The sequence below is a fragment of the Anolis sagrei genome, chromosome 3 (assembly GCF_037176765.1).
Source record: "Anolis sagrei isolate rAnoSag1 chromosome 3, rAnoSag1.mat, whole genome shotgun sequence".
Classification (NCBI taxonomy): Eukaryota; Metazoa; Chordata; class Lepidosauria; order Squamata; family Dactyloidae; genus Anolis; species Anolis sagrei.
This window is the reverse complement of record NC_090023.1, coordinates 247,831,017-247,903,105: the sequence shown is the minus strand read 5'-3', so window position 1 is coordinate 247,903,105 and position 72,089 is coordinate 247,831,017. Positions and strand designations below refer to the sequence as shown.

Genomic DNA, 72,089 nt, shown 5'->3' with positions numbered 1-72,089 from the left:
TGATCGCACCCGAACGCCCCATCTCGTTGCGTCGTGACAGGCCATCTCCCTGGTTCACTGGGGAGCTGGCCGTGATGAAGCATGCGAGAAGGGGGCTAGAGCGCAAATGGAGGAAATCTCGGGTCGTGTCTGATCGAGCACGGGCTAAAGCCTCTCTTAAGGCATACTCCGTGGCTATTCGGGTGGCCAGGAAATCATTCACGACCACCCGGATAGCGTCTGCAGCAAATAGATCATCGGAGCTGTTTCGGGTCGTGGGGGAACTCCTCCACCCACCTGTGGTGGAGGAGGTCACTGATGACCCAGCAGCTCGGTGTCGCGATTTCGCACACCACTTTGCAGGCAAAGTCGCCCAGATACGTCTTGAGCTTGACTCCAATTTCATCGCAGTACCAGAAGAGGTGACGGAGACATCTGCTTGTCCAACCTTGTGGGATTCTTTTAGGCTTGTTCTTCCTGAAACCGTGGAGGAGATTCTTGGGGCTGTGAGAGCGACCACCTCACCCCTAGACCCGTGCCCATCTTGGCTCATTAAATCAGCCAGGGAGGGGCTGGTTGATTGGTTTGTATTGATTATCAACGCATCGTTGGAGCAAGGGATTTTTCCATCTAACTTGAAACAGGCTGTGGTTCGTCCACTCCTCAAGAAGGCTTCCCTTGACTCCACGGTGCTGAGTAACTACAGGCCAATTTCCAACCTCCCTTTTCTGGGTAAGGTGCTGGAGCGGGTGGTCGCCTCCCAGCTCCAGAGCTTCCTAGATGATACCAACTACCTAGATCAGTCACAATCTGGTTTCAGGCCTGGTCATGGCACCGAGACGGCATTGGTCGCCTTGGTGGATGACCTCCGCAGAGAGCTGGACAGGGGGAGTGTGACTCTGTTGGTTCTCTTGGACATCTCAGCGGCTTTCGATACCATCGACCATGGTATCCTTCTGGGTCGTCTCTCTGGGATGGGCCTCGGGGGCGCGGTTCTATCGTGGCTCCGGTCCTTCCTAGAGGGTCGAACCCAGTTGGTGAAGCTGGGAGACGCCTGCTCGGACCCCTGGCCTTTGACCTGTGGGGTCCCGCAAGGCTCTATTCTGTCGCCCATGCTTTTTAACATCTACATGAAACCGCTGGGAGAGGTCATCCGGAGTTTTGGAGTTGGGTGCCATCTCTATGCGGATGACACACAACTCTACTACTCCTTTCCACCTAATGCCAAGGATGCCTCCCGGGTGCTGGACGAGTGCCTGGCCGCTGTGTCGATCTGGATGAGGAAGAACAAGCTGAAAATCAATCCTGACAAGACAGAGGTCCTCCTGGTCGATCGTAAACCGGATCGGGGTATAGGGTGGCTACCTGTGCTGGACGGGGTTACACTCCCCCTGAAGCCACAGGTCCGCAGTTTGGGTGTCCTCCTGGACTCGTCGCTTACACTTGAGGCTCAGGTGTCGGCGGTATCCGGGAGGGCCTTTGCACAATTGAGACTTGTGCGCCAGCTGCGACCGTACCTCGAGAAGGCTGATCTGGCCGGGGTGGTCCATGCCTTGGTCACCTCTAGAATGGATTACTGCAATGCGCTCTACGTGGGGCTGCCCTTGAAGACGGCTCGGAAACTCCAACTGGTCCAGCGGGCAGCAGCCAGGATGCTAACTGGGGCTCATTACAGAGAGAGGTCAACCCTTCTGTTTAAGGAGCTCCACTGGCTGCCATTTATTTTCCGAGCCCAATTCAAGGTGCAGGTGCTTACCTACAAAGCCCTGAACGGTTTGGGACCACCCTACCTGCGTGACCGCATCACCATCTACGAACCCACACGCTCGCTCCGGTCATCTGGGGAGGCCCTGCTCGTGATCCCATCCACGTCGCAAGCGCGCCTGGTGGGGACACGAGACAGGGCCTTTTCTGTGGCAGCCCCCCGACTTTGGAATGCCCTTCCAAAAGATCTTCGCCAGGCCCCTACTTTAGCAGCTTTCAGAAAGAACCTAAAAACTTGGCTGTTCCGATGTGCCTTCTCAGATTAGGAATCCCCACCCAAGTCCTAGAAGCACTTTAGCACAATTAATATTACTGCACACCGTACTATTTTATTCCCATGCTCCTCCTACCACTCTAGCACTTTTAACCCTATACCCCACTGCGCTGGCCGGCCCAGTTTTAAAGTGTCATGATGTATTGTTATTGTCGTTATTGCTTGCTTAACTTATTGATTTGCTATGTTTTCTACTGTTGTGTTGTTTTTACTGTATTGTGTTTTGAGGCTTCGGCCTGTGTAAGCCGCATCGAGTCCTCCGGGAGATGCTAGCGGGGTACAAATAAAGTTAATAATAATAATAATAATAATAATAATAATAATAATAAAACATATAATCATCTGTGTCATCCTTTTAAAAACATTATCCAATAATATCATCTGGCCATTCCATGTTCATAATTCATAGTTCCGTGTTATCTATTCAGCTGCATTCTCAAAAGCTTGCTCAAAGAACCAGGTCTTTACTTTTTTTTTCAGAAAGTCAGGTGGGAGGGGCCCGATCTAATATCCCTGGGGAGGGAGTTCCATATTTACGAATTTAGCAACTAAACATTGTAATGTATTGTGGATCTGGGCGTTGGATAATACAAAAGGTTAGATAAGCAAGACTCTTGCTAGACCACTAGTTGATCCTACAAGTACTCTGGATTTTAAATCCCAGAAACCCCAGCCAAATTGGCCAATAGTCAGAAATTCTGGGAGCTGAGATCCAAAATACCTGGGGAAGAAAAGTTTGGGAACCACTGACCTAGATGGACCACATCTGACTGCAAACTAAACACTTCCTTCATTTCTAAAAACATCTTAAAATATCTGTGTAATCTAATCCAATCTCAGAGCTGTGAAAAAAAAATGTGCCCAACTATTTCTACTATAAATAAAGATTTAAGTGTGAAATTTTAAGATCTCTAGTAAACAGGGCATTATAATGTTTACTTTTGAATTGTATACTTAATCCACTGTTGGAGAATTGAATAAATTATCTTTTACTCTCAGCAAAGAGAAGATGTAATAATTTCAGTGTTTTTAATGCATGGTTTTAGAAAGCATAAAGTGGGTATCTCTAACTTTGCCATAAAATGTATGAAATTATTGTGTGAAATAATGATGTCATATATATTTGCAAGCTTTAAAGATAGATTCAAAATACTTAGGCTTCAATCCCTTATACACTTATCTAGAAGCAAGTCCTACTGAACACAGTGGAATTTCCTTCTGACTATAAGTGGATAGAACTGCAGTGGGAATGTACAAAGGAATAAATTTATCTATGTGATGTGCATTTGTGTAGCAAGCAAAGATGCTTACTATTGTTCAGACCTGAGAACTGAGAAGCTTTAGCATATTTTAATGTACTATTAATAGTAATAACAAGGTTTGAATAGAGAAAACAGGTTTTGCATAAATTAAAATGGAGTCTGGGAGGAATTTAAGAACTAAATGCATAAATACCAGTATACAAATAACTCTTTGAAGAACAAGAATTTAGCCTACCCTTCTCCACTCCCTGACCTTATTCCTGGCTAGGGTCATGAAATTCTCTATGTTTCATTGTCATTCCATATTTTCAGGCTGCAATGGTTTATGAGATTATTTTCCTTCTGTATGGGCATTCATATGTTTTTCTTCTGGTATGTAATTTTAATGCCATTTTTCATAGTGATTTATATTTATACATTTTTACCTATTTTACCCTCTATTGTCTATAGAACGTGATTGACAAGAGCAGCTGAATGCTGTTTTGTTTTCCTTGTCATCCAATCAGAAGAAGAAAGATATAATAATAATAATAATAATAATAATGTTTCTTTTTTTAAAAAAACTTCTCAATTTAATCATGAATAAAAGCATGAGGATTCAGATGTTGTCATACAATAGTCCTCCTCTCAGCTTACCTGTCTATATTGTTTGTCTTTCCTTCAAGCAGTGAGGCAACAAGAGGTGCAACACCACACAATTGTAAACAGTATCCCTCAAAATCAGTGAATGACCAATTCATGTATGCTTAGTCATAAATGTAGCCTCCAAGTGTTGCAAGTTTCATCCTGATCACTGAAAACATGCTTTAGTTTTTCAAGTCTCTGAGGCTGAAAGAGTGTGACTTGCCCAAAGTGCTTAAACTGGAAAAAAAATTCCTTGAATTTACTGCAAGACCAGATCTTTCTGAAACCTTGCAGGAATTATGCCCTGCTTATTTTGTCTCACTGAGAATAAATCAAAGGGGATATCTTTTTTAAAATAAATAAATAAAATTATTTGTAGAATTTTTTAAAAAATCTAAAAATCAGAGGATGACCAAAATATTCAGAAAATTGCAAGACTTACAGTCATACAAGAGTGGTAAGTTTCATTCCAATAGCCAGAAAAAACTCAATCCTCTGAGGCTGAGAAAGCATGACTCGCCCAAGGTGCTTAAATTGGAAAAAACTCTCTTAAAATCAGGGGATGGCCAAATCCTTTTGAAACTTTGCAGGAATGATACCCTGCTCATGTTCTGTTGCTTTGGGGAAATTCAAGGGGATACCTTTTAATTTTTTAAAAAAAGAAACATTCTTAAAACTTGGCAGAGTTACAGTTATAAATGTGGCCTACTAATGTGGCAAGTTTTATCCTGATAGCCATAAAAGTTACAGAGAAACTAGCCTTGCAAGTTTTCCCATTGGCACCAATGAACCAAATCTTACCAAAACAATAACAAACCTCTGGATTTCGAATTGCAAATTGAAAAGGCCCTCCTTTGAATCTCCCCAAATCTTCCTGAAATGAAACAGTGCCATCTGAATTTTGAAAACGAAACTAAAACAGATTTCTGCCATTTCGCACACCTCTAACTGATACATTTTTACAGATTCTAAATGAACCAGTAAAATGTGTTCAACTTTTAAAAAGTTCACATTTGAAAGAGAAAAGTGTAGTTGGGCACCTTGGATCACCAAAGCTGTGATAGTTACAAATGTTCTGTGATGACAACAAATGTTTAAACAAGGATATGACCTAAACCTTGAAGAATGTTATATTTCTACAGGGAAGCTGGTTGCAGAGTTTATCTCATTTCACAGCAAGGAAAGACATTAAAGAATGTTGGGAGGCAAGCTGACTTTTAAATTTATGTTGTGCACAGTGATCAATGAGGTTTTGAGTGATTATCAGACTTAGCAAGTTGGAACATTGGTCCTGAATTTCTAAAGCATACACAACCAAAAATTCGAATATATAATATGTTTGATATTCCATGCTTAAACCTGAAAAGCTACCCATTCCAAGATGCCTACTCTGTATCTTGTAGGGCTGGGTAACCACGGAAAAATTTGTTTCTAAACTCGATTCGTTTTTGGGGGGTTTTTGCGTTTCGTTTTTTAAAAGAATTCCGAAATTTTTCTTTAAAAAAGTTCGAAATATACGAAATTTTGTAAATTACGAAACAATTACGAAACAATTATGAATCAATTCGTTAATGCCGGATGCAATTGCGCAATATGCAAAAAAAAAACCCCTCCAAATGGGACAGGGGGAACTTCTGAAGCTTCCCTCTCCCTCTGTTGTTGACTGTTGGTGTGATAATTTATTTTTTATCACTGATAAAACAAACAACCCTAAAACTTGCACCAGACATACGGAAATAATAACAAAACAATTTTGAAACGATTTCGAAACGATTTCGAAACTATTTCGAACCAATTACGAAACAATTACGAAATAAATTGAAAAATTTGTTTCGATTTTTAGTTGCTCCTGCATGGCTCAATATCGGATCGTAAGCTAATTTAAATATGAATCAATAACGAATTACGAAATTAACGAACGAAACCGCCCAGCCCTAGTATCTTGTAGGCATGGGCAATCCATGGTTCTAAATGGTTCTAAAGTACTTACAAAACTGGGGGATGGTGTTGCTTTATTTCTAAAGTGTTTCTGAAGTGTTTCTAAAGTTTTGGTGGTGAAAATTTCAGAACTCTAACACATGAAAGAGAAAGCAAGAAGGTAAGATGTTCCCATCTTTAGTTCACACTCAGAGGTCTAAATATCCAATTGTCACCAGATGTTATCTGATTTTTGAAGGCAAATGTCACAAGTCTTGGCCCTCATAATACCAGTATAGCATTAATCAACAGTCTGAGATCAAGCCTATAGTCCAACAAAGATGAAAGTTTTAGCAGGATAGCACAATAGAGAAAATGAATGTCTGCTCCAAGGTTGTAAACCAAATACCAAAGAGTCCAGAGTACAGGGTGGAATCAGAATCCATAAACCAAGGTCGAAGGTAAGTCCGAGGTTCAGGAAAACAAGATAACTAGAGTCTCAGGTCGTAGCTTCTAGAACTGATGTTGCAGCAACAAGGTGCCATCCTTGAACTCCTTGAAGTCTAAGTCCATGGGTGTTACCTGTTGTTGGTTCGCTTCTCAGCTAGTCTCAAGGACCTGCACAACTGAGACATCTCTCTTTGCAGGTCCATGAAAGCTGGAACAGTTGACTCTTCTGCAGTCTGCTCAGAGAAACTCACATTTGTTCTGTAGGCTGAGAAGTAGTAGCTCCTTCAATGGGTGCTACTTCAAAGCTTGGCTGAGGGGGCTGCTGCGCACTGCTGGGATCCAGCCCGACCTCTGAGCTTTTCACCAGCATCCCCTCAGCCACGTTTTTCAAGCTGTGCACAACACCAAATAGAGGCAGTTCTGGTTAGTACTTGGATGGAAGACTACCAATGAATACCTGGTGCTATATAATATATTTCAGAAAACACCATGAAATTCATGGGGTCACTATAACTCACCAGATGATTTGATGCCATATACATTCATACTATAAAAAACTAGGCCTGGGTCCTTTTCTGACTCCAATGCCGACCTCCTTATAGTCTGTTTCTTTTTAATGATTCAATCTATACTCATTTCTTCCTCTGATTTTTTTTTAAATCACTAAATCTTAGACAGAGATGCAAGGACTTCTGATCTGTTCATATTTTAAAACAGAAGCAACTTTGGCCTCCCAAGTGTCCCTAAATTTTAATGACCATTAGACCACTGGGATTATGAGAGCAACATGTGAAGGGCTGCAGTTGGCTCCCTGTTGGAGGAAATACCTATTTCCCTCCCCAATTGCTTTACTTGAGGATTCCTATCTCAAGATTGAAAGTGATTAATATATGTTACGGATGGAGCTGTAGCAAATATTTCAGCAGATATATGATGCAAGAAAAGAAATGTGCCATGGACTGGATTTTACAGGACCCATACCACCATTTGAAACCTAATATATTAAAAAGATATTTCTGCCATCTTCTCACATAACAATGAACTTATTTTTAATGTATAATCCTTTATTTTAAAACCATCTAAAACCCTTTAGTGTCTGATAGGCAGCTGAACCAAAATCTATTGTCTTTATATTTAAATTCAAGGATAAGGCATATGGTAAGAAAGATAAAATGTATTAAACATTTTACAATGAAAGAATTAAAAATATGAGAGAAAAGATTAATAATGAGGTATGAGCACTCTTATTCATTCTGGAAACAAAGAAATAATTAAGATAACAGATTGCTTGGTCAAGATAAAATAACTTGAAAAAGTATTTTCATCTGTGTGTTGTTACATTTTTAAGGTATAGGGTGCTGTTTTGTGGGAATGGTGACCCCAGTAATAATCATGCTAATGACTAGGACAGAAATAAGAATCTCTGCACTTATAATACATGTGGGGATTTGAAGCGAATAATTTGTTTTGCATTTATCCGTAACTGCATCAAAATTCAGAGCTGGCAGAGAAAAAAATATCCAGAAACCATATCAAAGTAGTAGCTGAGTATATTACAGAACTAGGGAAAGTTACTTGGGCCATGTTGGTTGCAAGCTTTCCAGAAGTAAAAAAAAGAAGTAAATTTCCATGGTCTGGAATATCATGTGCTTAGTTGTGTATTTATTTTTAAATGTTTAACTCTATGATTTTATTCTGATTTTTTTTCTTCATACAGCTAGATTACCTGTTATTGAGGGATATTATAAGTGTGGCCATTGCTCTTGTTGGAGAAAAAGAATAATGCTTTTGCCAGCTACTTTAGACTGTTTGATGACAGACCATGATATGCTGAGACCGAACACAAAGATTGGGTCCTTTTTTAAAACCCATGCCCGATTTATTTATTTTAAGCTGAAAAGAATGTATGCGTGTGTGTGTGTGGGGGGGGGGGGGAACCAATGAGTCCAAATGTCATCACGTGCTATTAAGGGAGATCTACCCAAATTCATATAGACCAAAACATTATGTAATGAAATGTGGACTATATGATTATACAAAACTATTAGCAAATATAAATTATACTGAATTTAATAGATTAGGATCAATTTATTAAAAATAGAATGTTGTCAGATCCAATTAGAAACATATTAAATGTAATTAACCATACAACTAGAGAAAAAGAAAAAAATATTGATAATAAAGTTACATGGTTTCAAAGCATTTAAGACAGTAAGCCATCAACGTTTCATCTATGTGAGGAATATAAATTGGAGGGAAATTGTGATGTAATTAGAGAATTATACAGAGATAACCAGGCAGAAACAATAGTTAATGGTTCCAAATCAAGAAATATTAAGATTAAAATTGGTGTCCTCTTGCACTAGTCCTCTTTGTGATAGTAATAGAACCTTTAACCAACTCAATTAGGAATTAAAATAAAATTAAAGGGTATGAGATGGGAAAGGAAAAATAAACATAAATGTGTATGCAGATGAAGCACTGGAGCTCTATTGTCTGCCATACATTTTCCAGTCCCAATTCAAGGTGCAAGTTCTTACCTACAAAGCCCTGAATGGTTTGGGACCCGCCTACCTGAATGACCGCATTTCTGTTTACAAACCGACGCGATCTCTTTGATCATCTAGAGAGGCTCTGCTCTCTCCCCCTTCATAGGCACGACTGGTGGGGACGAGAGAGAGGGCCCAAGGATATCAGACAAGCCCCCACATTGGCAGTCTTTAGGAGGAGCTTGAAAACATGGCTGTTCCAGTGTGTCTTCCCTGAATAAAGGAAATAATGCCCTGATTTGCCCAATTTTCTGCAATATGTCCTCTGAAGAACTTTATCTACCCATTGGATTGATTTCCCTACATTACCCTCTAAACCCCCTGTTTAGATATCCTACTGTTGTCATGCCCAGTATTTTAAAAATTTTAATATAGTACATCTGGCCTTGCCCACAGTGTTTTAAATCTCTTATGTGTTACTGTTTATATGTTATTTATGATATTTGTATTGTGTTTTACTTGCTTGCTTACTTTGTTGTTTTTACTGATGTATTTTGTTGGGCTTGGCCTCATGTAAGCCGCCCCGAGTCCCTTGGGAAGATGGTAGTGGGGTAGAAATAAAGTTTTATTATTATTATTATCCATAACAGCTACCCACTGCATGCACAACATCCTATCACTTACAGTCTATCAAGTACATCCATTGAAAAGAAATGAATGGTTTTAGATTCATACATTTTTCATAAAAGTAGAAACATATGTGTTTACATTAAGAATAAAATCCAGCACTCATATTGTGGCAATACTTTTATTAGACTAACAAAAAATACACTAAATTGTGTATAAGCTTTTGAGATATTCAGATCAGGGAAGAGGTTGTAAAATCAGGGAGGAAGATGAATGGAGAGAAAAGACTTAGCCATGTGTGTATGAATGTTTCTGAAAAAAGACTAATGGTCTGGAATCTCGAGTCTCCTGAAACTTTTGCCTCACTGATTCCTTTAAAATGGGTCAGATTTTGCCTCCATTAACCATGTATACATGTGGTCCCTGCTGTATAAACCTGTGAATGCATAATTAAAGTTTCACTGTGATATAACCCTTTAGGTTTGTTCAAATCGATCTTCAAAGTCCTAAGGCAATGTACTGCCACAAGACAGCAGGAGTCTATTATTTTCTTTTTTATATCTACTAGGTTCATTGGGGACACAGCCAGAAGCTTTACTGAGGCAATAACAATGCTGTCGCTTTAAAATTCTAATGGCCTCAGAGCCCTCACAGGATTCAGTCCCCCAAACACACACACACATATCCATCCACCCAGAGTTCTCTTCTGAGGTGAATTAATATATCATCTGCTTTAAAAGCTTCTCAGAAGAAATACATAGATTTTGCATGTATTTTAATGGTGAGGGAATATAGTTGATGGCAGCCGATAATCAAGAATGAATGATGGCATGGTATTCTGCCAAACCTTCCATTGCCACTTAGCCAGTAAAAGTGAATCAAAAATTAATAGGACAAATTATCTCAGCACTCACCTTATTTTCCACCTCATACATTAACATATTCTCAGGAAGTAGGTTATCTACTGAAACACAATCTCAGGGAGATGAAACATCTGTTGAGAGGAAGAGAGTCAGAGACTTGGTTGGGATAGAAGCTAGCAGTCACTAGCTCTCTATATGACTGCAACACCAGTCCCTTGAACTCAGGGCCCTTCCGCACAGGCTCAAAACCCATGATGTGTTTGAGATTAACCTGAGGCATCCAAATGACCTGCAGGTTAAGCCAGATTAATCCAAAATAAACCGGAATTTCCCAATTTACTCTGGATTTGAAAAACACCTATAAAGATCTGGACCTTACGGCAAAGTTCTTTCCAAGTGTTGGGCCTCTGGGAATTGACTCTCAGAACCATCTTCTGTGATCCCAGGGGTCAATCCCCATTGCCTTTCTGGTTCTTTGGGGTCAAAGAACCCAAAAGAGCAGGATAGCACCCCACTCTCTCCTCCCGATCCCCATTTCCCCTCTAAACTTACCTAAAGGACTTGGCTACTTCCTCAGATCCCTCAGAGAAAGCTTCTGATGCGGAGGGATCCCCTCTCCTCTCCTGAGCAAAAACACAAGCTGATTTCAAGGCAGAGGATTCAACCATTGATAAAAGACTAGTGCTCCTACACCTAGTTGAAAAATATGTTCGAATAAAAGCTGGAGCTCTCTATGCTGCTTTTATAAATTTTAAATTTGTTCTTGACCTCATCCTACATGATAGGTTTTGGGAAGAGTTAAGTGGAATAAATATAGACAGACACCTTTTGATTCTTATTCTCAGTCTGTATGAAAATACATGACTACAGATTAGATGTGATTGCCAGGAACATCAAACAAAGCAAATAATGTAGTAAAGCAAGGGTGTATATTTCCACCTGTTTTATTTATTTTATTTATTAATTCTCTAGTTGGAGGCATGGAAAAGGAAGGTGTGTATCCTCCAAATCTTGCAAATATGCTGCTCTCCATTCTTTTATATGTCGATGATGCAGTTCTACTTTCTCTTTCTTAAGATGCCTACTAAGAACCCTTGAATCATATTATAAAACTAACATCTGACAATTACTCCACATCTAAAGTCATGGTGTTTACTAGAAAAAAATGAGACCTAAATGGTGGATTGGAAATCAGCCCATTGAACAAGTTATGTTTTCTAAATATCTGGGCATTACCTTTCAGGTGAGGGGCATATGGGATACTCAAATTAAAAACACCACAGTAAATGCCCAGATGAATATTAAAGCGATCAAAAGGTTCTTCTATGGGAAAGGAGGACAATTCATTCCTGCATTTACCCAGGTATTTGTTGCAAGAGTTATTTCTCAACTCCTATGTTGGGCACAGGTATGAATGTATAAAAATATTAAACTTTTTAAAATCCTTCAAGCTAATTTCCTGCCCAATTGGTTAAAATTGATTTTTTTTCTCCATTGGCCCTGAGCCAATGTGTTTCAAATGCTCCAGTCCTTGTGTTTCAAATGCTCCAGTCCAACTGGAGGTGAATCAAATTTCAACTGAGGCCGAAAGATGGATCCTGAAGATCCACTATTGGTTAAAATTGATTTTTTTTCTCCATTGGCCCTGAGCCTCTCACATGGAATCCAAATAGGAAAATAAGTCAACCAGGAATACCTGGTCACTCTAAACAAATTCAAGTACCTTTGGCCAGATCAACTACATCCAGGAATATAGAAAGAACTAGCGGAAGTCATTTCGGAACCACAGGAAATCATCTTTGAAAAGCTCTTGGAGAACGGGACTAATCCCAGCAGATTGGAGGAGGGCCAGTGTGGTCCCTATCTTCAAAGGGGGGGGGAGGATGACCCAAACAATCACCACCCGGTCAGGCTCACATCTGGCCAAGTTTCTGGAAAATATCATTAAGGAAGTGGTCTGCAAACACTTAGAAATAAATGTGGTCACCGCTAATAGTCAACATGGATTTATCAAAAACACGTCATGACAGACTAATCTGATCTCTTTTTCAATAGAGTTACAAGTTGGGTAGATACAGGGAACACTGTGGATGTAGCGTATCTGGATTTCAGTAAGGCCTACGACAAGGTCCCCCATGACCTTCTGGCAAACAAATTAGTCAAATGTGGGCTAGGCAAAACTATGGTTAGAGGGATCTGGAAAGAAGTGATGAGTGGAGTGCCACAGGGTTCCATCCTGGGCTTGGTTCTGTTCAACATCTTTATTAATAAGTTAGATGAAAGGTTAGAAGGCATGATCTACAAGTTTGCAGATGACAGCAAATTGGGAGGGATAGCCAATACTCCAGAAGACAGGAGCAGAATTCACAATAATCTTAACAGATCTTAGAGGACCTCTCCCCATGAAATGTTAAATTTCCCTTAGTATTTGTAAGCAAACATGCCTTTTGGAGACTTTGTTTTGACAAAAAAGGCTAAGTTTGCTTTATTATCCTTGTGGTGTGGTTCATGACTAGTTGTTGTTCACAATCTGTTTATGACTACTAACCACATTCTTTGTGAGATATAGTACTTTCTGTCACTTCTCCCAACAAATTTGATCCAAATCACATTCATAGAAGATCCCAGTTTCCCAAATAGACTCTAAATGCAGTGGCATCAATGAGAATATAGTTCAATGCTCATGAACCTTCAATTTAACAGTTAACAATCTGAACTTACTTTTGAGTAAGCATCAAGCGATGATTATAAATCTTGGGTGCTTACTTGGGTGTGATCCACTTGTAATGCCAAGATTATCTGTTATCCATAGTGGATTATGGATGACAAACTCACTATATCCACACATGTTGGATTTCATGATTTAATGCTGCCACATAAAAGAGAAATAGACTCACTCAGGTTTCCAGACCTTCATGAACAATAGAACTGAAAACGCTTCCCAATTTCTCTCAGGTTCAGGTAGCTTCAGGCAGGCATACAATACCATTAGTGTCATATTATTTCAACAAAGGGAGGGGGAGAAAATAAATATCTGATATTGGCAGGTAGCCCAGAGGCATGTCTAGATAGGCTTCTTCAACAGAGGTGTCATGAGTATGCCAGGCACAGCCAAATTTAGCCTGCAAGCTTGGTTTGCTTGAAAGGGAGTTTTCATCTATCCATCTGGGTAACTTTCATTAAAGAAAGGGAAAGGATGAGTAATGTCAATTTTAGAGTCATTTCCCCCTTTTCCTTCATTATAGTTTCTTGCAGCCTGGAATATAAGGTCATTATATGCAGCTGTAGGATAAAATAATCTTTCCCTTTCAAAATAACCATCAAAGCAATGAAAGGATTGATAAGTAAGCCCCAGTTCATGTCCAAAGCAGTAGGAAATCTGTGAACCATTCTCACAATTAACTAACAGATACAGTCAGCACTCAGTATCCACAGATTCTGTATCCATAAATCCAATCATCCATGGTTTACAAATATTTAAAAATACAAAATGAAATCCTGATATAAGGGGCACTATTTTACTATGCCTTTATATATAATGGGACTTGAGCATCCATGGATTTTGATATTCATGGGAGACCTAGGAACCAAATTCCTATGGATACCAAGATCACATTGCATTTCTTACTTGTATGTGGGTTTGCATGAGCAGCTTAATAAATATCCATCCACAGACATTAAATCACTGAGCTGCTGAACTTGCTGGCCAAAAGGTCAGCAGTTTGAATCTGAGGAGTGGGGTGAGCTCCCACTGTTAGCCCCAGCTTCCGCCAACCTAGCAGTTCGAAAACATGAAAATGTAGGTAGATCAATAGGTACTGCTTCTGCGGGAAAGTAATAGCATTCCATGCAGTCATGCTGGCCGCATGACTTAGGAGGTGTCTACGGATAGCCCCTACTCTTTGGCTTAGTTATGGAGATGAGCACCACCCCCAGAGTTGTATGCAACTAGACTTAATGTCAGGGGAAACCTTTACCTTTACCTTACAAATATGATAGTCTATGCAATGAGTTATATAGGAATGCCATTTCACTCATAGAACTCCCACATGAGTATTATTTCCCAGTAAACTTGATGAGGGTCAGTTACAATCTTTACCAACTACAGTGGCCCATCCACTGATTTAGAGCTTTGTGCCAGTTAATTGGGCTTCTGTATGTAGTATGGTCTGGATCTAAGGTACTCATCACAACGAGTCTGGGATTCACTATGCATCATGGCGAATCCAGCAGAGCCTGGCAGGTGTCATGGGGAAACCTCTCGCCCTGTGCTCTGCATCACCTGCCTTGCCCCTCACCTCATTCCACAAGGAGAATTGTCACCGCCTGGCTTCCCCCCTTTGTTTCCTATGCCTCTCGTGCTGCCGCTACTGCCTCCAGCAACACTTTGACTTCATTTGAGGCATGCAGTCCTGCTGGAAGTAAATTGACATCATGTAATTTAAGCCAGTAGGCTCCATGCCTCAAGTGAAGTTGAAGTGTCATAGAACAGGCAATTTTGTGCATCTGATGAGGTCGTAAGGCAAGATCTGGGCTGCAACGCACTACAATTTTCAACATGCTTCTTCAGTGGGCCTTTGGGAATTCCTCATGGCACTGCTGTTGCTCCTGACAGTCACCCAATTTATATGTGCCCAACTAACAGTCACACCTGCTTTAGGCCTGGCCATCCCACTTTTGCCAAGCCTCTGATGAAAACCAATGTCTCATCTTGCCACCAAATGGATGCATTTTTCTTGGTAAACAGCATATCCTCCAACTGCTTTGATTTAGTAGACACAGTCCCATTTAATCCCCTGCTGTCTCACTTTTTCAGCTGCTTTTAAAATGTCCCAGTTTCTCTCCTCTGTTCCCACTTTCTCTTTTAATCCTCTTTTTTACTGTAGTTGCTCTAAATAAGTTCACAAACTACCAGAAGTAATTTGTCCTCAATTAATTCATCAGACTCCTATAGATACCAAGGATACATTATCTTTGCTACTATTTTTGGCTGGGTTTGCTTGAGCAGGGAAAGGGAGGGGTAAAATGTAGGCTCAGACAAAAGCTAATATTATCTGCAACATCTTCCAGTATTTGTGCTCTTCATAGATTAATAACTCTTGCCATATTCTTCACATTCTGATGTTGTTTGGCTACATGTGTACCTATTTTCATCTGTGACCTGGGAGTCACTCTGGACCGTGCTCCGACCTACAAGAAGTACTGCCTGAATATCAAGCAAAAGGTGGGTGCTAGAAACAATATCATATGAAAGCTGACTGGCACAACCTGGGGATCACAACCAGACACAGTGAAGACACCTGCCCTTGCGCTATGCTACTCTGCTGCTGAGTATACATGCCCAGTGTAGAACACATATCACCAAGTTAAAACAGTGGATGTGGCTCTTAATGAGACATGCCGCATTATCATGGGGTGTCTGCACCCTACACCACTGGAGAAACTACACTGTCTAGCCGATATTGCACCACCTGACATCTGCCGGGAAGTAGCAGCCAATAGTGAAAGGACCAAGGCAGTGACATTTCCAGCCCATCCCTTGTTTGGGTATCAGCCAGCACGTCAACGACTTAAATCAAGAAATAGTTTTCTAAGATCTACAGAGACACTCGCTGGAACACCCCAGCAAGCAAGAGTCCAAAAGTGGCAGGCTCAAACCCAGAACCTCAATCAATGGCTGATACCAAATGAGAGACTCCCCTCTGGGCATACAGAAAACTGGGCAACTTGAAAGGCGCTGAACAGACTGCGCTCTGGCACCACGAGATGCAGAGCCAATCTTAAGAAAAGGGGCTACAAAGTGGAATCCATGACATGCAAGTGTGGAAAAGAGCAAATCACTGACCACCTGCTGCAATGCAAGATGAGTCCTGCTACATGCACAATGGAGGACCTCCTTGCGGCAACACCAGAGGCACTCCAAGTGGCCAGATACTGTTCAAAGGACATTTAATCAACTACCAAGCTTGCAAACTTTGTGTTTTGTCTGTTTGTTTGTTTGTTTGCTTTGTTAAAAATGTAACACAAATATCTGGTTGCTCCTGACACGATAAATAAATAAATAAATCTGTGAAATATCATAGGATATAAAACAGAAGCAATGAGTGTGTGTGTGTGTTTTAAAAAATCAAATCTGAACAAAGTCTTTGCTATGTTAATAATCCAAAATGTAATGGTAATCCCTAGCATTGATGTCAGGTCAGGCACTGTGTTTCAAATAATCTAATATAATGTGTGATCAAAACGGACTGGATTCCAATGGTCTCATTCCTTTTGTGATTATTCCCAACTGCTTTTCTATCAAAGCCTATTTTCTTCAGCAATTGCCTGATCACATTGAATCCAGCCCTTTTTTCTGGCTTCAAAGCTCTCTCTTTGCTGCTCCAGTCCATGCTATGACCTTATTCAGACAGTATCATGCCTTATTTATTATTATTATTATTATTATTAACTTTATTTGTACCCCGCGAGCATCTCCCGAAGGACTCGATGCGGCTTACACAGGCCGAAGCCACAAAACACAATACAATAGAGAACATAACAAGCAGTAACAAAGCAATTCAAAGTCAAAAAGCAAATCAAAAACAAAAATTAGCAAGACAGCAATAACAGTACATCAAGACATATTAAAAACTGGTTCGGCCGGCGAGAGGGGTACACGGTTAAAAGTGCTGAAAAGATAGGAGGGGCGTAGGGATTAAAGTACGGTGTGCAGTAATGTTAATTGTGCTAAGGTGCTACTAGGACTTGGGATGAGGATTCCTAATCCGGGAAGGCACAACGGAACAACCAGGTTTTCAAATTCCTTCTGAAAACTGCTAGTGTGGGGGCCTGTCGGAGATCTTTTATTTACAAACAATATTAATATTTCAAGTGTCTTAAATAACATTCTGCCTTTTGTTGTTGTTCTTGTACATGTCATTAATCAACATAATCCCTCCTTGTAGTGCACTGACAGTATTTTCTCTTTCCTTGAAGAAATCATTCAGGAATAGAATTAAGGAGCATTGCTTTTGGGAAGAGAATTCCTCTGCCCTTGTGGGATGAAACGATTTACCTCCATCCAATTAAAACCACTGACAAATTGGGCACAACAATTCAGAAGTCAGTGATTTATATAATGTATATTGTCACCAAGGGAAAATTTCATTTCAGTTTGGGAATAATTTGAAAAGTGTGTCCCACATAAACTGTCATCTATAAACTTCATTAGACCTGGAATTCCAAAGTGAAAGAATATAAATCTTCCAGATCCCTTAAAACTCCATATATAAGGAAATGCAAGCATAGAGCAATCCATCCTATATTCCCCATAGACAATACCGACCAGGTACAGTGTTACTATAGTATAATATCTATCTATTATTATTATTATTAATAATAATAATAATAATAATAATAATAATAATAATACCCTGCTATCTCTATTTACAAAGGAAACTCAAAGCATCTTACATTAAAAGCATTTCAATACAATTTAAAGTATACATATATGCAAACATTAAAAGAGAATTAAATATCAATGATATTTTTTTAAAACAATACAGTTCAAATTCATAAAAATTGATTAAAAACATATTCAGATCTGAAACCACAGAACTCCCTGACTTGATCTTAAAACCATCCTTCTTTAACAGTCTCCCTGAATAAATAGATACAGTCTTGGTATCTTGAGTTCTAATGTGGGTCTGTTGACTCCTGTTTACCAAAGATAAATATTGGTATTTGTAAGGCACTCGTGAGAAACAAATAGTAAGTTCCATGAGGGAAGCCATCAAGCCATGCAAAACAGATAGCCAACCCAGTATGTAGAGAAAGAGTAAGCATTTGCAGGGCAACTAGAGGGTAACATGCAGCACTAAAATGCAATACACAAAACGGATTTGAGTTTGAAGTGTTCAAAGTAGCCCAAGAACCTATTTAAAATGGAACTACACTACCCTTTATCCCAGGATCTGATTCCAGATTATCTGTTTTGAACTGGATTGTATGAGTCTACAATGCCAAATAATCTAGGATAATCAGATAATCTGGGATCAGATCCTGGGATATAAGGCAGTGTAGATCCAGCCTGTGCTCCTGGAAGTTTTTGAGAATTCATTCTCTCTTTTTTTTACATTCTAGGATCCTTCATATAATAGGGGTGTGCACAACACCCAAAAACCATATCATTTTGGTTCCATTTTCAGCTCCCCCGCTCATATCAAGAGGGCAGTGACATTTTTGTTCCAGTAAGATTCAGTCTATTGGCACCAATGGGGAAACTTTAGAGGCTCATTTCTCCATCATTTAGGACCTACAGGGATGAAACTTGCCTCACTTGTAGGCCACATATACGATTGCAACCCTGCCAAGTTTCAGAACGTTTCACCAATCCACTGAGTTTTGGTAAATGTAAAAAAAAAATACTATTACATTAAAAAAAAAACACACACAAGAGAGGGTTCTGGAAATTTAAGTCCCAATCAGCAAGCACCACAAGGTGGGAATAGAATGGACACAGTGAACCAGGCCTCCATTTGGCTGAGAAAGAAATATGAGAAGCAGAGAGAGAGAGAAACCTCAACTACCATCATGCCCTGGGAGGGAGCACAGGGGCTCCTTCAATGCCTGCACTGCACAGTGCTGCTGGGAAAGTGGGTTCCTGACAGGGCCCTCTCTGGAAGAGAAGCCTAGGGAAGCCTTTCCCATCTTTTTCTTTCTCTCTCTCTCTCTCTCTATTTGGACTTATTTGCCTCAAGCAGGTGCTCCACCGGGGAGAGGGGCTTCGGAAAGGGATGGAGGGGACTGTATGACCTCAAGTTCAGCCTCATAAAACTGAATGACTAACCACAGCAGCAGCATCAGTAGATGTGTTAAAGGAGCCATATCTAATGAATCAATAATCTATAATTTAGGAATCTGATGAGATTAGACTCTTCAGAACTCCTTTTGAGATTCCACAGAACTCTGTATTTTATGCCAAAAGGTAGCAATCAGGCAAATGCATTTACTGCACAGATGCTAATACATTTTCAGATCTTGTGACAGCAGTACTTCAGGATTTGGAGACAAAATCACTACTCAGATTTAGAAGGAAAAAAGGTCAAAAAGTGATGTAGGAAGTCTTTCATTTGGATCAGGAGGATGCAGCCTTCTGAGGTGTTATGGAACAAAGCACAGCATTTTCTGAAAGTAAGAATTGTTGCATTTTGGTGTGACAGGTTCAGTGTGCATCCTGTCTGCATTCAGTGTGCATACAGTCAGAAAGAAATGTTGGATGCATACTAATAGTGATGAGGTCTTCCATATACCCACATATTCAGCAACTGCCCTCCAAAGTCTGGAGACACTCTGAAGTGTTTCAAAAAATGTTAGGCTTCCAGGCAGCTGGTCAGGCTGAGGACACATTGAAACCACCACCACTTGTCACTGTGCCACTTGCAGATGTTTTATGGTGACATTGTTTTTCTTAATCACATGGCTAGCACTCTGTTATGACCTCACCAGAAGAGACATCACTAGCAAGGCTCTTCTTGTGGCATTTGACATAGTGACAGATCTTTTGGATGTATTTATTTATTTATTATTTGAACTTATATGCCACCACTCCCCTGGGGCTCGGAGCAGCTTACAAGAACAGGCTAAAATTGAACACAATTTAAACAGTCTAAACCCAATCCAACACTCCAAATCTGCTAAACATTGTGATCCCATTTCCCCTTTGTACTGGATTAATGGCTGGATGTAGCAGTTCTACCACAAATCTGACCATATATTTTGTGTGGACTCACCTTTGAAGTTGAAAGGTAAGTCCACTTTATTTTGCCCATGTAAACCTGATTCAAATGATTTAAATATACATTCAGGATTGTTGAATGAATACTAGGATTTTTTTATCCATTAATTGCAGTATTCTAATAATACATTTAAGACTGCAAATATCACATTTCTGAATAATAATCTTTCAAAAGTCTCATTCAAAATATCACTGGCTTGGCTCCAGTATAAACTTTGTCGATTGCAGCTTAAAGAAATAACATGCAGATCTTAAGCAGCTTTCTGCAGGCCTGGTTTCATAACCCCAAATCTGTTTCTGATAATAAAACCTAATATACTTAGCAGATTTTTTATATTCTTGTAAATGTTTTGAACATTGTATACGTAGCCAAAAAACATAAATACCCATTGTAAATCAATGCCTTTAAGGCATAAAGGGATGTTTTTGTCACATAAGATTATCTCATGGTATCCCCATTTGTTCTACTGTCAAAACACATGCCTTGCTGTACAACTCTTTTGCAATACTTTAGGATTTCCACAAGGCTGACTAATGTGATCAAGTCGAAATTTAAAGAGATTTGTCATTTATAAATCTCCCCTACAAAACAAGAAACTTGCCTTGTTCTAGTCAAGAATGCCATGATTTAAAGAGAGAGGAATGCAACTGAATGACATTGATAGTTGACCTAAAAACCATTAATTTAATGTTAGATTGAAATCTTAACACTTCATTGTAAAAATTGAGATCAATGGAACATTCACTTTACTGCCTTAACCAAGTCTTGTACGGCTTCAGCCAGGTTATCTGAAGGACCATATCTCCCTATAAGCCTAACAAAGCTCTAAAAGTATCTGGGGAAGATCTTCTCTCTGTTTCTTCACATTCTCAGGCACGATTGGTGGGAAGAAGAGAAAGGGCCTTCATGGTTGCTGCTCCCTGACTTGAACTCCATCTTAAAAGAGACCAGAATTTGTGCTTTCCCTCTAGCAGCATGTCAAAACATTTTGAACTACTGGAAAGTATTAGAGAATATAACCTTATAGAAAAGAGCCAAAGCCCCTTGAGAGCAGAATCTCCTCTTGTAGTATACAACCAATTATAATTATGCTAAGCAATGGTTTCAGTTTTTAGACTGAATCACCAGCAATCTCTGAACTGTCAGGAAAACAGAGATTTGCCAGTGCATAAAAACAGCAGAGATTTATATGTGTTTTGATCAGTGCTCCAAAAAGGTACTTCCTCATAAAACAATTTGTTTCATATAATGTACTCAAGAGACAAAATGAAGTGGACTTTGATGGAAATAACATATTTGGTTCATTCACAATTTTAATGTGTTCATCATACACAGGTACAAAAATGTATTGGTCTAGTTTCAAATATCTCTCAGGTGGTTTCCTTTGCCAGGACATCTCTCTTGTAACAAAACATTTATCAACAGGTCTCATAGTCAAAAGGAGAGAGAACATGTGGTCTGCAGCTCCTTTTATAACTTCTAAGAAACCACAGAGTAAAGGAAATTGCACACCAGAACATACATACAGGAAATAGTAAACAATAAGATCATAGACAGATTGCTAGAGAAGGCTTGATGAAGTTTGTCATTTCCAACAAAGAGCTTTTTCATGCTGGTGAAGACTAGGCTTTTAATGCTGTGTAGTGCTAGTGTTTTAAAGCAGCATCCTCAAACTGCAGTCCTCCAGCTGTTTGGGCCTCCAACTCCCAGAGGCCTTAATGAGCTTGTTCAATTGTCAGGAATTCTGGGAGTTGAAGACCCAAACAGGTGGAGGCCACAGTTTGAGGATGCCTGTTTTAAGGGTTTGGATAGAGCTAATTGTAATTCATTTTCATAATTTGTGTATGGTTTTAAATTATAGCATGTTTAATATTTACACTTTTATTTATTTTATTGTTTTTAACTTGTATAGAATCATAGAGTTGAAAGAGTATTGTTTTAATGTGCTGTTAGGAAACTTGAGTGCCATTATCTGGAAAAAGGTGGGATACAAATTAATATACTACCAACAGCTCCCAGTATTAGCTCATTGCTTAGAGAAGTGAACAACAGTAGTTGTTCCTTATAACCTGTACTACATCTTCCTCTTTGCACATACGTACTACATCTTCCTGGGGAGCTAATCCCATTCCACAACCTCCTGAATAATTGGCTTCTTCTTATTAATAAGTGAGGACACCACAATATCCCATACACTTGTCTGATGAAGGAACCACACATCAATATAGTGAGGGGGGCACATAAAGAAGAATACTGTGAATAAGCTGTGACTATTCAGATATGAAACGAGTTCAAAAATAAAGTAGAACATTACATAAAACTAGAGATTTCATAGAACTGATAGACCCAAAACATTCTTCAAATTGTTCCAACTATAATGTGAAGAACCTGAGAAGTATTGTCTATATCAGTGGTTCTCAACCTGTGGGTCCCCAGATGTTTTAGCCTTCAACTCCCAAAAATCATAACAGCTGATAAACTGGCTGGGATTTCTGGGAGTTGTAGGCCAAAACACCTGGGGACCCACAGGTTGAGAACCGCTGGTCTATATTATTCAAACTATGCATTATCTCATAGGGCTCTATTCCTCAGTCTAGATCAGGGGTCCTCAAACTTTTTAAACAGAGGGTCAGGTCATGGTCCCTCAAACTGTTGGAGGGCCAGATTATAATTTGAATAAAACATGAATGAATTCCTATGCACACTGCACATATCTTATTTTAAAAGCAATACAATAATTAAAATGAATAACATTTTTAATAAATATAAATTTAATAGTATTTCAATGGGAAATGCGGGCCTGCTTTTGGTTGATGAGATAGGATTGTTGTTGTTGTTGTGCTTTCAAGTTGTTTCATACTTAGGCTGATCCTGAGCTAGGGCCGGGTAAATGACCTTGGAGGGCCGTATCCGACCCCTGGTCTAGATATATCACACATTACTATATTTATAAATATCTTATTAGCTAGTAATACCTTATTAACAGTGTACATACATGCTGGGTCCAATTTCAGAGTCTACTGAATATGAACAGTGCAGGGGCAGAATCTACAACAAAAAATCTTGTGCACATACTTATACTTAGTTTATGCTAATTCAGTTTATTCTCTTGATTTACATGAGAAAGGACAAGGTGATTTTTAGTCTGGAGTGGATACAACTGTTGTATCAGAGATTTGGTGATCTCAGTGGATAAGAGAAGGGATTAGTTAGCTTTGTTTTGAATTTGTCTCAAACCATCTCATTTTGGATTTGATGGGATCTTGGAAATTAGCTTTTTATAAAAACAGGTGGAATGTGAAACAGAATGGTGCATTGTAGAGTGTTGCTCTTCAGGGTTCAGCTGTGTATGTGTGTTGTAAGATTCTTCATTCTATTTCTCCAATTTTTTCCATTTATCCTCCAACTATCAACATATCATACTGAATAAATATGCTCACTCCTCATCGAGTGTCTCTTGTTTCCTTCATAAGGTTTCCTTTTTTCTGCTTCTGCAAACTTTTATTTTACTTAAGAATGTGTTGCTTATTTATGTACATAGCATTGTTTCAGCAATATAATGTTCCATACTTTGAGAGCGAATTCTATAGAAAAGAATAATTGGATCATTTTTATTCCATATCTTTCAAAACAGATGTGAAATACCATAGAAATATAGGTTAGTATCTGCATCCTCTGGTCCAAACCAAACAATAAAGAAAGAAAGCCTGCCCACTGAAAATGTTCACAAAAGACTCCAATGTATCGTCTCCCAAGGAAATGCTTACTCAAAAATATAGCCCTGGATGACCTTTTCTGCATGGAGTTTGAGTAAGGAAGTGAACAAATACTTATCCCTTAAAGCATGAGATTTGTTTTAAATCTCACTTCTATATATTTTTTCGCATACACACAAAGGGGAAAAAGGTGTAAAAATTGGGTAGGAAAATAAAAGGGAAGATGGGGGTTGCAGAGTTACTGTTAGTAAATTATGTTCATATCTAATATTTCGCAGGAGGGTGAGGAGACAGGAGAAAAGACAATGTATGTAGTTATGGTTATTATATCTAATTCTTCATTTCTATTACACTTATTTACATTATTGAAAGTATTAAAAGTTCATTATATCCTCTGTAACAAAGAGAGGAGTGATATTATCAGTTAGTTGTGACTTCAACCATTTTTGTAAAAGATGCACATCCTAGATTTTTATCCTTTAATGTAAAGTATTACATAATAACAGATGAATGAATTTTGCCAGAAGGAGTTTTGTTTCTATTTTGGTTTAATAATGAAGTCACACATTCACCAAGATTTATCCTCATTACAGGTAAAAAGGAAGAGGAGAATAAATACCACATATCAAAATAGCTTTTCACATAAAAAAGAAAGTAATAGCAAAAAGAACTGAGCCAAATTCTGAATATTGTTAAAGTTCTAGTTAGAATAACCAGTGTGTGCCAAAACTTATACAGAAAATTATCCAGTAATAATTTCTGATAATAGTTTCTAGTAAGGATGTGCACAATATCAGACTGATGTTCCGTATTCAGGGGATTTGGTCAAATCAGAAACAGAATTCTCAAAAATGGGGGGGAGGGCAGCCAGAAACCGGCAATAATGGAATGCACAGCAACCGATCTTCGGCTGTATCAGCAGCATTTGGCTGCCATGTGAGAAGAGCAGCCGTGCACATGGTTTTTTCCTCTCCTGCCTTAACCTTACTAGAGCCAATCAGAAAAGGAAAGTGGGTCACGTCTTTTTCTGCAAACCTGGTCTATATATAACAGGGCAAGTGCTGCCATTTTTCTGTGGTGTCCTGCCATTTGAGAGAGAGATTTTGGCAGCTAGCTTCATATGTCTCAATGCTGTCACTGCTTAGTACTTGGGGAATAGGGATCACCTTTTTTAGAATTTTTTTTTGCATTAAATTTTCTTAATTAGCTTAATATCTTTCAGTCCTTTTATTATACTAGTAATCTAGGGAGGAGTGAGTGGGCATGTGTTTGGGGAGGTTGTGAGTTTTAAAAGGAATTAAAGACATGGATGTTTTGTCGTGCATTCAATTGACGACTCCTTTGACAACGACCTGTTTTGTGACCTTAATCATGATTTAATCTGAATTCTTATATTACATTACTACTCATATCTGTAAGTTAAGCTAAATTAATCCTGATACTGTTTAGTTGTTCTGTTTCCATGCTATTTCCTATGCTATTACACATTTTCATCCACCTTATTGAACCACTTACCCTTTAACCAGTTTCGCATACTGGCCTCCTTTCCCCCTCCAAAATTAGTCTGATGTTGCTTGATGCTTGTTTACTACTGTCATGCTGTTTTATGCTACTTTTAGTTTGAAATTTGCTATTGTTCCGTTTTTAATTGTATTCTGCCTGGGCTTGGCCCATTGTAAGCCACCCCGAGTCCCTTCGGGAGACGGGGTAGAAAAATAAAGTTTTTCTTCTTCTTCTTCTAAAACGGCTTTTGTGTGTGTGTTTGGTGTTTGTTTAAATATATTTATGGTTTGTTTTGTTGTTTGTTTTTTGTTTGTTTTTTGTTTGCTTTTTTGCTTTATGTTGACTGAGTGTGGGATAGGTTTCGGGAATAGCCTGACTCCCTTGAGTTCACAGGGATAATTTCCCCAGCCCTACCTTCCGGCTTCTGTCTTGCACCAGAAGCCTAAGTTCCCCTCCCCAAAACAATAAAAAGCCCTTGTGATGGGTAAAAGGGCCAATTTTCTACCTCTGGGATTTCCGAGGGCCACACAGACTGTCAAGAATACCCACATTCCCTGCCTCCAAACAGAAGTAGCCATTTCTGGATTTCATTTCAGAGAGTTTGGCAGTCCCACCATATGAAACACAGTCATTACAAACCCTATCCATTGGTTTAAAACCTAAAATACCAAAATTTACTTTAGCCTTTTTTTTACTGTTTGTTATTAAGCCTCATGAGAGTTATCCAACGTGTCAGAAAACTGAAAATCCTGAAGAAAAGTTAAGAAATACCAAATACCATCATGAGAGAGAGCCATCTCCTTCTGGGGAAATCCAGAGGACCACTCTGACAACCCAGAAGCACAGATTTGATCCCATAGCCAAGGTTGCCTTCTTCTCTGTCCTAGGTTAAAATTGTCTTTGCTTTGTCAAAGGCTTTCATGGTCGGAATCACTTGGTTTTTCACAGGATGTGTTTTTCAGGCTATATGGCTATGTTCCAGTAACATTCCCGTCCTGACATTTTTTGCCTGCATCTATGCCTGGCATCTTTAGAGGTTCTATTGGCAGTGAAGCAAGTGGAGCACCTAGTATTGTCTCTTCTCTAATAGTACCAGCTTGCCAAAGTAAAATGTGGAGGTTAGCAGTTGTGATAATCTCAGTGGAAATCTAGGGACTGAACTACAGAACTTTCACATGCAGTTTTGCCTTGCTTATTTTTGGGTCATGCCATATCTAAGATACAATCTTATTTGCATCCTTTGATTAATTTGACATATGTACTTTGAACACCATTTTCTGATATGTGAATTCTTTCATTCACCCAAGTCTTGTAATAAAGCTATTTCTCTTCCTTTCCCTTTTCCCTTATATATTCTGAACTCAAGATCAGCTAAAAGGCCATTGGCCTGACTTGGCAGCAAAGCAAGGGATCCATATGAAAAGCCACATAAGCAGTTCCTGTCCTTGTATCCCTTTTGTTGTGGCAGCAATGGGATATCTTGAAAAGAAATATCGTAATCTGAAACACAAAAACTAGAAGCAGCCTCAGGCTTAAAGTGAAAATTATGAAATGAGAGAGAAGGGGGGGGGGGGAGAGAGGCAGAGATTGTGTGTGTGTATCATGTACATGACTTAAAAAAATGTTTGTCTTTATGAAATTTGTGCAACCCCAGTTTTGATTCTAAGGTGTTTTGAACAATTGCTAAGGAGTCTGGGTTGTATCTGATATGAAGTGATGATAAATTTGTTATTTTTTCCCTTTTGTTATTAAAAACCTACAAGAGCTAAGCTATTCCTGGTGGAGGAGGAGGACCTTCAGGGCTTGGGACAGCTCTTCTCCTTCCATCACCCGGCCTTATGCGAGAATGGGTCCTGCTCTGCACTGGGCCTGGGAAGAGCCACAGACCTGAATGGAGAGGAGGCCATTAGCATAAGAGTTTTGGATCCTGTGCCTGGTGGAAGAGGACCTCCCCACCTCATCTCTCCCACTCTCTGTAGGCCTCCTCCTCATGGTGAACTTCAGACCCTCCCCAGTTAGGGAGAGAGAAAGAAAGAGACAAACTAAATGTACCAAGCTGACTAGCAGCAGTAATGAGGGGTGACACTGGCAGAGGAGCTCTCAGAACAGCCATTGCAAACATTTGCAGACAGGGGTATGGTAAAACTTCTTTTCAATATATTTTACTACAAAAACCCTTTGATGAGACAACCCCAAATGAATAGCACTCAGTGCCTAGCACTGTGGTTAATGAATGCAATTGGACTCAAGCCAAAAGGATGTCCAGCTATTGATGTGCTCAGGGGGAAAAGAAAGTCTGAAGCTGCACAACACATATTAAAGGAACATAAAACGTGAGAAGTATGAATCAGAGACAGCTATACATAGAGAAACAAAATGGAACACATGAACACTGCCATACTTGAGATGAGCAAGATAAAGTGGATATGAATGGGACATTTTGAACAAGGTTGTTTTTTTTACAGTGTTTTACTCTGGAAAGGAAAATCTGAAGAAAAAATGGATGGCATTAATAATCAGGAGAGATATAGCAAAAAGTAGTCAAAGATAAAATGCAAAGCCTGACATGCAAAGACTGACGTCTCAATAAGACGTTAGGGAAAATAATAATCCAAGGTTATGGTTTAACTATTGAGACAGAAGAAAATGTCATTGAAAGATTATATGCTGGAATCTAGGAGCAAACTGATCACATATCAGAATAGAATGTTTTCTTAATCATAGTGGTTGAAATTAAAAAATGTGAAGCAGAGCAGAATCAAAGTGTTACTTTTGGTATTTAAAGCCATATAAGCCTTGGCTCCAGCCTGTCTGAAAGAATTTATCTCCCTATATAAATCTGCCCAAATTTAAAAATAAATTGAGGAAGACTTTCTTTCAGTTCCAGCAGGTATGTTTGGTGAGGACACAGAGGTGGCCTTTTTTGGTGGCTGCTCTGGAATTACTCCCACGGGAGATACTCCTCTAATTCAAAATTTTGTTTCAACTTAATAGTGTATTTAGCTGTTTAAAAACTGATTTTTAACATTATAATTCCTTTAGTCCCAGTCTGGCAAATTGGCAGATTTAGACAAGTAATCAAGCATTTTATGTCATTCTCTCTTGAGAGATTGATTCTTAGTTCTTTACATTAAGAGTTCTAAACAGTCCCAAAATTCAAAGCAATATCAATGATAAACTCTAGATGAGCAACATATATTGACCATTTCTTTCTCTTCATTCACTGCTTTGAGCACAAACTCTTCTCCTGATACCTGTCATCTCAAACATGATTTGTACTTATTGCTCTGATGCTTCAAAAACAGAATTCTTAAGAACCACCTTAACTAATAGGAATTGAGAACATTGTGACTTGATAGTGGATGAATGCATCTCAATGGCATTAACAAAAACACACCAATATATGTATTTTTATATATTCTCTGACTAATCAAAAGAGCTCAACCTTGAAGGGGGGGGGTCTCATTTCATTTGAGTTCACACAGGCATATGTTCATTTGATTACCCTTGATTACTGGAAGCTGAATTTGTGAACTGTCTCCACTGAAAATCATTATATATCTTTGAGGTGCATTTTCTATCTGCAGTGGAACTGGATTCATGACAGCTTCAATATCTCTGCCCCAGGATAGACTGAAGTGTTAGCAGCTGCTGTGACTCATACTGATTCTGGCAGTTTGCATTTCCAGTAAGGGCAGAGGCCATTTTACACATACAATCATAACACTACAATTCCCCTTTAACTGCCATGGCTGCATCCTATGAAATTCTGAGATGTGTAGCTTGGGGAAACACTAGAGGTCTGGCTGAAAATTCTAAATACTTCTCCCTAAATTGCAAATCTTAAAATTCTATAGGCTAGGACTATGACAATTAAAATGCAATCTTGGAACTATAGTTGCATGGTATGAAAAATGTAGTCATCCACACACCCACCCCTTAAATTATCTTGGTGTGATAAACCAGAGATAGAGGCTCCGTGCTTTGGGGGGGGGGGGGGGGTTCACTATACTGCTGTGGTGGTTTCATTGAAAGATAGTAATGCAGCAAGACAAGGAAATGGTGATGGATTTCAAGTGGTTGTTCAAAATCTGCCAACAAAATAAAGCACACAAAAATCATAGAATTCAACCACAAACTTCCCATTTCAGCTCAGCTACAGTCAGTGTGTAGCTTTAGGGAATGACAGTATTTGGGCATTGCTCTGACACAATAATTCTACTCCCAACAAAATTATCTTTTAGTCCACAAATTTCTAGCATTTAATTCATTTAAAACTTCTGTCAAACATATAGAAATATAGTTGGGCATCCAAATAAAAGGGGCAGGCAAATAATAGCACAGCAAATATGAGGGTTGGAACTTTAATAGTCGCAACTATTTATTTACATATAATACAGAAGTGATACATGCCACCAAGTTTTGTTGTTGTTGTTCATTCGTTCAGTCGTCTCCGACTCTTCGTGACCTCATGGACCAGCCTACGCCAGAGCTCCCTGTCGGCCTTTACCACCCCCAGCTCCCTCAAGGTCAACAGCCCTTCAATATAATTGCCAGCATTGTGTATAACCTGTTTCCAACAATGTGGAAGTCATAGGACACCTGTTGCAGTGCCTATTCTGTTGATAGTTGAATGGAGTGGTCTACTGCTGCAAGAAAGTCTGGAACAGTTCTGAAGTGAATGCCACAAAGTGGTTCCTTCATCTTAGGAATTAAGTCGAAGTCACAAGGGCTTAAGTCTGGGGAGTATGGTGGAGGGTACAGCACTTCCTAGCCCCAACAATCGAGCAAATCAGCCACAGCTTGTGCTGCATGTGGCTGAGCCTTGTCATGCAAAATTATAGGGACATTCTGCAGAAAGTATAGCTTTTTTTCTCAAAGCTGGTCTGAGATGCTGTTCCAAAAATGAGCCGTAATACTGCACATTGACGGTCTGATGTGCGGAAATGGTATGTGTTAGGACAGGCATGGGGAACCTTCGGCTCTCCAGGTGTGGTGGACTTCAACTCCCACAATTCCTTGTGCTATCTTTAGCCTACAAAGCCTCAAGGAATTGTGGGAGTTGAAGTCCACCACACCTGGAGAGCCGAAGGTTCCTGACCCCTGTGTTAGGATGACACCATCACAGTTGTACATGAGAATCACCATAACTTTCACATTGCTGGGGTTCTGACAAAGTTTTGAACTTTGTGGTGACCCATAATCACACCATTCGTTCGATTGGTATTTCAGTTCTGGCTGGTACGATCTGGCCCAAGTCTCATCCAGCATACTGATGCGGCGTAAGAGAGCCTCTCCTTAGTGATCATAACACTCCAAGTGGGTATGAGCAGCATCGTATCATAGCCATTTGCATTTCCGTCAAATGATGTGGAACTTATCATGAAGGAATTTTTCTCATGCCCAGGTGTTCCTTCAGAATGTGGAGCACAGTAGTTTGCACAAATCCTGTGTTTCGGGCCAGCTCATGAATCATATCTACGAGTGCAGCAACAGCATTCACTTCTGCTTCGCTGACACTAGGACGACCTGGCCGATGCATGTCTGCCACATTTTGGCATCCTTCATTGAAGGCTTTTACCCACCTTGCCATGTTCTGTAAGGCAATACAGATTCCCTGCAAGCCTCTTGAAGACCCTGATGACACTGCCGTGCTGTAAGACCTCTGACACATTCAGTCTTTATCCAACTCCGTTGTTCTTGTTTCGAAAACATTGTGACAATGCTTACTTTAGACTGAAAGCTAATACAAGGCTCAGTTCTTTGCGCCACTTCGCAGCCGTGTAATGTAGGAAGGGCGAGTCTTTTTGCTCAGAGATAAGGTTGGTATGTAACTAACATGTGGTATATGCGACATTCTTTGGTTTCATTGTGTGGCATCTTTTCAGCAATGTTGTCACTATTAAAGTTCCAGCCCTCATATAAGGGTTCTAGACATGGATGATTTTAGTATATCACTCTCTGGAATGCTAAAAAATTCGAAGACGGAAAGAAAAATTGAATGTGACACAGAATTTTTATTTTGAGGGCAATGATTTAACACACATACCTCCAGTTATATTCTTGGCTCTGGTCAAAACCTCATTGAAAGAAAGGCTAAATGAATAATTTCTGTATGAAGACTGTGTGAGTGTTGCAATACAACTGTTTGAAACTGGTCCTCAGGAGATAGGATCTTTCATTTTACTTATCTCTAATGTGCAAAGACCATTTATACTGTATAAATAACACAGTCTAACAAGAATATTCTTATACAAGATTTTCTGCTGAAATCTGCCATTCCAACAGCTCTTGGGAATCTGTGACAGTTAAGTATGCTGTAATGCTGAGATTAAGAGGAGAAAGCTTTGAAACCTGTAATATAGAATAGACCTTTAAAGGAAAGCATAGTGTTTGCTCAGAAAGATTTGTATGGGTCGATAGAAAAATTACACTCAAGCACTTTGTCCCCTAAGAGGCATTTCTTGTAGAGATCCCACGGTTGTCTTTTTGAACAATCATTGCAGAATAAAAAGAGCCTAAAAATAAAAACGATCATACCAATTTGCAAGAGTTTATTTTCTATATTGTGACAGCTAGCTCCAAATTCACAGCATGAGGAATATTGCATAGATCATTGATATCACCCCTACACTCTTTAAATTCCAATTATTTTAAAATGGCTTTCTACAGCATTCTTTTTCCAAAAAAAATATAATGTGTTGCTTCTCTGTATTTATTGTTCATTTAGAACATAATATTGCAACATTTCTAAATCTTGATTTATAGTCTTTCCACTTTCTTTTACTGCAGTCAGTTGTCTGCAAGCATTGTTGATTAAATTCCTTTAGTTCCTTCAGAAATAATAAAGTAACAGCTTTTTTATGCTCTATTTAAATTTTGAGCACCAGCCAAGCTCTTCCTGCTTCTGTATCAGCATCCATTGCAAGTGCATTTTTGAAATCAGCTGTCTCCTCCATGTCATAAATTCTTTCTTCACTATCTTTGCTGATAACTCTAGAGATTTTGAGAATGTGAAATTATCAGTTACGCTTCTCCAGTTATGCTTCCCTCAAGAATCTAGCCCCAAGGAAATTCTTGCTTAGCTCCCTTATTCCCTCATCTTGCCAAACAGAAAGTTCGAGCAAACAGATGGCAGCACGTAATTTAGAAGGTCAACTTTCAAGGAGTTTTAAAAAGTAATCTAAATACATCAAACATGTACTCCTGCCACTTTTTAACCTATTGACTCCATGCTGGTATTATCATTTTGTGCTAATAATTTTGTTCTCCATCGAATAGTCCACAGAGTGTGATATTGGTTTATACAACAATGCAAATGACTTCAAAGTCAAAAGGGAGATGAAAGACACAAAAGGGAGGGAAAACCCTGTCAGTTCCAACCAGGGAAGCATGAGCTATAAGGGAAACTGTCTAATTTTTCCAAGTCAACCAAAGAGATACAAAAGTAGAGATGACTGATACTGTCATTTCTGTTTTCTTTTAATAAGAACTTTTAATAATTCACATGAGATTTAGATTCATACATTAAGAAAAATGAAACTGTCAGGTTTGTCCCTCTAGGAATGGGGCTTAGAGGCCTGAACTCTGATGACTCAATGTTGGAAACCATGTATCTACAACCATGGTGGATTAGGTTTTCAATTTTTAAATACAATCTTTCTCTTTAATACAAATGCTGCATGATGGAAACAGTTGTACCAATGTTGTCTGACCAATGCAGAAGGCCAACCTTCATTAGCATATGAATATAAGATGTAACATGAAATATCAATTAATTTTATGTTTAGACTTGGGTCCCATCTCCAAGATATCTCATTATGTATTTGAAACTATTCCAAAATCCAAAGAAATCTAAAATCCTGCTCCTAAACATTTTAGATAAGAGATATTCAACTTGTATTAGCTGAATTGTGCTTCAAATACTATGAAAATCCCATCAAACAGAAACTAAGACATAGAACAAAATATGAGCTTTGTTCAGAGATTCATGTCACATTCTTGGATGGCAGGTGGTATTATATCAGAAATTTCAAGCCTGCCCTCTCCACCAATTTTTTTCCTCAAGTGAACAAAAAGACTAGGTAATACTGAAACCACATGAAACTGAAGATGATCATAGTTGTTCACAAAATGTGGATCCCAGTTTCCACAGAGCTTACCAGCTCCCATCCCATAATGCACAGCTACTTCTTGCAAGACCACATGGTAAAAGGGAAGAGGAACCAGTGTATGCCACCATGGCGGCAACACAGGTGGTTTCCTGTGTTGCATAAAAATCAATGGAGGGAAGCCAGACAGCCAACATTCCACCCCAGGTGAGGTGGAAACCGAGCAATGCAGGGTGTGGGGCGATGTGTTCTGCCCACTGTACACTGCTGGATTTGTCATGATTCTGGCAGCAAATGGAATGAGGCCCTTAGAGTTGTGGTGGAACCCATGATCCCATAACCCATGCAATTCATAAATATTTTAATTCCAAAATGTGGATTCAATTCTTAAACATATGTTTGAGTATGTATCCTTATGACTTTTAAGAAAATAAATATTGGACATGGAGATGGATTGGAAATCATAAGTAAAATGTATCACTTGTCTCTGGACTGAGTTCTCAGGACCTCTTAGGGTGCTTCCAGACAGTGTCAAAATGCAGGTTTAAAAAGTGGGGCAAAAAGTCCCAGGATATGACAGCAAGTCCTCACACAGACCTGTCAGTCCTGGGAAATGCTCCCCTCCCATCCTCACACCTTCGTTTGAAGTGGATCAAGATGAAGAGTAGATGGGGGATATCTGGCTAAATTTAAAAAAATCTCTCCGAGATGTGCTGGACCTCATATGCACACATGCGGAGATCCCAATACACACACACAAGCAGATTTCTTATCTATTTCTTCATCCAATTGTTAATTCAAGCTCTGTTTAATATCATAGGAAAGAAAGGAATGGTTGCAGAAATAATTTAGTTGCTTTCCGACTGTGTTTCTCTTTAGCTACCTGTGTGTCCGTAGCTCCATTTTTGACAGCCCGATCAGCTGTTTCCAACTTTTAAAACATGTGCACTGGAGTAGTCCACATGGGAAGGAAATCACATGTTTTTCATGACTGTATAAGGTGCACATGTTTTGCACAGAATCGGGTTTTAAGTGCACCTTTTAAACACATGCTTTTCAGCTGTGTTTTCAGCTGTTAACCCAATTCCGCCCACTCTTTCCCCAAATATCGTTTAGCCACTCCTGTCTTTTTTCCTGGTTACTTCCAGGTTTCACTGCATGAGTAGAAGGGCCCTTAGAGAACAAATGTGTGTTCATCTAAAACTTTTAGAGTGAAAATACACAACACATGGTAGCTTATTCGCTGGATCCTAACTTTTTGTTTTAACACAAATCACCAATTTGACAATGAAATAAGGAGTTGGAAGACAATCCTTATTTCTTTCCCTGCAAGCCATTTGCCTTCTGAAATCAGTCTACCAATCTCCCTCTGTCTTACGTAATATATAATTTTATCTATAGTGACCAAATTAATTTATAAGGGAATCATTTTTAAACAAGAGTCCTGATGACCTGCATTATTTTTAATATGCCAACCCTTTTCTTTATCATCTGTTCCAGCTCCTCCAGCCTCCCTAAATGTTGGTTTGAAGGAAAACATTGATATCAGGTAAGTATAGGTTTTGAGATCACCTTCTAAGGAATTAACGCCTTAACACACCTAGGAAGACCTGCTTTGGCTGCCAGAGTCATGTTCATGGATTTATGTAGGTGAAATATTATTCCCCTCAAAATGCATTAGAGGTCATTGTATAACTAAGTTTTTTTAAAAAATCAACAAACAAATTGCAATCCAGTAGAAACTTGTACTCGTTTCAAGCATATGTATGACCTTGGAATGATCTTATCTGAGTCTTGCCAGAAATATTTCACATCAGATTGGCCCAAATTAGATTGCAGAAAACAAATCTCAGTTGGCCAGGAGTGGAATTGCCAAGTAATAGTTCTTATCCCTCTCTATCTTCTGATTCCACTATCAGAACAATGGGGGGTGTCAACTTCAAAGGAAATTGCTTCAGGGAAGTTTTGCTCAGGCCTCATTCTGTTATTCCCAGAGATGTTGCTATGAGATGAAAAGGGACCCCTGCAGTCCCCATGATAGTAATAAGAAAAAAACATGCACTTATTCTAAAAGAAAATCTATTTGGAGATGTTTGCAAGATACCTGAGGGATACATTATGTGAAAAGGAGATGGTTACCATCAAAATGCATTTTACAATGTAGACAAAATCTAGGATGAGAATTGCATCTTTCTTTGTGAATTGCATGAGATATTGGATTCCCATCAACAGGAAAGGTGGAAAGGCATTGTTCAAAAGGAGTTACTGTTTAATGTCCATAGTCCCAGTGCTTTTCTGTAAGCAAAAGAACATGGAACATACTTTCTCAGAGAGCAATTGTTTTTATTATTCTTGTAGGACTTCTACTCCACTGCTACTTATGATGTAAATTGCACTTTATAGTAAGGAGGCTGGAAGGTAACTCAAGATCAGCAAATATGTTTTAGTCCCAGTTATTTTATCATAGCAACAGGATAAGTATGCTTCATTGGGGAAAGAAAAAGAAAGAAAGGTACACATTTTTCGGACTCTCTGACCTCACAAACTAATGCACCCATCCAACAATTTCTTTCCAGGATTGTTCCATAGAACCAGCTCTATGATGCTTGTTATTTCCAGAATTTTAACCTACAAGGAACCTAGCTAAATTAAGTGCCATGTTTTGTTTTTGTTTTTTGAAAATCACCATACAGAAATGTATACAGCTTTTCTACAAGGTTTCCCATTCCTTTTCATCTCAAATATGATAGGCTTTATGCCATTTGTAGAAGCAACTACTCTATAGAGTTCATGTAAGTCAATTGAGAAATGGAAGAGTACCACAACTTTAAAAGTGCAAACTTCCATAGGCAAAAGGTATATCATAGCTATCAACTCCAAATCAGGCTTATGTCTAGTGACTTGTGCTTATTTCCACATACCCAGTAGGGATTTCCCCCTGTACAGCTGGAGGACATTGCTCCTGAGAGTCATAACTTTATTAAATTCCACTAAACATGCTCTCAGGATTCCTCCAGAAGGCCTTAAAATTGTGCTCTCAACTGGAGTAGGTAAAGTGGGATAACGCCTGAAGGTGACATTATGATCTTCCTTGGTCAGGCTCGGAAAGATATGTAGGAGATGCCAACCCAGGCACTGTTTTGGTCCTTCAGGATTACATTTTAAAACAGACTATCTTATAGAGTGTTGGTTTCAGCCTATTAGACTCGCTCAACAGCTTCTGTTGGTAAATTCTGGCTCCTTAGATAGGGTTTTACCTACAATCCATGGGAAGAGATTATTGGTTCAATTACTAGAGAAGTTCTGAAGCTGACTACAAGCTATCCTGCCCTCTCTTTTTGCCTTCTTCTGTTCAATTACCACTGCCAGTTCCCACTTGGCTTTCATAGCCCACAGCCCTTTGAAAGGAAAAGTCGAATGCTGCCATTGTTTCCCTAGACCTTTTGTGTTAATAGCTTTGGTTTCCTTCTATTTCCCTCCTTTAGATATAATGTAGATGGAGCCTAAGATTCATCACATATTATATAAAAACATCAGGTGGAAGAGAGGTATGCAAATGTTTAGTGATTCTTAGGTGTTCATAAGCCTAAGGGTTTAATACTGCAGAAAGCTGCTGACATACAACTAAACGTTCTGCAAAGATCAGTAGAAGGTGCTACAATTAATTTGTACTGCTTATTCAGTCCTGCTCCCTGATTAAATCCTATGTAGCATAGCAAGTTAAGGGTGGTTATGAGGGGTTTTGTCAGAGACATCTGTCAACCAAAAAGCTGGATTGAGACAACAAACATTTCACTCAGGTTGCTGAACAACACTCATTCTGTAATGAATTTCACACAGCTGCTACGAGCTTTGACTTTGTATGGTATATTGAATTTAATATCCCCTTATGTAGACATGTAATCAATTTCTAGGCTCCAAAATTTATTACATCCCTTCACCAGAGTAAATTTCATGTGCAGCAAGGAGCAAAGGGATAGAATGTGCAGGCTGCTTTCAAAGTCCTCAGCTGTCATTTTGTGACCCAGGAAACTGAATTTCTGGGAGAAGTCTTAGTATGTGACTAGGAATATTAGACTTTATTATCTTATGACCATGCCTTACCTGGCAATATGGTGAGGAACACAGGTAACACAACTGGAATTATGGAATAAACAGTCATTTTATCCTCTCACTGTGAGACTACAACTTTAAGGCCCCCTCTACACTTTGCTAAAACCCAAGAGGAAGCAGATTGGAATAACTTGCGTCCTCCTGGGTTTCAGCCCCCCCCCCAATAACTCCAGGCCTTTCCTCGGGGGGGGGGGATAGCGAGATGCCATCACAGGTCAATCAAAGGTTGAGCCGGGATGTCATCCAATTACCCTAGCTGCCCCCCCAAAATGTACCCAAGGGACAGCTTGCAGCACAGGCCCTCCATAGAGTCCTCCTGATGCTTGAAAATGACACATCAGGAGGTAGGAGGGAAATGAATCCCGACAGGCCCAACTCTTGAACAGATCTGGACCTTGCAATAAGGTTGAGATCATTACAGTTTTTTTTAAAATCCAGAATACATTGGGAAACCCAATTTACTCTGGATTAATCTGGAATAACCTGAAACATTGTTTGATTTCTTTAAAAAAATGAGTTGCATATGTCCATTTTTGAGTTCAACACTCATGACTGCCTGTTTATTATTAAAAAACACAATAAAATAGAACGTGTTTCTGTTGCCTGCTTGCCAAACACACTTAGGGCCCTTCCACACAGCCATATAACCCAGAATATAAAGGCAGAAAATCCCAAAATATGTGCAATATCCAGTTCAAAGCAGATAATATGGGGTTTTATTGAGTTCTGTGGAAGGGCCCTTAGGATACAAGCATAAATGGTGAAGAAGGCCAATACCTGCCATTATTCCAGATGAAAATGTGCTGAAGCCAAAGTCTTCTCAATTTACTGGTTTTGGAAATTATTTTAGAACTACACCCACCCAAATATATATATTTGTGCAAGCTATTATACCCGTGTTTCTGGGGTGGAGGAGTGGCTGTGCTTCTGGATCTTTTATAATTTGGCATCTTCCTGGCCGATGCTGGATTTTCTTCCACCTAATCTTAGCCACCAAAGTTCTATGTGAGAAGATCTTCAAGGGCTCTTCTACACAGGCAATAAAACTTGGCTTGAAGCCAGCTCGAGGTCAGTATCTAGGAAACAACCTCCCCCTCAGTGTCGACTCCAAAAGGAATCCAGCTGGAAACAGTATGATAAAAAATTCTGGATCAAGCCATAAAATCTGCTGAAGCTAATTTGAATGTACGTATCGCAGAGCCATCAGTTGAACCCAATTGTCATTAACAGAGCTGCAGTGAAGTAACAAAATCCAAATAAACTTACTGAAACAGCCAAGATCAAAAGTCCAGGGTCAGAAATGTCATTAACCAGAGTCCTTAGAAAGCAGCAAAATAGTAATAAGTTCTGTTTAGAGCCAGAAACATGCAGTTCAAACAAACAATGATACCAGAGTGAGGAATCAAATTACAAGAAGTTGAAGCTAGAAGTCCTTGAAGAGCAAGCTGGGAAGCAGCAAAGTCGAGTCCCAAAATATTTATTTTATTTATTTATTTCACGCATTTCTACCCCGCCCTTCTCAACCCCCGAGGGGGGACTCAGGGCGGCTTACAAAGGCACAATTCGATGCCAGCATAAACATAACAATGGATAAAACAAGATGAGCAGAGATTGGACTCAAGCCAATAATCCTTAGCTCAAATTGCTATGGTCAGTGGATCTTTGTGGACTCTGTCACAGCTTCCAGCCAATTCCTAGGGTGCCTATGTAGGCACTCTTTAATCAACATTCTGGATTGCATAGCTGTGTAGAATCAAGACTAGAAACATAAAAATAATTTAATGTGTATTTCCTCAGAGCTCTCAAATTAGCTGCAGTTCCAGGATATGTTTGCTACAGAAAATTAACACACATTACCACAATAAGTAAATAAATTAAGCAGGAATGTATTACAGTCCTCTAACTGATGACAGCATTCCCATGCAGAAAGTTATAAAACCTAGTCTCTAACCAATGGATTCTACCCATACTATCCCAAAGCCAACCCTGTGACTCCTATTTCAAGGTGCACCCTTTCCCAGGGGAGCAAACTGGAAGATGAACCTCTGGGGTTATATAAAGGAGAACCACAACAAGGAAGAACAGTCCTCACTCATTGTCCATTCCAATAGCTATAAGCAAATTGCTAACAGGAAAATTACTTCCCCATACTATTCTCAGCTCCCTCTATATGCTGAAACTGTGAAGTTAAAGCAAAAGAAGTTGGAGGGAGCACAACCTACTGTTATAAAATATCATTGGATGGCTATTAACATTTAGTCATGATACCGATAAGGAGTCTGAAACCCATTCACCTGCTGATAGGAGCCACTTGTGCTACAGTATCTGTAACTAAGTATACAGAAGCTAATATCATAATAAATTTGTTTTCCGGGTTCATTTAGTCTTTTCTTCCATGAGAACAATGTGAAGCTAAGTGAGAGGGAGGCAGGAAGTATTGCCCTCATTCTGAATGAGTATCAGGGAGAAATTTGGAGCCCCCGGTGGTGCAGTGGGTTAAACCCCTGTGCCAGCAGGATTGAAGACCGACAGGTCGCAGGTTCAAATCCAGGTAGAAGCGGATGAGCTCCCTCTATCAACTCCAGCTCCTCATGCGGGGACATGAGAGAAGCCTCCCACAAGGATGATAAAAACATCAAATTATCCGGGCGTCCCCTGGGCAACGTCCTTGCAGACGGCCAATTCTCTCACAGAAGCAACTTGCAGTTTCTCAAGTTGCTCCTGACACGACAAAAAAAAGGGAGAAATTTTATCTCTGTCCATAGCCCTTGACACTGAAAGAAATAACCAAAATAAAAATATGGTATTGGATTATGAAATTAAGTACCCTAATTCATTTCAGTTGGAAAATCTCCTTCAATACATTCTGGGGAACCAATGAAAAAAAATTACTCACCACAACCTTATGCAAAAGAATATGTCTTATGTAAGTAATCTATATTTTAGCTCAGGTTATATAACAGCAGCTCTAGAGTTGGGCTAAATTTAACACATAATGTAATTGAGTAACAGCACGTAAATATTACTTGGGTCATTAGCAAATCATCCAAATATTTCCCCAAACTGTAAACTATATTTATTATTTAAAAATGGGAGCAGCATTACACAGTCAGATCATTTAGTAAATGCAAAATATTTGCAAGCAATAACAATAAATAAAGCAGATAAAATTGGACTATTTTCTGAGTTACCAGGGATCCCAGATAGCAGGACCCAAACAACTAGTTAGAAGACTTCATTGGTTTCCATATGCAACAAAGTCAAGCTGTCTATGGATGCATCTACATTGTAGAACTACTGCAGTTTGACATCACATTAATTGTCATGGCTCAATGGTAATGAATTGTAGTAGTTGTGGTTTTACAAGGTATTTAGCCTTCTCTAGCCAAGAGTGCTGGTATCTCACCAAACTACAAATCCCAGCTCCAATAGCATTGAGACATGGCAACTAAAACTTCATTAATTCTACAGTGTGGATGCAACTTATAAATAAAATGCTGATGATTCCCCCATTCAGTACGGTGGAGCATATGAACTCATTTAAATCCAATATTCTTTCTGTAGGTAATTGCTTCCTTTATATATATATAAAAATCTTATCATTAAGAATATCAAATCAAAATCCAACTTTTTACACTTAGACCCATTAGACTTGATCTGAATCTCCAGAGCATCAGAGATCAAAGCTGTACCATTCTCACTGTGACAGCCCTTGAGGTATCAATTTATGGGCGCATCAAGACAGCCCCTTTAACACGGGAGTTCCTGCACTTAAAAGGAGGCTGTCCAGATGATGTCCTAGGCAAACCTGAATTAATTAGCCACAAACCAGGTTTTCCTGGTTTGTGGCTAATTAATTTGTTAGAGGGTTTATTTTGTGCCTTCTTGGAAGGCACAGCATAAACCCATTACTTCCGTTGTCTGGACTGCTCTCTCAAAAATTCTGGGCTTTTCAGGGGGCAGTCCAGACACAATTCTAATGAAGGCTAAGTCCTTTTACTTTTAAAAGGGGTTTGGGGGGCTTTTGGGAAGGGGCTAAATTAACCCGGAAACCACAAGAATACCAACCCCCTCCTCAAAAGCCCCCCAAACCTCTTTTAAAAGTAAAAGGACTTACCCAGCCTCCATTAGAGTGGTGCTAGAGCTCTCCTTGCACATAGAAATGACACAAGAGAGCAAGCGGGGGAGCGATTTTCCCCCCCTCCCCCTTCCCCTGGTGCATTATTTATACATGCAAGGAGAGCTCGAGCACCACTCTAATGGAGACTGGGTAAGTTCTTTCACTTTTAAAAGGAGTTTGGATGGTTTTTGGAGAGGGGGTTAGTGTCTGGGTGTTCTCCCAGAAAGTTCTGGGAGAACATCTGGAGATTCACCCCAGAAAGCATGCACTTTCTGGGGTGTTTGTGGATGGGGACCCAGGAACAATCACATTTTTAAAACGCAAATGTTCTTGGGTTAAAGGGCAATGTGAAAGTGCCCTATAAATACATTTATATTTTTGTTAATTGATGATTTATCCCAGGTCAGAACAGAACCAAGCCTGCCACGAGGCAATGTGTTGACTCAACGTCAGGTTGATTCAAACAGCTCCAGTAACAGCACACACATACAGGTTAACTCCTTTCAGTAACAGAAAAGTTGAACATGCCAAACAGATTTTTGACTTTGCTTTTAATTCCTACATTTTTATAAATGCTTGGTAAATCCTACTTCAGCAGAGCTTATAAACCAGAGAAACATCTTGCATAGTTTACAAGCCAAAGAACAATAAACAGAAGTTTTATATAAAGAAATTCACTTCCATTAATTTAATATTGTTATTTGTGGACACCTGATTTCACTATGGTTTCTTGAGCTGCTAGAGACAACAACTCTAATCACTTTAACTATTCCATAATGCTATTTTTATATCCTACAATTCAAGATCATTTTGTGATTCAAACAGAGGAGGAGGAAAACAAATAATCATTTATCATACATTATTTATGTGAATGCATCATTCCATCTGCTAGCGATATCCTCTCTGAACAATGTCTTATTCTGACAATTTAAACGGAGTAATAATTCCAGAAGATGGTAGGGTTTCTCATTTGCCTATGGAATAGATGGACAAATGTTGGCTTCTTGGTACAACACTCATTTTCATAATGTATGGATGAGTGCAGAGTAGTTATTCTGCTCTTACCTTGAACCCATTGCACACTAGGTTTCAGATGGCACAATTTGGTACAGGCTTGCTATGTACACCTGCATTTTCCCATCATTGTCACTGCAACCCCATTACTAGGAAACAGATGAGGAGGCCTCATTGTGTGTCTCCACTGTAGCCCATTTTTGCTCTTCCCTGAAGATGTTTCTCTTATGCTCTTTATTGCATCATCCCAGCAAGTTAGGTTCATAAAATAAATGAAAAGAGAGCATGTTTCTAGGTAGATCATCAAATTGTGTACATAATATGAGGAGCTTGGAGATATGTACAAGCACAAAAACATGCCTCTTTGCCTTGATATGTGGGTGACTCTCCTTGTCTTTTCATATTGTGTTGTAGGCTGCACACTACTGCATCTGAAAAGAAAGTCCCATGTCTTTTTTGTTTGGTAATGGCAAAAGTGACCCAGTATAAGGCAGATTCTTACATTCCTGAAGCAGAAAATATATTGAATAAAAATATTATTAATCGAGATCAGAATCTTACAAGATCACAGATGCTTGTAGAAAATGCTACTTAAGTTTAAATCTAGAGCATGGCTCAATTATATGAAATCATGAGGTTTGGAATTTGGTGAGGTATCAGCATTTTTGGCAGAAACAAACAAACTCTTAAAATTATAGCTCCCATGATTATATTAACCCATAGCAGTTAAAGTGGTGTCAAACTGTATTAATTCTATTATTACATGCATCCTTAGATTTCAGTCCAGCACAGAAGTTCCTCTTGATGAATGACACAATTTTTGAGATGTAAATTATTAATACGCTCCTTTACTGGAAGCAAAGTACCATGTATGGGGCAAAGGCTCAAGTGCAGTGTAGCTCCATCAACAAAACATAAGAAATGTTAAGCATGGTAAATTAATTATGCAAACAAGCTATATGTTTCTAACTCATCAAGCATTTTCAAGGGTAACATCAGTTCTAAGTCACCTTCCTATGCCATAATACATTTTCATTTTATAATATATATGCATTTAATCATTATAAATCAATTAAGTGTATGTGATAAAATTATACAGATGGAACAGTTCCAAAGGCTTGTCTGATTCAACTGCCTAATATTTCATCCAACCTTTTTTTGGAAGCATTCCATAAAAATCTTAGAGGTAAGAGTTTTATGGTTGGAAAACCACTCCTACGGTTAGAAAGGCATAATACATCAAAGGTCTGTCACAGCTGTGTTTCAGACAACACAAGGGATTTAAGCATGTACAACCAAAGCCACCCCCACAAGAGAGGTTTTGCTACTCTTGCCATTGGGTTCTCTACATGTCAACTCAGAAATAAGCTGTCCTGGGTTCAATGAGATTTTCAGGTAAATATGTCTATGAGCCCTTCCACACAGCCACAATCCAGAATATCAAGGTAGATAATTCACAATATCTGCTTTGAACAGGACATACTTCTTTCTTAAATTGTTATTATGCACTGTCTTTTATGTTTAATTGCACTTAATGTTTTTGCTTTATCAATGTATGTATTTTTACGGTATCAAACTGTGTATACCGCCCTGAGTCGCCTTCGGGCTGAAATGGGCAGGATAGAAATAATGTAAATAAATAAATCCACACTGTCATATAATCCACACTGTCACATAAATCCACACTGTCATATAATTAAATGTGGATTTTATATAGCTGTGTGGAAGGGGCCTATGATTGTAGACCAAGCCTGAGATCTAATTAGCACATCCAGATGCCAAATCTCCGCTAGAGTATTAACATTGTCTCCTTGGGATTAAGGTTACTGGAGGCCCATCCATAGGGTCCATAACACAGGAGAGCCCATGGTTTTACCAGAGTCATCCAAATGATTGGTTGTGTAATTCAGGTACCTAATTGTGCGAAAGAAGGACCAATTTTATAAACCTTCCTTTTCTTCCCAGGTAATGCAAGGAGAACTAGAATAGCCTGGGCATTCCCATTCAGTGATGGAGCAATGGAGCTGTACCTTTGAGCCTGCCTGCTGTTAAGCACCTGAACAAGGTGTATTGCCAAAGACATACAAAATCTTCCACTCTCTCTCTCACACACACACACACACACCCCAAAATGTATGCAGGCATAACTGGGGGTTCCAAAGTTGAGTCAACACATTGCGTCTTTGCCACCAAGCAGATTCTAGTTTTAGGGAGTACCTCCCAATAAATCAATGGAATTCAGTGTTGAATAGAGGTGCATTCCTTAAACTTCTATAGTAGTTATAATGAAACACCCCAAAACTTGTGACATGTCAAATGTAGTTCAACCAGTCATTTATTCCTAAACCTCTTACCGTGAACTCTGTAAAATCTTGCCACTGTTTCTCTGACTAATCAAAATAAATTGAATACATTTGTTGCAATTTGTCTTTTTAAATACATAATGAGTTGTTTAATCATAGTGAATATATATATTATTCTGAAATGCTTGGTCTGCTTCTATGTTACAGGACAGGAAAAGAGATTTAAAGATGGGCTCAAAGCCAACCTTAATAACTCTGGCATAGACATTGAGAACTGGGAAGCTCTGGCCCTTGAGCGCTCCAGCTGGAAGTCAGCTGTGACCAGCAGTGCTGCATAATTTGAAGAAGCACAAATGGAGGGTGAAAGAGAGAAACATGCCAAGAGGAAGGCGCGTCAAGCCAACCCCGACCGAGGCCGCCTTCCACCTGGAAACCAATGCCCTCACTGCAGGAGAAGATGCAGGTCAAGAATAGGGCTCCACAGCCACCTACAGATCTACAAGAATACTGATCCTGGAAGACTATCCTACTCGTCCAATGAGGGATCGCCCAAGTAAGTAATGCTGTATGCATTATCTAACTGGACCAACAATCCTTCACCCATTTTGCTTCACAGCAAACAATAATGTAAACTGAGAATTTGTTACTGGCTTAATTTATTCAGTAAGCCTTATGGATGTATGCCAAGCTTGCATCAAGGAGCTTCATGGGGGTGATACCGTGCATTACTGCCTTGGGTGATACCAAACCAAGTGATGCCACTGACCCTAGCCCTGCTTCTCTTTCTTTTTTTGTTTTCTGTTAACCTAGTGTCTTTTGGAGGATAATACAGTGTGAAATGCAAGAAGAATTAAATTGCACCTGCCTTGTTATTTTCATCTAGACAGTGGTGAAAGTTGAGTCCAGAGGAGGAAGGCTCATAAATTGAGGAAGGTGGCATTGGCAAAGAGAAGAAGCCTACTCAGGAAAGATGTCCATGATGAATCTCGCAGTTGTGTACCAAACGATGAAAACTGTGGTTAAAAGAATTGATAGAGGGGATGCAAAAAAAACCTAGCTCACAGTTATTATGGAAACAACCAATGTGTATTTTTCCACAAAATGTTTTGTCCAAAACATTAGAAGGTGTGACCACCAGACAAACATGGTGCAAAAATCTTCCTGACCTGAATGTCTTAATGTTCGGAAACTCATTTTTCAGCTAGGAAATAAATAATGAGGAATATTTTCCATCTCTAATTAACACCTGTTGAAGAACAGTTTGGAGTCTCATCTAAATCTAACACTTCACTACAGTATGCTGACTTTTTTTTCCCATATAGATGCATGTCATAAAGATCTAGAGGATTGGCGTCAGCATAATATTGCCACAAAACATCACAGCAAAGCTGTTTCTGCATGCTACCTTGCTCTCTCCTCTGACATTATGACATGCATCATGTTGTTGTTGTTATTGGTTTCGTTTTTAAAATAAAAATAAAAAAGAAATTGGTTTGGACTGCACTTCCAATCATCTCTATGCATTAGCCGCAGCTATGAAAGGGTAAAGAAAAAATATAAACACACCAAACATAATTTGTTTCAATATTACTTTCTTATACTGAAAAAGTTCTCATTTCTGCTTGAATCATGAAACTATCAAAGAGAAAGTATGTTCTAAAAAGATTAATAAGGCTACAGAGAGCAAGATATCAAGCTTCAAATTTTAGGAGAAACAAGTACAGTAGAGTCGCAACCTTCTGTCATCCAACGTTCGGTATTATCCAATGCAGTTTGCCTCCCACCCTGAACCAGAGCTGTTTCAATACATTGTGATGTTTTAGTGCTAAATTCGTAACTATAGTAATTACTACATAACTGCTTTTTCTGTCAACTTGTTGTAGAACATGATGTTTTGGTGCTTAACTGGTAAAATCATAATGAAATTTGATGTTTAATAGGCTTTTCCTTAATTCCTCCTTATTATCCATTTATGTTGGATGAGCGAGACTCTACTGTAGTAAATGGAGCTAACCCTCCTTAGTTTCCAAAATCAGATGGTTATTGGTGTCTTTTGTATATTTAGGCATTTGCCTATGTGATACAGTGATTCATATTTTTGAGGAGAAAAGAATGAATTCTAAATCCCAAAAATAACATATAGTGTCTGTTATAATATATAGTTCCTTTGATGGGCCTTATATTTGTGGGTTTTAGATTTCTTTCTCCTCAGGTGAAATAAATCACCAAATCTATTTGAAGACCCAAGGGGAAGACTGATTAACTGAATCAAAGCCATGTTTCTCATGTGGATTTAGCAAATAGGGCAAGTAGGATTATACAGGGACATCTAAAAATAACTTCAAACACAAAGCAGTGTTACATGTCAATGCAGAAAGAGACAGAGAAAGGGAAATGCCATGTCCACACATTGAACAGAAATGAACTGCCATTGCTGTCTTGCTTGATGAGGTTAGTACACTGGAAAGTTTCTGACACAAAAGGACAATTTTATTTATTTTTAACTGAAGTGATTAAGTTGGAATTTCAGCATCAATTTATTTTCAGAATTAAACCATCCATTAAGTTATTAATTAATGATATTAGAAACTGTGGTATATTGCTAATAATTTTTACGTTTCCCAGGAACAAAGCTCATTTCTCTTAGATTTTTATGAAATAGCATTTTTTTGGTTAGACTCTCAAGGTGGGAAAATTACAACATTGTCACAAGAACCAAATTAAGATATAAATCACAATTTCATGATTCAAGTATGGCAGTTTGGTTGATTCCAAAGTCAACAGTATGGGTAGGTATGAACTTTTTGAATATGATCCTACAGGTTTTTACCCTAGACTCATTTGTTCCAAGAAACTGAATTTTGAAGCTACCAATCCTAAGACCTTTGCTAGTATCCATAAGCAGTAAGGTAAAGAAGGACCAGAGGATTGATGTTCAAATCAAAGTCAGAATTCTTAACTGTTTAATTTTCAAAGGCATACCTCTCTTTAACCCTAATCCCCATGAAGACATGTGCCTGCTCATGTGTAGGTTTAATCTTATACTCACAAGCTTCCAGGACCATTATGTGTTGAGCACAAAATTCTATAAATGGCTTCTAATCACATTTTGCGGAATGCATTTTGGAGCTTCTGTGATTGATGTTGTTCTATGCTATCAAGTCATTTCTGATCTATAATGACCCTAAGGTGCATCGATCACAAGAGTGTCACAAGATTTGTTCAGAAGAGATTTGCCATTGCCTTCCTCTGTGATAGGAAGTATTAAATTATCAGGGCTCCCATTCACAGGGTCTCTATAACCGTATCCCGGTACCACATGAACAGCAGCCTTTGGGGATAGGGCTTATGTGCCACATCCATATCCTCAGTTTAGCAGCCAGACACCTGCATAACACTCCGGCTGTTTGGGCCTCCCAAGAAGCCCTAATGAGCTTGTTCAATTGTCAGGAATTCTGGGAGTTGAAGGCCAAACAGCTGGAGGGCCACAGTTTGAGAACGCCTGCTCTAGAGTCACCCGGATTATGTCTTTATTTTTTCAAAGTCTGAGATACTTAATATATAAGCACCCAGCTTACTTCTTTGTTCAAAACTATGTTTTATTTCAATGGATCAATGAAATCAACAATATTCTGAAAGGCAGAATAACTCTTCATTGCATGTATTTTCTAAATGGGTAAAAACAAATATAAGCAATAATTCACATTATATGTTCATTTCTTCCCCATCCACATTGTATTCATCTTTAGAAAAACTTCATAGAGTTTACTGCTGTAGAGATAAGGAACTTGAAATAAAAACATTTTGATATATCAAATACTATGTATATGTATGTATATGTATGTATTTTATATTTTATTCTATATTTTTAAAGTGAATATTGTATTTTTAAATATGTTGTAAACCGCAATGAGTCGCCGTACAGGCTGAGATATTAGCGGTATACAAGTGTACCAAATAAATAAATAAATAAATAAATAAACTATGACTTTCGTGTGTCGCTGAGAGCAGTTCAGGGGAGCCAATGTTTCTATCTGGTAAACTGCACAATGCATCTGGGAAATGACTGGACCTCAGCCAACGTACAGAATCTGGAAAATGCATCTTTCACATTGATGAGGCATTTTACCTCATGCAGTCACAATGTTCTCCTACATGAGCTCCACAGAAATAGTATATGGCCATGGAGAATACTTTCATAAAATCATTAAAAAAAAAACCCCACAGGGACTACCAAGATGAGAGAAAGGGAAGCTTTTAAACCATCTTGTACTGAAGCATATTTGGCTAAGGCAACAGGGGATGAGGAAAGTAGTTGTAAAGCATGACCCAACCCAAAATGGTTGACATTTTGTTGTCATTTCAAAACATAAAATAGGACCCAAACAGTTCTGTCAAAAATTTCCCATCATCAAGCAGTTTTACTGTCGGCAAGAATGAAGATTTATTTAGCTGCCAGGAGTGATGTTCCAGCAATTTTTACGTATCTGAACCACATGCCTTAAAAGCATGTGGGATCATAAACATATATTTCCAAGGTCATCTGTCTTACTTTTGTTGTTGCCTGCACACTTTCTATATTTTTTGCCAATTATCTACGATTTTAAAGTTTTCCAGTAAATCCTTCACACTGCAAAATAATTTTGTGATCTATGCCTCAAAACTTTTGCAGACAATGGATAAATATAGTAAATATATCTAGCATTAATGTAGAGTTATTATAACTGAAAACTTGTAGCTTAAATAGTTTCCACATACTTCTGAGCTTGGTCTGATTCAGCAAGTTATAATTCCAAATATGAAGCCATCATGTCAAGCTATGTCATTCATTTCAGGGAGGCATAAAACCAACACATTTTCAGGCAATGGACTTGTTGCAAGGATCCAGTTAAGAATACCAATGCCCAACAGCAAGCAGATTTTTTCTTTTCCTGGCAGAAGGTACTGTTGTGCTGAACCTTTTAGGATGGTCATCACTGTGCCAGCCCTCTCCTAGCAGGCCTAGAGGGCAGTCTCACAGAGTGTTTCTACACTGATACTATAATGCAGATTGGCTTCACTGTGCAGTGCCTGCACAAATATCTCATGAAACAGTCTAAGCCTGGAATAGTGACCACAGTATCCACTGGATGTGATCCAAACCTAGGCATGTTTTTTTTCTTACTCAGTACGTTGATATGCATTGATATGCATCAGTATGTCCATTCGGGATCAGCACTGGACCATGGCAAGGCACAAGAAATGAGAACAAAGAGGCAGGAAGCAAGATTCCCCATGGAAATGAAGTGGGTTCTCTCCAGGAGGAACACTTATTTACCTGAATTCTGGTGTTTTTTTAAAGTACATCAGAACTAGCAATGTCCTGACAAGTATTTTTGCACTTTCCACTCACTGTTTTGAGCCCTACATGGGAATGTACTCTGGTCCTCTGTAGTATGTAATCTGCTTTATTCTGGATTCTTTAGTTAGTTCTTAATGTACTGTTAGGTTGTAGTTTCATGGGCACTACATCACACATTGGGGTGTATGTTTTGTGGACTCTCTGCCCTCTAGCCAACTTCAAGCTACATTATATGATTTGTATAGATGCACCCATGGTGTCTGCATGAGTCTCACTCCAGATCTTGGGATCAGGTACTGCAAGGTTTGATATTGCCCTATGGCACATGCAAGATCTGGCAGATATATAAGAGCCTGCTCAGATGGTCATCGACCATTTGCGGCCAGCCTCCAGCAGAAGCAAATCACATTGCAGTAGTGTACTTTTTTCTCATCTATTCTGCATCACAGCCTTTCCAGATGGGGAAGCATAAGTAGGTGAAGGAATGACAGGGGAAAGCCCAGAATAGGGGAAGAAGAAGAATCAACACTTCGCTTTGCAACCTGAATCAGAGGAATTTATTTATTTATTTTATCAGAAGCGAACCCAGTATACAGCTGTAATGTATTTTAAAAAACACAAAGTTTAAAAACTTGGCATTATACTAAATGTCCTTTGACTAGAAGCTGCCACTTAGAGTGCCTCTGATGTTGCTGTAAGAAGGTCCTCCATTGTGCAAGAGGCAGGGCTCAGATTGTATTGTAATAGGTGGTCTGTGGTTTGCTCTTCCCCACACGTGCAAATCATGGACTCCACTTTGTGGCCCCATTCCTTAAGGTTGGCTCTGCAATTTGTGGTGCCAGAGCACAGTCTGTTCAGCACCTTCCAAGTCGCCCAGTCTTCTGTGTGTCCGGGGGGGGGGGGGAGTATCTTATTCAGTATCAATCATGGCTTGAGGTTCCGGGTTTTAGCCTGCCACTTTTGGACTCTCACTTGCTGAGGTGTTCCTACGAGTATCTCTGTAGATCTTTGAAAATTATTTCTTGATTTAAGGCATTGGCATGCTGGCTGATCAGAGGAATGAGAAGACTAAATAGCAGAAGTATAAAGGAAGTTGCCAAGTAAACCTGAGAGCCAGAATACTGATAGTAACACCAGTAGGTATGCTGGAAGAAGACCAGATGAAATGAAAAGGAATCTGAGCAAACTGATGGGAGAGAAGATCATTTGTCTTATTTCTTTTGCAATTTTTTTTTAAAAAATGTGCTATTTCCCTCACAAATATAGTAGAGAAAATGAGTTTAAAAGTTTGGATGTTGGAAAAAGTGAAAATAATAAATTCCTCTTTCCAGGCAGATTCATCTATGCAGAGTAAACCCTATTAAATACTTAAAATGTTTAACTCTTTTTGGAACAAACTTAAGTTGAAAGCTGCTGTGTAAATGGCATTGTAATAACACCAAAGAAAGGCTAGTTTGTTTTGCTCTTGGCAGCTGGAAGGTTACTTTCATTATAAACATTCACCAGGGATATGGTTGTAATAAGGCTATGATGGAGCCAGGTTTTTTATTAATATAATAGAGGACAATTATTAGTGTAGAGGGGCAGAACTGAACTGAAAAATGGTACACATCTAATCCTAGGACTTCACTTTTGGACACCTAAAATACTCTAAAATGCAGTCTAACAACTATCAGAAGCAACAAAAAATACAGAGAAGGGTTTTTAGTTCTTTTTAATCCTGAAAGAGAGTTAACAAGGTAAAAGATCGAATAGGCTCTTTCCTCTAATGGAAAGTGATAATGGAGCAAACAAACCCGCTGCAGAAGAAGTGGATAATATTGCTGCAATATCTGTACAGGATTAAAATAATGAGAGTGAGACTGAACATCTTTTACAAGGTATGGCAAACCAATTAGTACTGCTAAAGCAAGATTAGAAGTTGGAAATAATGAAATGGTGAAGATGACTGAAACCAATAAATAATGAACTAAAGGAGATGGATGATAATATAAAAAAGAAATATATATATCAGATGAAGCACAAGATATGGACAAAGCAGTGTGTGCATATAAAAAGGCTGGAGAACCAAAACAGAACAGTGAGTGAAAAATAAAGCTATAGATTTATAGATTCTATCTATGGGTTGATAGAATCTGTAGGGAGGGAAGCTATAAGATTCTTAAATAGCTTAATTTTCTAATACCAGATATGTCCCCCAACAAACCAAAGCTAGTTTTAAAGGGGTATATAGAGCTACACCTTGAAGAGTACCAAGCATTGCAACCCCAAAAATCTGCAATGAGAGACTATTTTCGTAAATAGGTTTGGAAACCTCTGTCGCTAAATTGCATGGAGCATGTAAGATGTAAGATCTGAAAAACACAGAAGGCATACTTTATCATCAGGATCAATAAATCAGCAGAGAGCTAAAATTAAACATTGCTGGGGGTTTCCTTTTTATGTTAACTTTGGTGCAACCTAATTAAAAGAAGAGCTGAGCATTCTGGAAGTCATACACTGGGAACTCCCCAGTGAGATTGGGAACATCAACAGCACAGATAAGGAACCAGAAAAAAGAAAGGGGAGGGTGGGAGAGAGAAGGCTAAAGTGTATGGTGAACATACAGTAAAGTTTTTCCCCTGACATTAAGTCCAGTTGTGTCTGACTCTGGGGGCTGGTGCTCATCTCCCTTTCTAAGCTGAAGAGTCAGCATTGTCCATAGACACATCCAAGGTTATGTGGCCGGCATTAATGTATGGAGTGCTGTTACCTTCTCACTGGAGAGGTACCTATTGATCTACTCACAGTTGCAGGTTTTCGAACTGCTAGTTTGGCAGAAGCTGAGCTCCTTTCGATCAGCAAGTTCAGCAGCTCAGCGGTTTAACCCACTACACCATAAAGAGAAAACAATGCAACCAAGACACAATAAAAATAGATGATTAATACTAGTCTATTTGGTAAAAGGGGGGGGGGGAATACTCAATTGGCAATCCTTTCTCTGTTCCCAGACTGCATCTGACCCTATTTGGAATTAGGGGTTTATATCTGGATTCTTCTTGTTGTTGTTCATTCATTCAGTCGCTTCCAACTCTTCATGACCTCACGGACCATCCCACGGCAGAGCTCCCTATTGGCCATCACCTCCCCCAGCTCCTTCACAGTAAAGCCAGTCACTTCAAGGGTACAATTTGCCCTTGGTTGGCTCCTCTTCCTTTTTCCTTCCATTTCCCCCAGCATCATTGTCTTCTCAAAGCTGTCCTTTCTTCTCATGATGTGGCCAAAGTACTTTGCCTCTAATATTCTTCCTTCCAATGAGCAGTCGGGCTTTATTTCCTGGAGGATGGACTGGTTGGATCTTCTCGCTGTCCAAGGCACTCTCAGAACTTTCCTCCAACACCACAGCTCAAAAGCATCTACCTTCCTTCGCTCAGCCTGCCTTATGGTCCAGCTGTCACATCCATAGGTTACTACGGGGAATGCCATTGCTTTGACTATGTGGATCTTTGTTGCCAGTGTGATGTCTCTACTCTTCACTATTTTATCGTGATTGAACATTGCTCTCCTCCCAAGAAGTAAACGTCTTCTGATTTCCTGGCTGCAGTCTGTGTCTGCAGTAATCTTTGCACCTAGAAATACAAAGTCTGTCATGGTCTCCATGTTTTCTCCCTCTATTTGGCAGTTATCAATCAGTCCGCTTGTCATAATCTTGTTTTTTTATGTTTAACAGGAACCCAGCTTTTGCACTTTCTTCTTTCACCTTGATTAGAAGGCTCCTCAGCTCCTCCTCGCTTTCGGCCATCAAAGTGGTATCATCTGCATATCTCAGGTTGTTAATGTTTTTTCCAGCAATTTTAACCCCAATCTTGCATTCATCAAGCTCCGCACATCACATGATGTGTTCTGCATACAAGTTGAATAGGTTGGGTGAGAGTATACAACCCTACTGTATGACTTTCCCAATCTTGAACCAGTCTGTTGTTCCTTCTGGACTAAGGAAAATTAAATATTTCACAATATTTTTTGAAAGCAATGTGGTCAGATTACTGAGGACTTTATTGCATGAAACAGGTAACCTGGCAGTTCAGCTGAATAGTCATCAAATGCAATGTCATGTTCATCCTGGCGCCAATCTGTCTTCTCCTCATGATTTTCCTGTCCCAAACTAATTTACCTGTCAATAGCTGGGGACAATTCATTAGTATCTCTCAATCCTGTAATAGTATTGTCATTTATCTTGGTATGATGGGTGATATGATGGGTGACTTCCATTTCTGTGCCAGTAATTAGACACCAAAGGGTGGGATTTTCCTCCTTTTCCCCTCTCTTCCCTCCCTTTCAGTATTCCAAAGCTGTCTGTTTTCTGTTCGTTTTATATATTTTGGGTATATTTACCTTCCTTGTTTTTCAAAGCTGGAATTTTGACATTGTTCTAAAATTTAAAAATGGAATAGCATTAGTGCAGGATAGCAGAGTATAGCGAAGTTGAAGGGCTATCCGGGCAGGGTGGACACCACGATCACACCTCCGCCCTTAGATATAGAGCGTGGAACAAAAGGCTAAGCCTAAGTGACTGATGTACTTGATAGAAAATAGCTGCCACCACCTCAGAATTGCCGGCCTGAGGAACCAAAAGGGTGTGATTGTATTTTAAATAAAAGGGTGTTTGAGCTCTTAGACTTCTATGACTGACTAGAGCTTAAAAGATATGATGAGAGAATGATTTTTGAAGGAAACGAATGGATTGAGGCGAACAACAGTTAAGAGTAAACTAATAAAGAGTTTATTTTTAACTTGAGAATAACAACAACTCGATGTAAAGAGTGGTACAAAATCTTGATGCAGTTGCAGTAACTTGGTTGCGTGAACACAAACAGTTCTCCTGACAGAATAACTTTTATTAGTTTTTTAGTTCCGGTATGGTGGCTGGCAGCAAAAACGCTGTGCTGCTCAGCCAAAATCTTTAATCTAAAGGAATCCAGAGCCCCCCCTGACTTACCATCTTCCAACTGGGGGGGGGTAAGAGACCCCGAGCCTCAGGCCCCGATAGAGGGGTGGAAGTCCAGGAAGAGGCCGAAGGAAGCGAGAGAAAAAGCGAAAAAGCCCGGCGAAGAGAGGAGGTGAATGAGACACCCGCCGCCATCTTACCGCGGCCTACTGCTATTGCCGCTGGGCTCGGAGGCCGCTGCCGCTGCCGTCTGGCCCCGTCTGGCCCCGCTGTCTGGCCGTGGAGAAGAGGGTCGTCGCGGGGGGCCACTAGGGGACGGCGAGACTGCCGGGCCGCTGCGGCGGGCTGCCGGGGGACGGCGTGAAGGAGGGACGCCTGGTTTTCCCGCCGGGCCGCCGACAAACCATCAAGTGCCGCCTGAAGGAGGGGCCGAGTGTTGCCTGGCCCCCCGTCGTGCCGCTGGGCCGCCAGAAGGAAAGGCCGGGCCGCTGGGCTGCCGAGTTCACTGCCGCCACCGTCACCAGGCCGCTGATCCATCGCCGCCGCCACCGCTGAGCGAGCCGCCGCTGCCGCTGGGCCGCCGAGCCACCGCTGCCGCCGCCGCTGAGCTGCGGGATTGCTGAGCAGCCGCTCCGGACCACCGCCGCCGCCGGCCGCCGGGTGGGGGGCCGGGCGCTCCCTAGCCCCCGCAACCGCGGCCGGTGGAGAGCCATTGCTTCTGCTGGGCTGCTGGGCCGCAGCTGGGCGGCTGGGCCACTGGCCTGCTTTGCCAACAGGCGAGACCTTCTCTATTCTATCCTCCATTTTAGACGAGCCTACAGCGAGCTTTCCAGGGGCGACCGAAGCCCACCCACCCACCTCCCATCCTTGGGTAAGTCGGCCCGCCAGCATCGAAGGCCGCTTGGAGACCGCTTGGTAGGCCGCTTGGAGACTTGATGCCCTGACCTCCGCAACTGCTGGTGGGAGAATCATCGCTACTGGGCCCCGCTGGATTGCTGGGCCGCTGTTGGGCCGCTGAGTCTTTCCATCTCTGGCGAGCCCGCCTCTACTGCTGAACCTTCCATCTCTGGGCGAGCCCGCTTTGACTGGGGGCTTCGCCTGTGCAGACAATTGTGTGAATCTTTACCAGCCGTTCGCTGGGGGTTTTGTGGGGAGGTCTTCAAGCTGGCTCCCTCGCTGCTATTTCGCTGTTAACTACTGAGCAAAAGTGTTGTCTGTTCTATCTGTGCTGCCCCACCCCCGAGTTACCAACTCCGGAAGCCCATCCGCTGGCTTACAACCCGTCTAAATACTCTGGGGTCATGGCTAGATTGAATTAATTACCATCACTACCATCTATAAATAGGAGTTGTATAATTCCAACCAGTCCATTCCGGACAACCATTACTGTCATTTGCCATCTGTAATAAGATAGAGCACTTAGGCGCCCGCCTCGATGCCAGACTGCACCAGCACTTACGCCCCTTCCCCCGACCCTCTATGCCGCACTTTACTATCATTAGGAGAGCACTTTAGACCTAGCACCTTGCTGAGATCTGCACTTTATTAATGCGACTTTAGACCTTGCACTTTATTAAGATGACTCTGTGAATGTGTGCGGCTGCTAGCTAATTACGATCATTACGCTAACTGACGAACTGCTCCCAATTCTAAGCACTTTATTGAACTGTTCTATTGTAGCAATCCGAACATCAATTACCATCAATTACCATCTGTATTGCTGCTACCCATGTGGTCCCCTGCCCCCATTTGTGTATCGTTCTTGCTGCTTTTTTGTAACGGAGGGGGCAGAAGAGGTGGTGTGTGGGAGCCTATGAGTGAAGATGTGGTGGGGAGGGGGGAGAAGGGAGAGAGAGGATGTTGGCAAGAACCTTTAAGCTTAACAACAAGTGTAGAAGAACGGGATCGTATGGCTCGGAACTGCGGCATGGAGGGGGGGAGGTGTTCCACTAGCCGTGGGGCCCCCATAGAGGTCGTGGTGGGAAGGAGGAGATGCGGGAGACGGAGACCTCGAATTCGGCTTAATTCGGACCGCTTATCCAAATTAACTATTCCCAATCGGTCTCCGAAGGTAAATTGGTGTAACCAGGTGAGCGGGCCCTCTGGCTTGAAGGTGGTGTTGTTGAACGCCAGGTCTGTCAACGGAAAGACATCTTGGATCCAGGATTTAATCCTGGAGGAGCGGGCAGACCTGGCGTGCATCACGGAGACCTGGTTGGATGAAGCGGGGGGCGTAAACCTCTCCCAGCTTTGTCCCCCAGGTTTCTCCGTGCAACACCAACCAAGAGCCGGAGGACGGGGAGGCGGTGTCGCAGTGGTCTATAGAGATTCCATCCATCTAGTCAGGACCCCCATCCCGCAGACCACAAATTTCGAATGCGTCCACCTGAGGGTGGGTGACCGGGACAGAATAGGGATTCTGCTAGTGTACCGTCCACCTCGCTGCACTACAGTCTCCCTACCTGAGCTAGCGGGGGTGGTCTCGAGCCTGGCGGTGGAGTCCCAACGGCTCCTTGTGCTGGGGGACTTCAACATCCACGCCGAGGCAACCCTCACAGGTGCGGCTCAGGACTTCATGTCCGCCATGGCAACCATGGGGCTGTCCCAACAAATAACTGGCCCCACCCACTGTGCTGGACACACATTGGACTTGGTTTTCTGTCAGGGATGGGAGCAAGGTGGCGGGGTGGAGGAGTTGTCTATCTCTCCGTTGCCATGGTCCGACCACTTCCTGATTAGATTTAGACTCACTGCGCCCCCTAACCTCCGCAAGGGTGGAGGACCCATTAGGATGGTCCGCCCCAGGAGGCTAATGGATCCAAATGGATTCCTGACGGCTCTTGGGGAGTTTCCCGCCGCCGCGGTAGGTGATCATGTCGAGGCCTTGGTCGCTCTCTGGAATGGGGAGATGACCAGGGCTATTGACAAGATCGCTCCGGAACGTCCCCTCTCGAGTAACCGAGCTAAACCAGCCCCTTGGTTTACTGAGGAGCTGGCAGCGATGAAGCGAAAGAAGAGGGTTCTAGAGAGCGTGTGGCGCTCAGACCCAAGCGAGCCAAACCGAACACGGTTTGTGTCCTTTTTAAGGGCATATGCCGCGGCAATAAAAGCCGCAAAGAAAACTTTCTTTGCGGCCACTATTGCGTCTGCAAAAAACCGTCCGGCGGAGCTGTTTCGGGTTGTCAGAGGTCTTTTAACTCCCCCAACTTCAGGTGGGAGCCCTGACAACTCGGCAGCACGCTGTGAAGCATTTGCTCGGTTCTTTGCAGACAAAGTCGCTTTGATCCGCGCTGGGCTGGACGCCGCATTAGATGCAGTCTCTGTGAATGTGACACAAGCACCTGCTTGTCCGATTTTGTTGGATTCTTTTCAGTTTGTGAAACCCGAGGATGTGGACAAGATACTTGGAGGAATGAGACCCACCACGTCCATCCTAGACCCCTGCCCATCCTGGCTTCTGAAAGAGGCCAGAGGGGGATTGGCCGAGTGGGTAACGGTGGTGGTTAATGCCTCCCTCCGGGAAGGCAAGATTCCAGCGAGCCTAAAACAGGCTATTGTAAAGCCGCTGTTGAAGAAACCATCACTTGACCCCACTAAATTGGACAACTTTCGGCCTGTTTCCAATCTTCCCTTCTTGGGCAAAGTCATGGAAAGCGTGGTGGCCTCACAACTCCAGGTATTCTTGAGAGACACGGATATTCTGGATCCGGCACAGTCTGGTTTCAGACCGGGACATGGTACCGAGACGGTCTTGGTCGCCTTAGTGGATGATCTGCGCCGGGAGCTAGACAGGGGGAGTGTGTCCCTGTTGGTGCTCCTGGACCTCTCAGCGGCCTTCGATACCGTCGACCACGGTATTCTTCTGGGGCGCCTTGCAGGGATGGGTCTTGGGGGCACTGCTCTGCAGTGGCTCCAGTCATTTCTGGAGGGTCGTACTCAGAAGGTGTTGCTGGGGGACTCCTGTTCAGCGCCGCAGCCATTGATCTGTGGCGTTCCTCAGGGTTCCATCCTGTCCCCCTTGCTGTTTAACATCTACATGAAGCCGCTGGGTGAGATCATCCGGAGTTTCGGGGTGAGGTGTCACCTGTACGCAGATGATGTCCAACTCTGTCACTCCTTTCCACCTGCTACTAAGGAGGCCGTCGAAGTCCTGAACCGGTGCCTGGCCGCTGTAATGGTCTGGATGAGGGCGAACAAACTGAAATTAAATCCAGACAAGACAGAGGTACTCCTGGTCAGTCGCAAGGCCGAACAGGGTATAGGGTTACAGCCTGTGCTGGATGGGGTCGCACTCCCCTTGAAGGCGCAGGTTCGCAGCTTGGGTGTGACCCTGGACTCATCGTTGAGCCTGGAGCCCCAGGTTTCAGCGGTGACCAGGGGAGCATTTGCACAGCTCCGGCTCGTGCGCCAGCTGCGCCCGTATCTTGGGAAGTCTGACTTGGCCACGGTGGTACACGCTTTGGTCACATCCCGCCTCGACTACTGCAACGCTCTCTACGTGGGGCTGCCCTTGAAGACGGCCCAGAAGCTTCAGCTAGTCCAACGCGCGGCAGCCATGGTGTTAACGGAAGCGGGACGCAGAGAGCATACAACGCCCCTGCTGGCCCAGCTCCACTGGCTGCCGATTCGCTACCGGGCCCAATTTAAGGTGCTGGTATTATCCTACAAAGCCCTAAACGGTTCCGGCCCAAAATACCTTGCAGACCGCATCTCGGCCTATGAGCCCACGAGGGCCTTGAGATCATCCGGGGAGGCCCTTCTCTCGGTCCCGCCTGCCTCACAGGCACGTCTGGCGGGAACGAGAGAGCGGGCCTTCTCGGTGGTGGCCCCCCGGCTGTGGAACGCCCTCCCTGTTGAAGTTAGACAGGCGCCCTCCTTGTTGGCCTTTCGTAGAGGCCTGAAGACATGGCTCTTCGAGCAGGCCTTCAATTGAGAGTATCTTGAATGACACTGGAATGGACTAGGATTACGAAATTGGCTATGACCCCAGGACTTGACGAAGCGGATTTTTAGTATAAGTATGTGTTCTGTTGTATTGTTTGGTTTGTACTGTCTAAATCTTTTGTATGCTGTGCTTTTTGTTGTTGTTCACCGCCCCGAGTCGCCTTCGGGCTGAGAGGGGCGGTCAATAAATGCAAAAAATAAATAAATAAATAAATAAATATATCTGAGAATCTCTTTAAACCACTGTTCTACTATTAGACACAGTATTCCCTGGGATACAGACCCAAGACAAATGGCAATAAGGTATCTGTGAAACCTTTACAAGGCTCACTAAGGCACAGCCCTCCTTTACTAGTTCTTCTAACTCAGTAAAGCTCTGGCTTCCTGCCTTCCCCTTATTCCAAATCCTTAGAGATTCTCTCAAAGTACTCTCACTTCTGTCAGTTCCCTGCTCTAAAAATCCAACTCTCTCTGTCTCACTCCCAGACTCAACTCTCTGTCAGATAAGACAGCTCCCTTTCCCTCCATTCAGCTGACTCCACCCCTGATTGTTACACCCAATCAGGAGTCAGCCTGACTCCTCCTCCTTCTTTGCTCCACACCCAGGAGGCCAGCCACTGCCAAGCAGGCTTCGGCCTAGCCAGCTAAAAAGGTAGTTTTATTACACAGAGTTATGAGGGTATGTGGAAGTATGATCGTGGGACATGATTGACAAATTGATGGCTCTGAAGAGAAATGTGATATCGAAGATGCTCAGCCTGGCATCTGCTATCAGTGAAAGCACAACTGTAGTGGAAAAGTCACTTTGTTTAATAGTCCTAAAAATCAAAAGTTAAAATAAGAGTAAACAGATATGATTCAAAAACAGAAATAAGTTTGGGAATATTTTTCTGTTCGATGTTAAGTATGAAAAATGTAATTTTCAGCTGAGAAGTATTTTTTCCTTTCTTTGGCTTTGTTCATATCTGATGCTGCATCATACCTAGTTCTACACTGCATCTCACCAATTTGAACCATAGCTGTTTCCAATTCATGCCCTTCTAGAAGCTTTATCTTTTTCCACCTCAGCTTAAACAACAAAATCCAATGGGTTTTTTAAAAAAATAAAAAATGCACATATGCACATCAAAAAATAAGATTTCTTAGTCACTGTGAGTCAAGGCCACACACTTCATGAGAGAAAGTTTACAGGATGAAGTGCATAATAAAGGTAAGAGAGCATAGTTTATGAGATTCTTTGAACATTTCAAATGTTATCTGTACTTTGAAGAGTATATGATATTTCAGAAATGCAGTCTTAAGAGAACCTGGTAGCCATAAAAATAGATCATCAAAATTCTCTTTTTACATTCTCCAATCAGAGAACAAGGAGATCTGTGACCTCCAAAAGATTATAGTATATCAAATGCTTTGCAAATATAACCACTAAAAAGAATTGAAAATTGTGCATTTTTAGAGTTAGGAACAGTCAGCTGTAAACTGTTGCTATAGGCATGTATATTGATGCTGTAGTGTTAATTCAAATCAGAATGAGCCTAATTTTCTCCTTCATTTTTTATTTATTTGTTTTACAAAATGTTTTGACATGTGATAAAAGCTGTATTACTTTTTTTTTCAGATCTCCTGTCGCCCCACATCCCACTTCACCTCACTCACTGGAGTCCTCATCCCACAAGAGGAAGTGTTTGCCATCTAGCTTCTCCCATTTATCCAAGGCAACACATGAAGCCTCCCATGTTTCCGCTGTAGTGACATGTGCCTCTTCACCTTCCCTTTTATGATGGAACCCCACTGGAAGTTGCAGTGCTTTATGGGATGGAAGCCAGTGGGATCCACTGTAAAATGATAAGTGAAACTGTGCATGCTGCCAAATTCGCCCTAATGTGATGAGGTCCATAGTATCAATTGTCTTTGTTATATTAGAACTGAGAATCGTGTGAATCTGTATTTTTCCTATCTTATGCTAGTATCCTAAGCACAGTTTTACACTGGTATTCATGGTAAATTGGCAGCCACTCTGACACAAAATTGGACAAACTTTAAAAAAGTTAATATTGGTACAATCTATGTTCTTTTGAGATAATATATACACTTCGTAAAAATGTCCCTTTTCTCTGTTTCCATTTCATCTTTTTCCACTTAGTCCTTTGTAATGACATTGTCTTCAGCATTATTCTGTGGTTAGATGGGGCATGAATTTTATTGTATATATGCATGTAAAGTATCCCCTCCATAAAAACCACAAGAATAGCTTTTGACTCAAGACTGAAGATGGCAAATATTGAATGCAGCCCTAGCAATAATGTATTATCAAAGTCAGATGCAGCAAAAAGAGATAAGGTATAATTTCCCATTATTCACTCAGATATTTCAAATGTCTCTGATGAGTTTTAAAAGAAATATTTTAGAAGAGTGGAGCAGCCCAAATCTTGAACGTTTCTCTTCTGCTTTATGTCATAGACAGCAATTCTAAGCTCAAATGTCAGTATCTCAAGACCAACCCTACCTACATTGTAATAATAATGAGACATGGTTAATTTCTGCTTCATTAAATAAAAGGCCCAGTATGCTGAGTCATGGGGATTCAGACAATTTGAACTTCATTTTATGTTTGTAATCCGTCATATGACCAACATATAGTGAAATGCATTTCTATTAAAATGTAACCATTTTTAACTGGACAATTTCCTCTACAATCCATATTATTGAAGTGAGCCCATGCCTGTTTACCCACTTAGCACAAATTATTATTATTATTATTATTATTATTATTATTATTACCTCACTTTTTTCTGCACAAGGGAAGTCTAGGCATATGGCTTTATCACAAGGAGACCTCCATGCCCTTTCGCCAGCAACTGTGGTGAAATAGCAGGTGTGAGGCACGACTCTGTCACCCCATGTGGAACTCCAGTGCAGCATCGCTTCCACCATCACACAGGTGAAGCATCGCCCAAACTAGGCAAAAGTGTGCTAGTTCCATTGGAGCCAGCACAACATGGGAGGTTCCCATGTTCGGAGATAAGAGTCCAAGGACAGTTCAATCCCAATTGGGGGAAGAGCCTCTGCTGGAAGTCACATGAAGTCATGTGATGGTAGGCATGGGGCCTCATCCCCAAAGCAGGCTGGAAGCATCATAGTACACTTGATTTGGTCAGTGTGATGAGGTCCTTAGTCATAAATTATGTAGGGATGTTAAAATCTAATGGGTATAGATAAGTCAGACTCAGTGGTCACTTCCAAATATTACTAAGTTTGGATCAAACTCAGTGAGACTTACCTTTATGAAAGCATTTATTGCAAAAGGTTTCCCCAAAGGAATAGGCAGTGCCACGTGATACTGCTTTCTTATTCCTCCATATGTAGTAACAGATAATTAATGTCATTCTGCTTTAGATATAATTTTTAAAAAGACAGAGGAGATCAGATTGGAAGAAAACAGATTCTGTGTAACTGCTCTTGATCTCATCCTTAGGTAACCTTGGCCTAAATACAATGTAATATGGTAACATTGAGATTTTTATCTTCTCCCTCCATGCTCTCATGTTGAAATTCTGTTCTGAAACGTTTTAGTTGTCTAGAAAGGGTTTTAAAGATATTTAGGGTGTGTGGAGGATTGCAGAAGTGCAGTCGCCATGCTGGATTTTTGTTATTGATTATAATCTTTCTCAGACAGTATAGTTGAAGACTATACCATTTCTCATGAACTGATGCCCTTTCTTTCCTTCCTCCATTTGTCATTCCATAGGTTTGAAAGCCACATTGCCCCCCCCCCCTCCAGCTTCATTCATACATCACTCTCATAGAAGATTACTTTTCTCCTTCCTAAATGTCTAAATGCCCTATAAAGTCAACTGGCTAAAATTCCCTAGGGTGCAAATCGCCTAGGGATTGTTTGAACAAATATTGAGTTAATTTAAAATTTTTAAAAATCAAATGATATCCTAGAGACCACATAATGGCCCTGGGGGGTGCATATATCAAGTGTTCTTTCTCTACTCCTGACTTAGTAGTTTGTCCCAGCTGAGAAGGGCGGTATACACCTCTCAAATAGAATTGAGAGAAAGATTCCCTTCAAAGACCTCAAAATGTGGGCAGTTTCATTTTGCTCCTTTAAATAACCTGAAGCTAGCGTGTACAGATCTATATAGAAAAGACATTCTATTTTGTGACAAATGAAGTGTCATGTATACGGAAACATTGCATTTTGTATGAAATAATGGCTGGTTTGTCACATCAAGCACATCACAGGTACAATTCAAGTTAGCTGAATTTTGAGGAGGCATTGATAGAGGGCAAAAGGAAGAAACATGCCAAGAGAAAGGTATGTCAATCAAAGCTTCCATCTGAAAACTTATGTCCTCAATGTGAAAGATGGTGTGGATCCAGAATAGGTTTTCCCATTTACAGACCCACTGCCAAAACGCTACCTTTGGAAAAGAATTATACTCAGCCACTAGAGACATCAACTCAACATCTGACCCCTGAAACCCAGCTTAAAAGCTAGTCAGTGCTGCTGCCAAGTGGATGCTGTAGAATCACTTGACCAGTGCCTTCCAATTAGTGGGCAATGTTGCAATGAACAATTCTGGTGGGACCCTGAGAAGCCTTTTTTCTAAGCTCATAGCATGTGGCAACATTTGTACTATAACTATATTATTCCTATAATAATCCACAGCATAAATAAAAATAATTCCATTTATTTTCTCTTCAGATAATTTTGATGGATTCCTCAGCTCATCAACATCTTCTATAACCACAATACTATTTTTATTGAGCGTGACCCTAGCCAGGCCCTCTGAGAATAAAGTGCCTGTTAACTTATTAATTACTTGCTGTTGTTGCTTGTCACAGTAATGTTACTTGTCCTAAGAGAGGCAACTTTGTGCTGACTATACAATTTGGTTTCATCTTCCTCCATCTGCAATAACATTCCTTGCAATGTCTTTCTCAATCAACAGAAACATGTTCAATGTATAGTGAGATATTTCAAAACTGCCTATTAATTTGTGTAGTGTATCTAGCTCTGACAAATTAAAATGTTATGATCAGAGATATGACCAGATATTCCATTGCTATGTGTAGACAACCTCACCAAATGTTTTGCTGAGGTGCTCAATAATTCACCACACCACAGCCTTCAGCTCCTCTTTCTTCTTCTCAAGTAAATTTCTAAATAAAGTTATCCATCAGGCTTTGATTTATTGGTAACACCTCTTATGGTGCATCTACACTGTAGAATTATGCAGTTTGACACAACTTTAACTGTAATGGTACAATGCTATGGAATCATGGGAGTTGTAGTTTTATAAGGTATTAGTCTTCTCTGCCAAAGAGTGCTCATGCCTCACCAAACTACAGTTTCTGGGATTCCATGTCTTGGTCATATCTCATTACTTCTATGGAGGAAAATTTAGGAAGCCAAATTCATCTATGCTTTCTTTTTCCTGATACTATGTGAAAATGAACCAATGAGTGAACAAATAACAAATAACAACAACAACAACAACAACAACAACAACAACTGTATTTTTTTACCTGCATCTCCCTGTGGCTTGAGGCTAGTTACAGGATAATGAAAACACATAAACGTTTTACAAATATTACAAATACACATATTTAAAAGTTTTTGCATGATTTTAATTTATTTGCAGCATTTATATTCCGCCCTTCTCACCCCGCAGGGGACTCAGGGCGGATTACAGTGTACACATATATGGCAAACATTCAATGCCAATTTTGACATACAACATATACAGACATAGACAGAGGCTATTTAACTTTTTCTGGCCGCCAGGGAAGCTGTCGCTTTCATCGTCCATCTGCGACACTGATGAAGTATTTCCGCATTCCCCGCATGCTTTTTTGCTGGAGTGCTTTGCTGGAGTCTTTTTTTATGGCCTCATAAATTAGTTAATTTAGCCTCCCCACACTTTAAGGTGGTACCTAATTTTCCTACTAGACAGATGCAACTGTCTTTCGGGTTGCAAAGGTCGACAACAGGCTACACAATTGGTTGGAAACCCACTCCAACCTGGGCTGGCTTCGAACTCATGACCTTTTGGTCAGAGTGATCTTAATGCAGCTGACACTCAGCCAGCTGCGCCACAATCCCGGTTTTAAGTAATTGTTTAATTGGTATGTTTTTAACAGCCACTCTTACCATCCACTATTGTCCTCCATGCTGCAGTGGTTTCTGGGCATGACATGGTCCTACCCGTCCACCATCAACTACCCTGCTGTCAGCTGAGGTGACAGGGTGATGAAAAGAGGGATCACCCTCCTCTCTCCCTCCCCTCCTTGACTGTCCCATGGTACCAAGCAATGTCACTGCCATTTATCTTATTGCATGCAGAGATTGCCACAACAAGATGGATATGAGGGACATAAATGCCATCCCATTTCCTTGGTTTCCCGAGTCTGGGAAATATGGGATTAGTCCTCCTCAGACCCTTGGCCTTTGACCTGTGGGATCTTGCAAGTTTCCATTCTATATTCCATGCTTTTTAATATCGACATGAAACCACTGGGTTAGGTCATCTGGAGTTTTGGAGTTCAGTGCCATCTGTACATAGATAACAGCCAGCTCTACTACTCCTTTCCACCAAATTCCAAGGAAGCCTCCTGGACTTTGAACCAGTGTCCGGCAGCTGTGATGGACTGGATGAGGGCTAACCGATTGAAACTTAATCCAGACAAGACAGAGGTCCTTCTGGTCAGTCACGGGATCAACTGGGGTATTGGGTGGCAACCTGTGTTCAATGGGTTTACACTCCCCCTGAGGGCACAGGTCCGTAGCTTGGGGGTCCTCCTGGACCCAACTCTGTTGCTTGATGCCCAGGTGTCGGTGGTGGCTGGGAGGGCCTTTGCACAGCTAAAACTTGTGTGCCAGCTGTGACCATACCTCATGAAGTCTGACTTGGCCAGAGTGGTTCAATCCTTGGTTATATCCAGACTGGGCTACTGCAATGCACTCTACATGGGGTGCCCTTGTAGACAGCCCAGGAATTTCAGTTAGTACAATGGGCGGCAGCCAGGCTCCTAACTGGAGCGAACTATAGGAAGCGTATAACGTCCCTATTAAAACAGCTTCACTGGCTGACAATAAGTTGCTGAGCCAAATTCAAGGTGCAGGTTATTACCTATAAAGTCCTAAATGGTTCAGGCTCCACCTATCTCTGTGATCGCATCTCCTTTTATGAACCGATATGAACTGTAAGATCCACTAGGGAGGCCCTTTTCTCACACCCACCACTGTCTCATGCCTCTGGAACGGCCTCCCCAGGGAGATAAGACAGACCCCATCACTCTCTTTTTTATGTAAGAACTTTAAGACTTGGTGGTTCTATCAGTCCTTCGAGAATGGCTAGTTATTAGTCCCAACCCCTGGCCAGTAGTTAGAACGTAGCCTTGCACCCCACCCACTACCCTACTACCCTGGACCTCTTTCATTCCGGGGTATTTGCCCTGGCCGAGACCTTTCACAGTTCTCTAATAGGCTCTAGAAATGAGTAGCCCCAGACCCCACTATGGTCACTGCCGCAAGCTGGTCATTGCACTTTACCCATTCCCCCAGCCCCCATGTTTTTCTTTGCACTAGCCTTGGCCCAACCCTCTTAAATTGCCTAGGTCAATTATGAAATTATACCCATGACAGTTCATTTGCATGAAATAATCATGTGGGATTGGTTTTTAAATATATATGCATTTCTTGATAATTCTGTCTATGTTTTGCTTACACTGTATGTTTTCTGTGTATTTTGTTTATGTGGAAACTGCCCTGAGTCCCCTAGGGGAGATATAGCGATATATAATTTATTATTATTATTATTATTATTATTATTATTATTATTATTATTGCTACAGTTCCATTTTGGAACTGGATACTCTGAATTATAGGGCAGTATTCAGACTATTCCCTGACTTTGGTTAACATGGGGGCAAGACTGTGTTAATGTGACCTTGCCCTGCATTACACCAGATCAGATCCATTTGATATCTAGGCACCATGGAGGTGATATGTTTGTGTATGCACAAAACCAAATAGGACTCAATGTCCCCTATATAGCTACCTTCTTTCATAGTGAAAGACAATTAGGATATAGATGTATCCTAGAATCAAACAAAAAAGTAGCCCAGAGCAAGTTATGTGCACTAAACATAAAGAGAAACTCCGGATTTAAGCATTTCACTCTGAGTTTAAATCCCATTGATTTCAGGAGATAGAAACATGCTTAATGTTCATTAGGTTGTGCCTCTTCTTCTAGATGCCATTAACCCTGTCAGACACAGGGCAGTTATTGATAGATGAAAACAATATGCTGTCTTGTCATTGTTATGGAAACTCTCCTATCAGATTATTTGGCTCATAGGTCATGGAAAGAATAAGATTTACTTGTTTCACTAATCGTGCTGGAAATGTTGATATCCCTGGGGTTCAGAGTAGCACTGTGCTTTGTGTTCCTCTTTTAAAACATTCACCTCTACTGTAACAGCTTGTTTGAGAATTTGATGGTTCTGTAATGAGAAGTAATTGCTAACACCCTGCATGAATTAAGTTTTTTTTTTTTTTAGCTATTATTTTTAGCTAGAAAGCCCTTATTTAAAGTTTTAGGATAAAACAAACCAAGATGTGGCATTAGATATTAAGTGCTAATGTGTATTATGCTATTAGACCTATGGACAAAGAATGTATTGGCACATAACAGAGATGCTGTAGAACAGAATTTAGTAGATTTAAGAAAAAAAATCAAGCATCAAACAATATACCATATTTACTTGAGTCGAACACTCTCCTTTTTTGGCTGAATTACATTGCCAAAACTAAGATGGAAATTACATTTGATTGTGCACTAGAATTGTGTAGGCCTCAACAGAGGAGCAGGTGGAAGATAACATGGTACATGTTACAATGGCTGTGAAGGAAGAAGGCTGCAACAGATGAAAAGCCACCATTGTCACATTAATCATACTACTGGTTAGGAACCTCATACTGTGAAAATTCTGTGTTGATCAGTTGTGCACTGTCCTCCACACATTAGAAAACTCTCAGACATGTGTGATCCAAGAAAAATAAAACAAAACCAACAAAAATACCATGGTGATCAGTGAGTGGCAACGTGAGCAGGAATGTCTCTCTGTCATACTAGGATTAGGAAGGCTTTCATTTTCTCATCAATTAGCTGATGGATCTCTTTTTCATTCTCATCAAACCAGGCTTGATGCTCCTTAATTTGGTATCCAATGGTTTCTTCACAGGCTGTGATGATGGAGGTCTTCAGTTTATTCCAGTGTTCCTCAACATTTTCAGGGTGTTCTGAGAACAGGATTCTGACTTTAGCTTGAAATAATGTTTTTGTCATAGAAATGACCTTTATAGATTTAACATTATTTTGGTTAATCATTCTTCAGTTATTCATGAATAAAGCCAAATCTTGTTCTAGTAAGGTCCCTCTCACTTTAATAACTTGACTATATTAGATTGGTTATTAATGAAGGTAGGACACATGCTGCCAGCTTCAAATAATCTATGGTAGATGCATTCAGCTGACTAACTTTAATGGATCCAGAGCAGTAGAAATCCTTTTAAAATGTGAGGTTTTCTATTCTACCTCTTAAAGCTTTCTGGCAGAAAGGGCATCTTTTTTGTTCAATGGGGCATAGTGCCAGAACTAGTCTTGTGAGTGATGTCCCTTTTTCTGGTGAAAATGCTTCAACTATTCTAAACTCCAGAATTGGATTTTGCCTCCAGCAATCTGGTACACAAGTATACAACCATTTTTAGACTATACTTTTTCTTTGGTCTGAAAACTTTTCCAAACCTTTTGAATGCATGAAAAAGTTGGGAAATATGCAGAATCTTCTGATGTGTCTGTTTTTAATTCTGGAAATAAATTTCAGATTTATTCATCTGTACTGTCTCCTATGACATTCTGTGTACAGGGAAAATACAAACAACTTGTGTAAAAAACTTGTGCTGGCGGGGACGAGAGACAGGGCCTTCTCGGTGGTGGCCCCTCGGCTGTGGAACGCCCTTCCCACAGACATCAGATTGGCCCCCTCATTGATGGTATTCCGGAGGAAAGTGAAAACCTGGTTATTTGAACAGGCGTTTGAATAAGCAGTGCAATGAATTTCAGGAAATGGAACTACGACTGACGAGTTTGGATCATGATTCTAGTTATGAGATGCCACTGAATGTTTATTACTGTTAAATTGTTTAATTTGTTTCTGTGTTAACTGTTTTTAAGTACCTTGTTGATGCCGCATTGAATTTTTGCCTTGATTGTTCGCCTTATTTTTGCTTGTTGTAAACCACTATGAGTCGCCTTAGGGCTGAGAATGGCGGTATACAAATGAAGTAAATAAATAAATAAATACAGAGTACAGTATTTCTACTGAATCTCATTATGTGATGGTACTCAAAGTGATGGTACTCACCTTTAAGGCCTTGAATGGTCTGGGGCCGATGTACCTGAGGGACCGCCTCACCCCCTACCAACCCCAGAGATCCCTTCGTTCTGAAGACCAAGATTTGTTGGAAATTCCCAGTGTCAAGACCTTGCGTCTAACAGCAACCAGATGCAGAGCCTTTACAGCAGTGGCACCATCACTCTGGAATACTCTGCCACCTGAAGTCCGTGCCTTGCGGGACTTATCAACTTTCCATAGGGCATGTAAGACATATCTGTTTCGACGGGCCTTTGATCTTTGATTGCTGTTTTTAAATTGGTTTTAAATTGTGTTCAATTTTAGCCTGTTCCTGTAAGCCGCTCCGAGCCCCAGGGGAGTGGTGGCATATACGTTCAAATAATAAATAAATAAATAATGTCTTCAAGAAGCCAGGGTGACATGCAGGGTACAACATTTCCCTATATTACCCCCATGACAGCTCTGTAATGAGGATTAGACTGACATAGAAGCCCAATGCAAGATTTCACCAGCAAGGATTAAAACTGTGTATGATTGTGAAGATGCATATGCAAGTTGTGTTCCCCACATTTCCCAGGTCCTCTACGGATTATAACATAGTGGCATGCAACTGGGTGCTTTGTATGTGTAGGATTACAGACTTTATTTGAGCTTGCCAGCCAACTTGACTAATTGTATTATTTGTGGGCATTATAGTACAAAACATCTGGATTGCCCATGTCCCAGAAAGTTTTTTAGAAAATCATTCTTTGATATCATCTCGGGACAAGGTTCATACTTCATAACTCCTACCAGCAACATTCCCCTTGCCTTCTTCCCTGCTTGAAGAAGAAACATTTGTTTCAAAGTCAGAGTAAGGCTTCTGTGCCTTTCTTATTACCCAGTTTTTATTACTTTACTATTGTCTATATGAATGCAGCCCCCCTCCCCACCCCCCCCCCCCACACACATTTGTACTTTGTTAGGGTGCTTTATTTGTACTTCATTAGCACTACGGTCTGAAGGAGAATTAACACTAAGACCTGAAAGGGAGTTATAAGCATGTTTATTGTTGTTGTTGTTGTTATTATCTGCCTGCAAAAAAAAAAATCTGTTATGTATTTCGCTAAATCAGCTGCTTTCCATCTATAATAAAAAAAACCTGTGGGTATATGACTAATTAATATCTTCAGGCTTTATGTGCTATCAAAGGAAAGGGCTGAGTAAAGAGTAGTTGCCTCGATTAAGCCTTCAATCAGACAAAGGAAGACATATTATTTTTAAACACAGGTTCCTGTTCTGACGCCATTTGCTTGTATTACTTTAAAGCAGAGTTTCTCAAACTGTGCTCCTTCAGATGATTTGCACTTTAGCTCCCACAATTCCTAACAGCTGATAAGTTGGTTGGGAATTCTGGGAGCTGAAGTCCAAAACACATTGAGGAGCACAGTTTGAGAAACACTGCTTTAAAGAAAGAAGGCAACTCACTTGCACAACTGGTAATAAACAAGGGAAATTTTTAGAAAGCAAATATGGTTGACTAAATTTCATTTTTTTTC

General features: G+C 40.5%; 1 long non-coding RNA gene across 1 annotated transcript; it reads left to right on the top strand.

Moving 5' to 3' along the window:
• The first annotated feature begins 47,272 nt into the window (after positions 1-47,272).
• Positions 47,273-62,221, top strand: LOC137096664 (uncharacterized). Its single transcript, XR_010909604.1, has 3 exons — positions 47,273-47,359; positions 53,959-54,057; positions 61,739-62,221. It is a non-coding gene; the product is annotated as an uncharacterized lncRNA (long non-coding RNA).
• Positions 62,222-72,089: the final 9,868 nt, after the last annotated feature.